Consider the following 71182-nt stretch of genomic DNA (forward strand, 5'->3'; position numbering starts at 1 on the left):
CGGAACTGTGTCGACGTTTTCGACGTTATGGAAACCGCAGGAACTGCGTCCAAGACAGGCAGGTTTTGCTGCCGGCTGCCTGGGTGCCTTCCGCGCTGAGTTCGGTTCTGTTTTCCGATGCCGAGTGCAACCGGCGTTCAACGTGGTTCTGTATTTGTGCGTGTCAGCAACATAGCTGCAACATCGTGATGGCAGTGTTGTGGGTTGTGAACAGAAGACTGGAATTATCGCCGATGTGACCGTGTGTTCGCGTATCAGTGGTGTAACAACAGGATGAGATCGTAAACTGTCGGGCATTGATGCCGTTGGTCGGGCCGTGATGAGGGGGCGGGGTGTCGCAGGTTGACATTCCGCTTTACATTAAAAAGTTTAATACCACTTGAGGGATTACGTGCAATCGATCAACGTGCGGATGGTCATGTTGGAACGCTGGTTTGAACTGTAGAAGCTCCTATCGCTGTCGTACAGTGGCCAATGTGACTGTGAGAATTGTCTCGACCCCGAGAGCGATTGCGCTCTGGGGCAAGGACTGAACAGTACGAAATCGTGACAGAAAGTACGTATATTTACAGTATGGAATTTCGGCATTAAAAAACAATAGTAGGTAAAATCGAAAAAAAAAGATGCCCTTTATTTTGCTGTTTAAATATACTACGGTTCCTGGAGAAACTGCCTTCCAAGTGGCGCGCTGGGATGAGCGCTAGACGTTTTTAGGCTCGCCTCGGCGTAGCTCCGTACACTGAACACCTGCCGCAAATCGCGGCTTTGACTGCATTCAAGTTGGTCGAAAAGCGATTTCTCAGCATGTGAAGCATCACTTCCAGCTGAGTGAATATCCGCTTTACAGAGATTAATTCAAGACGGCAATTGCAGCTTTGCGCGAACAGCACAAATAGAAAAACCACTAGAAATACAGGCTACGACGTGCCGTGTGGGGAAACAAACTCATGGCTTCGAACCGCATTATGGCGGCTTGATTTATTGGCTTTCAAATAATTACGGCTTGATCGAGCGTTTACTTTTAATAAGAGATTCATCCCTTGAGCCATTTAAAATACTTTCAGAGGTATGACATTGCTGGAAAAAAATCAACATGCTGGGAATATTTTTTATTGCTTAGGGGGTCACCGAAAAGTTCCGTACGTTCAAAACGACCAGTATAAAAGACGGAAACGCAGAGCACGGGTGTAGTGTCCGGGTTAGTGTGGTGTTCCGTTGTATTGATATCTGTGTGTGTGCCGTGTATGTGCTCAATGTATGTTCACCTAATGCTTGTAATAAGTGTAATGTGTGTGTATAGTAGAGGATCCCCAAGCGCAGGAGAGCGGCTCTGAAGCGCAGTAGTGGCCTGAAAAGAATAAATTATTTTTTGTAGAACATGAATTGGGCGGTACTTAGCGCCACCTAGCCTAGCTGCTTGCAATTACTCTGCTTGACCCCGCCATCTGGTGGCTAGCGATTTAACCTTTCACGCTACGCGATAAACAGCGGCTTCGAGTTTGTTCTTTCGAGAGCGGCTTTGGTTTCGCGGATTGAGTTTGCCCTTCTCTGTGATGTGCGGTTGACGAAGGAATTGTGACTCGAGGAACACCAAAGGTAAGACTCAAAGTGCGTGAACTGGGTATCGGTTGTCTCCGTTTAACATCGCAGTGCTGTCGACGAGAAGACTGAGTAACTGCTTTCGAAACGCAAGTTTCTGTACCTGTGGGGGGAATCTGGCTTCGGAAATAAACACAGTTGGCGGAAAGCTCGTGTGACGCTTTTATTTGCTGCTGCTCTCGTCCCGTACAAGAGACGTAGCGTCCTGGTTAAGCCTTATTGGGCTCGATTTGCTCGATTCGGGGCCGCCATATTAAGATGCAAGCGACGGAGGAACGTTGCTCCCCTGCTTCAGGGACGAACGTTTCTCCCTTTCTAAAGGAACATAGGTTACAAGACCGTTCCTCCCCTAAGGGAGGACTATCCATACCCTTTTTTCTAAGAGTGTACACGCGGCCAGATTCACGAAGGAGTTTTCCCTTCTTCATAGGTACCACGGAAGAAGCTTCCTGGATTCGTAACCGCCTTAAACTCCGTCGTAATCACCCTGGGAACACTGTCCGCTGTGCTGCTCATCGCCATTGCTTCCTCCCGATGATTCTGCACCGGCTACCGAAGAAGCTTTCCGGATTCTTAATCGCCCACTGTCCTCTGTGGCGTTCGTTGCTATTATTTCCCGATGATTCTGCGCCGACGGCACCGGCTACCGAAGGAACTTTCCGAATTCGTAACTGCCTTAAATTCCTTCGTAATCACGACGGGGACACAGCCTGCCGTGCTGTTCGTCGCCATTGCTCCCCGGTGCTCTTGCGGCGGCTGCCGCTAGGTCGCGGCGAACAATAGGCGACCGCCGCGACACGGCCGGCTTGCTCGCTTCCTATTAGAGATGCCGGTTATCCAACATCACTTTTGCTTGGAGTTGCCGAGACGCTGCTGAAAAAGATCAAGGGCAAGTTTGAGGGTAAAAAGGAAAAAACAAAAACGAGACCTCAGGTCATCTCCTACTTGCATAAAATTTCACATAACTTAAAAAAAAGGTGGCAGAAAAATTTGATGTGCCGCTTGTGTTTTCGGCGCGATGTAAGTTGGCCCAATTATGCCCACGGATTCACGAAAAAAAAAGAACGACGCGCGCTTATGCACCGTCAATCATCCCAAAAGATTTGTGGATTGTAACGTGGGCGTGGTGTACAGAATACATCTGACATGCGGTAGGCTGTACATCGGCCAAACAGGACGGTGCGTAAATGAGAGGATGCGCGAGCATAACCTGGCTTTGCGCTCAACACCCGGAGGACACTTGCCTCTTCATTGCAGAGACTGTCTGTGCCAGCCCTACGGCCCTACTTTCAAAATACCGCGATCGTGGGGAGGGCTCGTGAAAAAGCTGCGAGGGAAGTGCTTGAAGCGCATGCTATAAAGAAGGAGGGCACTGAAGGCTGCGTCAGCCAGCCGTAAATTTTTCTGCACCAAAAAAGAGTGATTTTATTGACACGTGGTGATGACTGACGCCACTGAGTGATTCAGTGTATTTTTGTCGGCGGTTGCTTGCTTTAGCTGTTTTTAAATAAATGTTCAGTTGAGAGTAAGCGCTCGTCCTGTTCGCCTTCCTTTTTTGACCTCGTCTTTGTTAGCGCTTTTAAATTTTATACCTCTATTCCCCCCAGTACAGTATTTGGCTTCACTAACAGTCGATCAAACTAATAGACAGTGCTTCTTTGCATTCCCACTTCTTAGGATCTAAAGTATACTTAAATAGCAAAGGTAATTTAATAATGTACATATGTAGAGATTTATGAAGATACCAAGTCAGTGTGTGGGCCATAAATATGCCTCGAAAAATCCACCTAAACTCATTGGTGCTATTCCCGAGAATGCATTCCACTGCTAAAGTTAATGGAGATTTCATGTAAACTTCATTGACTGCATCCAGGAAGAGTTGAGGACCTAGTTATAGTGTTACTAAACGTAAAATTTAAACGTACAGCATAGCACAGCTACATCTAATCAACGGAATTCATCCAAAGATGCCAATAATACACGCAACTTGTCAAGATGTCGCAGCGTATCATACAGACTGACCATAGTTTTATTTTGCAAATTTAACTGAGGGAGATGTTGCCACATCAGCAATCACCAAGTTCTTTTATTTTTTAAATTAATATTATTAATAACTTTGTTTAATAATCGATGTGCGGTCGTGCGCCATCCCCTCCCCTCCCCCTCCCCCTGGACGATTGTTCTAAGCGAAGCGGCACACGCAAAATCGCGATGTCTGCGGATGTAGCACCTCTCCAGTGCACCAGTGCGCGGGGGGAAGCGCACTCAACGGAGCTCATTAAACCGCCGGAACAGAACACGAACAATCGGAAATATCACAAAACCCTGAGTAACGTTTTATACGAAGATCAAATCAAATCACACGTTGCTCTAAGAAAAACAAACAAAAAAAATGCGATAATTGAATGTTTTGAAAATTCATGCAAGCTTACGGCAACATTCCACAAAAGTAGAAGCTTTTATATTGAAAATATAAAAATAACTTAGGTGCCATATTGGCGCGGATTTCTCGCAGCTGAAATGTATCAGGATGTAGCGAGGTAAGCCCTGCGGCGAAAATGAGGCAGCGATCGCTGACTGCTGTATTTCATTAAATAAATAAAATTAAGGAAAGTCAAACTAGATAGAAAAGTGAATAAACAGCAAAATTAAATAGTGCCAAATTGCTTCACACAGTGCTAAAAACCAAATTAAGAGATCCAGTATATCCTGCCCCAACGTTTTAAATTCTCAGGTTCGGTGAAGTTATGTTCATGTGCTTAGGAATCGCCAAGGAATGAAGGCACAGGTAGAGCGTGAAAACGGCTTTACTTTATTGTTTTCCTGGAAAACAATAAATACTATATACGAAATGCTGCAGATGAGGTGCTTATATCCCGAGCCTCTGCTTCTTTTTCTTGCTCTTGAGTAGTGATGGAAGGGGACCGGTGAACTTGAATGCCGTTCTGAAAAAATAGAAACAATATTATTCTATCTTCTTACATCTACTATTCTATAGAAGTTCACCAAAGAAAGTGACCTTACTGGCACGTGGAGCAGATAGGGCTGAAAGCACAGAATACTGAAAACAAAATAAAACAAAATGGTTAGTTTCCAGCATGGACTCCAATCCTCAGTCATAAAAATACACCTCTAGTAGGTGACAGGTTGAGAGTGAAGCGCCATTCACACACTTGCAGCCGAGTAGGACAGAGAGACAAACCCGGTTTTCAAGCCTCTTGCGTCGGTGCAGGACCGGATGCGCTGCTGCAGTGTGGGTCCTACGCTGTCGCAAGAGGCTTAAAAAACCAGTCTTGTCTCTCTCGGTTCTACTCGGCTGCAAGTGTGTGAACGGCGCTTGAAGTGGAAGCTCCGCCCACCCTTTCCACTTCAGCATAGTGAATGCTAGAGAGGAAGTCACTCCCTCTCCAGCGTTCCCTCTGCTAAAGTGGAACAAGATAGGAGGAGCTTTCACTTCATTCTTAACTTGTCACCGAATATACATTGGTATTTTTCTTTGCGGTACAATACAAAGGTGATGAAGGCATAACTGGATGGTTAAAAATCGCACGCAATGTTTAATGTACACTTAGGTATACTCTGTTTTACCTTACAATGAACCACAGTGGATGCTGCCAGCCATCCCAGCCAATCCAGCGTTGTGAACGCATCATATCACGTGACTATTATGCGCCCCTCCCGCAGGTCACGTGACACTCACACGAGATTGGATTGGCTTGGATGGCTCATAGCAGCCTCTGCTGTCCATCGTAAGTCACAAAGGAATACACACACTACGAAACCATGAGTGTCAAACGAGTGAACATCCAGTCACCAAACAGAAAATAGGTTTTTCTTTTTTTATCACACGGTCAAAGAAATGTAGAAATGCCTCCAGGGGGCACTGTGTGACCCCAGCCACTTACTGGAGAGACACACTGAGCACACATAGCCAATCTCGATGAGGTTTCTGTGGCAGAAACAGGCTGCCCTGTAGTCCACGTGGACTGGGGGTGGGAAGACCATGTAGTTCCTGGAGGTCTTGTCCGGCAGGAACACCCACTGCACACACGTCACACCCGAGCACCTCTAAATGTGTCGATTATACGTGACAGGCCCAAAGGTGTGCAGTGTGTGTTGTGAATGCGCTGGGCACATGCTCCGTGTGGTGTGTGCGTGAGACGTGAGGTCACGTGAATCTGCGAGTCCCGTTACCTTAAACGATGAGTATGGCGCACACGAAACACAACACGGAAGTAGAGCACACAGTGTGCACTCTATACTCATCGGCTTAGACGTGATCAACCAACTAGCCCAAGCTTTGTCTTCACAAGTCACATATGATGGCATGATGTCGTGCGACATCATGACATTGCATGATGTCATCATGTCACATTATATGACATCACGGAACACCCAACCTTGACATCAAGTCAGGTGATGTCATACGACTTCAGGGGGATATAAGCAATGTAGCCCATATGGGGCTATGCTGTTACATGACCTTGACTTGTGTGTCGGTCGTGCATATGTAATGTGCCACTTTTCTCATAAAACCTAGACCTATCACACGTTCAGTGTTAAAATTGCCTGGTGTCCACCCGTTTTTTGACAGTTACATCCAACCCTTTTGAACTAGGAGAGGAGAACAAAGCTAAAGTTAGTTGGTGACTGTGAGGATAAAAACAAAACAAAAAGGTGTATGACAAAAAATGGCCTTTTTCCTAACTTTGTAAAAAAAAGTGTAGGTGGACCGTGGCAAGCTTCTGCAGAATCAACTAACATGGCCGCTGCTGTTTTTTCTTTTCTCTGTAATTAATTTCAAGCTTGTTACGAGAAGGGTTGTAGGGTACTGGAACCAAAAGTATGCTCTTGCCATTAGCAAGTCCCCAATAGACCGATTTCACCAAGCGTTCGAAGCATGCGCGAGGCAGCTATAACTTTAGTTCACAGGAGGCAATCGGCATTGCACGACTGTTCGTGGCTTGCACGCGCAGAGCTCCAGCGAGGTTGTTGCATGCGCAGAAAGACTAAAGTTCCCTCGATGCTTTGCGGCAGCGGTGGCATAGTCAAACTGGCTGGTGAGATCGGTCTATTTCAGAGAATGTCACAAGGAAGGCCAAAAATTATTACAATATTTCTGATAAGAACAAGAGGAAGAAAGGCAGAAAAGAAGAAGAGAAGCACTGGGACCTTCATCAGAAACAACTCATTTGTTACTCTTGTAGTATACCACTTTATTTACTTTATAATTAGGTTTTGCATTTTTGGAGTTTATTCTTGAGCAAATCGGAAGGTGTTTTTCAGAGTACAACTGTTCGCCCAAGAATCCCCGAGTTCATGGGAAATATGGTAGCAAAGCTACTTTTGACTACTATATAATTTTACATTTCCTTTAGTAAATTAAAACCATTTTATAGGCACCTGGAATGATTGCCGTGGGACCGGAACCTTTCCTTTCGAGGGAATTGGAGTAATATGTGTTTTTAACTAAAATAAAAAATTCAACCTCTACACAATTTCAAAACACAGCCCGAAATTTCAGCTCCATAGACCAAATACAAGGCACAGAAATTGCATCCAGGAATGAGCGCTCTCCGACAACCAGAATGACACTGCCAGTAAACCATTTCCCCTTCTGTCACATGTGCTGTCTCTCTTTCGTGTGGGTGGTGCACCCCTTCCGACACATGGCGTACAGCATAAGCTGCAACAAGCTTGATGCAGCCATACGATGCCTCTCATCACACTAACCAGTGGTCGGTGATGAAACAAAAGTGAGACTCGCTGTTCTAGATATCTGGAGCAACGTATTGGGCTCGACAAGACCGAAGTTTGAAGTGCACCTTGCACCATGTGTGGCGAGAACTTACCAGCAAATACTGCAACAAGCCAGCATGGTTTGGAACCTTCATATACTTTCCTCCCGTGATGTCACAGCCCTAACAAATGAGTGAATACACAATCAGGAACACAAAAAAAAAGATCCGTTTAAAAAATTAGTTTGGTTTACCTTTTGTTAACAAAGAAAAATCTGACCCGTAAATACCGATGTCTTACCTGTTGAAGCAAGCCAGAGTCTTTTTCAAGAACACAAGCATCGATGATGACATTCTGCGAATTAGAAAACAGAGGAGTACAGACTCATTCATCCATGTCTGGTTAAGGGCAGCATCAAAAATATGTTTATTTAAATGCAAAACAAATGTTTTCAAGTGTGTTTCTTTTTTTTGCCACGATCAATTGAGGATTGAAATAAGCTGCTGTGTGACATTGTGGAAACGACTTTGCCGGAGCTGTTGTTTAAAAAAGTTCTAGACTATCTGTAATGCTTCTTCTAACTATTTTGTTTTCCCATACTCGTTCTGTATTGCTCATGTGCAGTGTTCTTTTTCTTGTTTGCACTGTATTCTTCCATTTCTGTGCCGCCTCCTCCTCCTCCCCCCCCTTTTTACTGTGATGCCTCTTCAGGCAATGAATGTAGGTATCAAAATAAATAAAGCATGTGACGTGGTACTTACCAAACATACAAGAATACCAACAGAGTAGTAAGTCTGTTGACAGATGTAGCTTGATATCACCAAACCAGAGCTGGAACTTACCTTTTTTTGTGCAGTGAAGAAGACATTCATGAAGTTGAGATATTGTGAGGCACTTTCTCCAGATGCCGACAGCACCTAGTTTCGAAAAAGACCAAGAGATTTGCTGCCACTCATTAACCACTTCAACTGCAAAGGCGCCATCACATCCAGTGCAACCTCCCAAGTCAGAAACTCTGTTTGGACCACCCCTAAAGTTGGATGGCCCATAAGTACACAATAAGTATTCAGAATAGAAGGGTTTTAAGTTTAAACATGTAGTAAGTATAACCACAGTAAAAGTTTTAAAAAAAAGGAGAAAAAAAAAAAAAGACTTACAAGAATTCTTGAAGCAATCTTGTTCTGTGACGACGACTCTTTTTCTATCCTATTGATGTCTTAGATAACTCTATCAGGAATATTATAACACATTACAGCCTTTACATTATAAAACATTACAGCCTTAAACATAATGAACATATAAAATTATATATAAACATATAAACAAATTGTATTCACAATTTTTTACGAGCAGCTAACTGAGTGTAATACCTGTGCAACTTGTGAAAAAAAATAAAGTCTCGGGGTCACAGGGGAAGGGGAAGGGTACAGGCCGACTAGTTTTGAGGGGTCACAAATTAATCCCACAAAAGAACTGAACCGAAACAAAATCCGTTTTTAGAATGAAGAAAGCATAGGCTGCTTTACGAGATGAGAGACCTAGCCATAGCAGCCTTGGCTACAATCACTCCAGGCTTCTGCACTTTAAGTGTTTCATATCCCCATACAATGTGCAAACTTGAGCTATAGCATTAAACCTGCGTTCGTAGGACAATGATAATTGTGTAACCACATCTGCCAGTTTCTCTGAGGATGCAAGATGCATATCCAGGGCTAATGCTATAACTTTACGGGAATCGGACATTGACTAGACGATATGCGAAATTGCTCAAACATCTGGCGACACTGTGTGCACAGCCATTTTTGTTAGGTCGAGATTCCTCTGCTGTTTGTAGATTTCATAGCATTGTCGGAAACGATCGAGGCCTACTGCTCACCGTCATCTGTCCTCATCCACACTTGTGAGCTAAGGGATACCGTATTTACTCGCATATTGGTCGATACGTCGTATAGGTCGACCCCCTAACTTCGGGACCCCCGAAAAAAAAAAAAAGTTGAAAAATATAATACCGGGATTCGCGTATTGGTCGACCCCCCAGTTTTGATGAGGCGATTTTTGAAAAACAGGTCGACCTATACGCGAGTAAATACGGTAGTATTGTTTTACTCTCTTCCTTGCACGTGTACGTGCTCATTGCACCGCCGGTTGCTGGTTTCTCACTGTCATTAACATGGCGGTTATACACATCAGCTTGAAATTTGGCTGAGTGCCGGCTAAGGCACGGGCGTAGACGCGGGCACCTGGTTTCAGAAAGCGCTTTCTCTACGCGAGCGAAAAATTCTTCAGAACTACACTTTCGAGCCCTGGCCTTTACCAGCGCCAAAGCCAGCTCAGACAGAGCAGGTTCTTTGATGCCCCACTAGAAGGGCAGTACATTTCGCAAATAGTCTATTGATTTTCATCTGCTTACCTGTTTATTCAGTCAGGAGTAGAATTTCATTATGTTTTGTACACACAAAACAAGGCAAGGGTTGTTCAAAAAGATGGTCAGCTCTCTTAAGATTTTTTTCTCTCTTTTGTAATTTGAAGCACTGCTCCAGATATTTCACTTTGATGGTTTCATCTCAAGATGAAAACTTGATACTGCAAAAGCACTTGACACGCTTCTTGAAACAACAACCTTTCCAATATGTGTCGTTTGAAATCGGATTTATTGCTTTGTCGCTCGCTCGTGCCACTTGCACACCGCTCGTGCCACTTGCACACCGCATGTTTTAACTTCATAGCGCATACTACTGAAACGGCTGATCAAATGGGAGATGCGATTGCAGAACAGAAAGGATACAGCAGAGGGCGAGGCTCAGTCCGCCTGTCAAAAGGGATTCCCCAGCAGCGGACTCCGAATCATCTGAAAGGAAACCCACGAGAAAATTTCTTACTAGAAGCAGGCATGAAACGTGGAATAGTAGTTAAATTGCCAAGGTACAAACAACAAAAAATTTCCGGGTCCACTTTCTGGTTAAATTGCAATGGCTATAGACATTTTTGCAAAAATCCCAAAAGCCCGCACGCAACGCACGACAAATTACGAGAGTCCTCGGTGCGTTCCTCCCATTGTTTTTCTTCATGCCACCACATGAAATGTGCAAGCAGGCACAGGTTACCGAGGAAACACGGCTTAAGCGGGCGAGCCAAGTGAGCGCACGCAAAAGGGGGTATCGTGTTGGCTGGCCGGCAAGGCCAGCCCTTTATCAACCCACCCCTTTGCACCGTCTCCGTCGTCTGCTACACCAACGCTTTGTCAAACCCTACCACGGTTGTGAACGAGCAGTTTTCACATCGTATTACAAGAAGTGGATTTGTTGACGCCACAAAACGTGAAGGTGTTACGATGCATTCGGCGCAGATATGGTACGCCGCCATCGACGTACGACATTTCGGCGGACAGCTGAGGCGACAGCTGCCACAACTCACGCACAGTTGCGGAGGCGCAACGAGAAAGCGCATCCTCCGTACCTCAGTTTCCAGAAATGCCCCGCTGTCGTGGCGCCACACATATTACGACAAGTCTATTTCGGGATGCGCGATTTAAAAATCGGTTTAAAAACAGCCGCGGGGATGGGTAAAGCCAACGCACGCTGCTCTGCAATCAGTCGCTCGGCGGAAACTCGAGCAGTTACAGATTTGGACTCGGTTTAACGATAGCGATCCGTATGTTCGCTCGTCTTCTTCGTCAGCACTTCTACGACCATACCACCCGAATCGCAACAAGTAGGTAGATGTGCCGCTGGATCCTTGACATGACAGTAAGGAAGCTAAATGCATCGGTTGAAGACGCCATCTTGGCACCAAACCCGCGCTACATATAGTAGGTCACAGGTAAAGAACTTGGTAGTAGCTCTGCCTCCACCACATGCTCGGTGCCTTGCTTCCGCTTGCTTTTGGCTCTGTTACAAAGTATCACCAAAGGCGGGAACTCGAAGCAGAGATTATACCGGGCGTTTCAGGGAAAGATTTTCAAAAGTCGTCAAAAATAGGGTGACCGAGAAAAAAAGAAACTCTTTCCAGGGAACGGACTGTCAGTCAGGGGGGATGTCAGGGATTGCAAAATGCATGCTAATTAGCTAAATAATCAATGAAAACATACTAATTAACTTTTTTAAATAGTGAAAATATACATTGTTTCGATTAGAAACTTTCTGAGCATCAACGAAAACCACTAAATCAACTCAATTTAGAAAGATATAAAGCAGGTACAGCATTCTACCATGCTCCAAAAGAAATACTTAATTCGAACGCCTTTTGAGGTTTCAGTTTCTTATCGGAGTGCATTTTTGCACCGGCAGTCCTGCCACCATATGGTCGAGGCGCCACATTATTGTCTCACCTCCCTCGTAGGATAAAACTATCAGTGATGTGATTGGCCTAAGCCATTTTGGAGCACCTCTTGGAGCAGCCAAAACAGCTTTTTGGAGCAGCAAAAGTGGCCTTTGGAGCAGCCAGAACAGTGCTCTGGAGCAGCCAGAACAGTGCTTTGGAGCAGCAAACGTGGCTTCTGGAGCAGCCAAAACAGTGTTTCGGAGTAGCAAAAGTAATTTTTAAAACAAAAATTCTTAGAATTTTTTTTTTGTTGTTTTTGTTTTATGTGCTGGTCAAACGAAGGACACTTTGTGCTGCGTTGTGACGGAACTCGCTTTTTGTGTTTTTACTGCTGAGACATCCCACAAGTGTACAGTGCTGTAGGCGTTGCCAAGCGATTTCGAAAAGAACGCTTGCCACCGCTTTACTGGTTCCCGACGTGCCAGATTTTCGTCAAAAGTAAGCAAACATAAGACAATGAATTCCAAGAGTACCAGCTGGTGCCTCTGTCGTGAGGTTTTTTTTGTTCCTTCGGGAGGACCTCGGGTTCCTTCTGGAAGACCTCGGGAGAACCTCGGGTTTCTTCGGGAGGACCTCGGGTTCCTTCGAGAGGACCTCGGGTTTTTTCGGGAGGACCTCGGGTTCCTTTGGGAGGGCCTCGGGAGGACCTCGGGTTCCTTCGCGAGGACCTTAGAGGACCTCGGGTTCTTTCAAGAGGGGGGTCACATACCCCCCCCCCCCCCCCCGGAGAACACGTGACTCTACAGTACCCTTCCCTCCTCCTCCTCAGGAGCTGAGCTCTAATTCGGCGTTACAGGGAGTTGTAAACGGCTTTCATTTTTTTTCTGTCAGTGCTCATAACTTCGACCATCAGTTTATGTCCCCAAAAGTTTGCCCTCATTGTGCCCTTTTGCAGATTGCCCCGTTGAAGGTTGCCCTCCTTCTCTGTGGACCCTGGTTGGGGGGTTTGAAGCGTCTTTCATTATTTGTGGGTCGAAGCGCGTCTGAAAGCTGCATTCGTCAGACTGGCCAGTACTGTCCCAAGGCTCTTCGGACATTTTGGGACTTCCCTCGTCTATCGCAAATTTAGTGCGCGCTTCCGAAATTGCGTGCAGTAAACAGGAAGGATCAGGTGAGAATGACAGATGTGAGCCTTGGAATGTATGCATGCATATATTACAATAATGACATGTGAATAACACTGTGTATCAAATGTGAATAAAAATTGAACCGTTTCTCGTCTTGATTGTTTGTTTCTATTCGTGATATTCTCCGTCGATAACAGCCGTTTGAAGCGTCTGCACGAAATGCACCGGTATTTTGGAAATAAATAAACACCGAGAAACATCCGCCGATTTTCAACATAAATAAACACGGGAAAGTATACAGCCTAGCTATTATTAGTATGTTTCTTGCAATCCCCGACATCCGCCATGCCCGGTAGTCTGTTCCTGGAAAGAGTATATTTTTTCTCGACCACCCTATTTTTAGGCTTTTTTGAAGGTTTTTGCTAAAAACACCCGGTATATCATCAGCAGCGCCACCTAGCTCCACTGACTCAGCCGGCATCAATATGACAGCAACCATCCAATCAAGGAGCTCCACTTGGATCCCCAGCAGGTGTACGCAAAACGCAACACCCTGAGACCGCTCGGTGACTAGAACCGGCACGAATGGCGTACCGGAAAGGACAAGCTCCTTGACTCCGTCTTTGATCGCTCCGGTCACCTCGGTGAACAGCTCGTACTGGCCATCCACAGAGTATGTGTCAGACGAAGATTCCTGGGGCTTAGGATAGATGAAGGTGCTGAAAAGCAAAAGAAGCAGATTTCACTTCACTCCTGCTCGTGTTCTGTACACTGTACATGGCATGCATCGGCATCTCATCAGAGGCCATTGCAGTTGCCTTGCTGCTGACTGCATGCCTCCTGCAGTACATATTTGGCATCAGTAAATATTTTTATCTCTGCAAGAACAACTATGCCCGTTTTCATCTCATAAAAAAAAGGAAGTTTTGTGTATTGTTCATACACCAAGCAAAGTAGTTCTTATAAGATTCGGTTGTCAGAAAAAGAAGAGATGGTTTTGGCATTAGAAACATGCATGTCTTTATTAGGTAACATATAGTACAGGGACTTCTTGAGAAAAGAGAACCATGTTCTTCTACCCAGCTAAATCAACACTGCATCACAGAAAGCTTAAAGCCCGTGAGAATGCGACGCCAGCTGTTGGTACAGAATGCGAATGTTTGAGAGTATGACATTACCTGGATAAAAGATAATTGAGAAAAATGAAATATCTCTGAGTCAACGTTCACTTAAGCCTAATTTTCTCGAAACAAGAAATGACACTGTGAGTGCCTGTATCACCTATTTTAGTGAAAAACAGCTTGTCAGCAAAAAAGCAAACAATATCCTTCTTCTTGCTGACAAGTGTTTTTTACTGATATAAATTCCACAGTCGTCCACAATGTCGAGTTGTGTTTTGACGATATTAGACTTGGGTGGATGTTGGCTTGTAGAGAAATTTAATATTTCTTGGCTATCTTTTGATCTAAGTAATGCAGTGATGTGATTGGCCTAAGCCATTTTGACGCACGCTTCGGAGCGACCAAAACAGTGTTTTAGAGCAGCAAATGTGGCCTTTGGAGCAGCAAAAGCAACTTTTGGAGCAGCCAAGACAGTGTTTCGGAGCAGCAAAAGTGGATTTTGGAACAGATATTCTTAGGAAAATAAAAATATTTGTTTTAAGTGCTGTACAAACGAAGGGCACTTTGTGCTCTGATGTGACGTGTTGTGAAGGAACTCGCTGCTTCTGTTTTTACTGTTCAGACATCTCACAAGTGTACAGCGCCGTAGGCGTTTCCGAGTAATTCCGAAAAAACGCTTCTCACCGTTTTACTGGTTCCGAACATGCCAGATTTTCGTCAAACGTAAGCAAACACAAAAAAAAAAAATGAATTGCAAGCGTCCCAGCTGGTGCCTCAGTCATGCAATCATGTTCGCATGCACGTGAGGCCAACTTCGGCAGACTTGCTGTTGGGCATGCTTCGTCGCGCGAGCGCAGACAACGGCTGTCCGATCGAAACCGAAACCATGCCCCTCAGCTCCGTCGCTAACCTATCCCCGAAATCGTACACAAAATGTAACTTTCGAGCATGCGACAAAAACAGCCCTTGGCACGTGCTTGCTAGGCTGGCAACAAGGTACAAGCTAAACACATAGAAAATAAAGAACCTGAGTGCATCGATGCAAGACATTGCGAGTCAGCCTCAAAATGTTCTTGGGAGTGCTTTGTGCAACGACTGAACTTGAGACAGACAAGCACGCTGTGCAGGTTTAGCGTGCAGACATTGCCTTTTTTGCTTTAGCTCACTTCTCTTCATCAACTTTCCTTCACGGCAGATTTTTCACGCACCGAGGTCCCTCTCGAAGGAAGGCCCACCGAGAGGAATCTAGATAATCAATACTTTGACAGAGCAGTCATTGAATTAAAGATGAATTTTTGTAGTAACGTATGATTTAAACAAGAACAGGCATGATGATGAACGTGCGGCGGTACTTAGTTTCATTTCAGAAAGTACCATATCTGCAGTGATGTGGGGACGGCAACATTCGACATCGTACGACCACGGCGACTGAAAGGCAGTAGCCAAATACAGTTTTCCCACGGCTGTTACTTCAGCTCACAAAGTAACTCCTCTCGTGCAAAAACGTGGTTTCATTTCACAGCATGACGGCATGGCTGGTACCCGGCACGCTAGCGTGGGAGCGTCTGCACACATCCGCGTCTATCGCTGAAAATATAAAAAAAGGAGACGAGAGACGAGACCCACAAGACGAGAGCGCGAAACGCGAGACGCAGAGAAAACCATGCAAGACCGGGTGAACAATTGATGCACGATACTTTGTATCAGGCGGCCGCTTGCGCCACATAACACACGCCTGCTCAATTACAGTACTCAGTTTAGTTTCGCTTTTTTGAAAGGCGACCTAACTTGGTCCTTTGGCGCAGGCTTGGCACGGATTACCCATATTTTGGCGAAATGGAGCAGGATGTAGCAGGGTTAGCCCCTTGGCGTAGTTTGGCGCAATTGGCACAGTTTGGCGCAATTGGCGCAGCTATCACATCACTGGTAATGTCATGTTTTCAAACATTCGCATTCTATCCCAACCGCTAGTGTCACATTCTCCCGGAGCTTGAACTTTCGGCAATGCATAGTATTCGCAACTCCAATGCCCAGATGACGGAAGAGACAGAGACAGACTTTTTATGAGCCTGCTCGCTGACGTTGGTTAACGAGCTTAAATTAATTTATTTGGCTACAAATGCAAAACGGTCAGGGCAGGAGCGTAAAAATTGTGTTGATTGTATGTTTAGACAGCCTTGGTGTTGGTACGCCTCCATGGGTGACCGATCTCTGTAGGTGAGAAATTTAGCCAGTGCAGTACAACCGCTAACCCGGGGTCTTGTACCGTGCAACACGCAATAGTGATTACACAAATGCATGACGGTACGAAACTCATCCAGACCGAAATGGGCAGGGGGTGGGTATGACAGGTGACGGAGATATCGGCGTACACTAGAAAGACCAGAATGTTTTTTTAGAGGCTGGAAGAAGATCACAGAACTTGCGACGCTTTGTGGAAGCCGAGCATGTTTTGGGTGCCGGTCACATCACTGTGTGTGACAAAATAGTTTTGTGAGTGGGTGAAAATATGGTGGTGTTTGCGCTGTGCCTGGTCAGTAGTGCCCTAAAACGTGAGTCACACATTCTGTTGGACTAGACACAAGCGTGTGAATCGTCCTTTATTAGCTTCCGGGCACTACACATTTGAAGGGTTATAAAAAATATTGGTTTATTAGAAAGACGATGAGGTTAATTGTGCTAAATAAAAAGAAACGAGCACGAGAGAAGAAACAAAAAAGGTGAGCGCACAGAAACAACACTTACCTCTTGTGAGAATGGCTTGCGATGATTGCTAACTTGTTGCAGGGATTGAGCATGAGGTGGGAGTTGCAGAATACGCTGAGGGCGTCCAGAAGCTTGGAAACGATTCCCTAGAATTTCGCGTAGGTGTCAGAGCGCTCGTCAACTGGAGCCAGAGGACCAAGAGGAAGGATACCCACCTGATCGCTCTCCAGCAAACTGGCGCACGGATTTGTGTCGATAATGGCAACCAGAAGGCTTCCTTCATCTTCTGCTAAATAGAATCGGAAATGTATCAGCTCTTTTTCAGTTACGCGCTGTAGCGTGATTCAATTTATACTAACGATCGGATTAGCACAGAAAACAGGCTAAGCGCGCAGCTCCAGTGCTGTCTATGCGTGGCTCTCCTATTTATTACGCAAATATCAAGCACAACGTCGTGGTTGTTGATTTTTCTACTTCTGATCAAGTGACTAATTACTTGCATAAACAATTCGATCAAGAGCTGCTACTACAAACCTCTAAGCGCAACTCACGGAGAAGTTCCGATAGGCTCATGTCACTGCACTCCCTTTCGGATTTTTGGCAGTTGATTTCAAGAAAAAAATCTTACGCGATAAACGAAACAGGTAGCAGTGAAAAGCAAATGCGCACTTACCGCACGGCATCTTTGTATTCGACCGGCGGCACGAGCCGACGATCCCGATTCGCGGCGATTATGAATGGAGTCGACTTTCCTGAACGGCGCAGAAAAATAAACCATAACCTAAAGACGGCGCCACATATAAGGTGATAAAAAAAAGAACTGGTCAAAATTACTGCCAACATAGCCCGACAAAAAAAAAACTCACAATATAATAATAATGTTTATAATTCTTTATTTTGGCTTTCTAGTTGTGTTTAAATAAAAATGTTTTATTTCGAGCGATTAAATATACTTTACTGCGTATCGAACAGGTCTAGGCAGAGCCTCCAAGGCCAGAAGGTCGTGGTGTTTGCTGCAAGCTTTCGGTTCGCCGGTGGATTCTGCGAACATTCGTCGAAATGTCTGGGTTCCTGACAACTCTGTACCACTCTGTATTCCGGAGAAGTTCCACCTTTGCCCTGGCAGTCATTGGTGGTGCGTTCCTCTTCGAGCGAGCGGCCGACGCCACAGCGGACGGACTCTTCGACTACCTGAATCGGGGGGTGAGTGACTTTGACCTTAGCTCTTGCTGTGCTCACCGCCCGTGCATGTAAATCTGGCACCGCTTAAGCACTGCGAACATATTAATGCTCATTAAGAAGGAATACAGGTCTTAGAATCGCCTTCTAGTCGCATCTATTATTAAGCTATGCGGCCCAAGGAAAGTTCTAGACTTCACGTGCCGTTTTGGTGGTAATCGTGTGAATATTACGTTCCCTAGCATTAATCGTGCGGAGTGGTGTGAAGGTTAAGTAAGAACGCTTTCTTAACCAAAAAGATAGAAATATGTTCCCTACAGTTCATGTTAGCATCGGTACGCATGTGCAAAACAGAATTTCTACCCAAGCAATAATCGCTAGTGCCACATGTCTACAAGTTATAAAAAAAGTAAAGAAGCCACCTTCGTGCGAGCAGTTTTCGTTGGGCAGGATCCCTTCCAACTTACCTGCCTTTTTTACAAACGCGAGGACTGTTGCATAATGCACGTGTGTAATGCCCGTTTCTCTGGTCATTTATGAATGCAGAAACAGTGGAAGGACATCAAGAAAAACTATGAATAGGACCTGGACACACCTGCAGCGGAGAAGAGCTAGATAGTCACCTTGGATGTCTGAAGACTGACTGCTGTGATGGGGGAGACATTTCTCTTGCCCCAGACTTTACACCAGAGCCAATAAAATGCAGACGGCACATACATCATGAATTCGGCACCGTGAAAGTGTTTCGTAGGTTAAGAAGTTATGTACTGACACACAAAAAAACTCATGAATTCTTGTACCTACCTCCTATAGCCCGTTGCAACTCGAGAAGGTAGGACGAGAAAAGGGAAGGCCGGGGAGGAGGAAACGGAATGCTGGAGGAGGTTACCCCTCTCCTCTCCAGCGTTCCATCTGCTTCTTCCTTTCTCTCGCCCTACCTTCTTGAACTGTAACTTACTATAGAAACATATATACTGTCGGGAAAAAAGTTTAGATAACACCTGAGCGTTGACCAAATTGCATCGCCGCGCTCCCAGACGGCGTACCACTTTCTGTCCAGATCCATGCAGTGCATATGCGCGTCCTTTTTTATCTGCTGGCTTGCTGATTTACTTGCTTGAACCTGACGCGCTCCAGTCTAATTCAAACGGTGATAGATGCCTCTCCGGCAGCCGTGATCCCACAATCTTCGCTCATTGCTCTGGACAATAGCCGAGCGACTGAGCTCGCATGCTGTGCGACACGAGCAGTAGACGCAACTCGGCAACGAGTTAAAAATAATTGCTTCCTTTTTTGCGTTACCGATCTCACCAGCCGGTCTCGTTACGCCGCCACTGCCGGCATGCATCGTGGGAGTGTAGTCTTTCGGCACGCACGACGACCCCGTTGCAAGTCTACGTGCGAGTTGCCACCGATCATCTGCAGACTACAGTTATGGCAGTGTCACGCATGCGTGGAACGCTTGCAATGCCACTGTCCAAGAAACTCCTTCGTTGCAGTGTAATTTCAAGGACAAAAGCGAGCGTTTTCATTCAATCTCTCCTTCACAAAACTTGTCGACGCAGCTGGGTGGTCGCAGCACCGCCCAGTGACGATATTTAAATGCGGCTCATAGACTGGAACTTAGCATTGCCTGGACACTCGATTTGGGCTTATAAGGATCGATAGATCGGGAAGCCTTCAGGTAGTGGCCCGTGTCCAATCGCTGCACTGACGACAATAGCCGAACCATAACGATGCCTGGAACTCGGCACGTGTCCTGTGGCTTGCCAACCCCAGTGCGTGGCTATGATCAACATTGGCGGTGTATAATCGACTCCAGATCACTTGGTTGCTTGTTCTGGTTGCGAGTTGTAAAGGTGGACGCTGCTCGTTTTAAATTTTTTTTCTGAGACTTCGATTATGTGCTATGAAAAATGAATGGGTGTTTCATGGGTCATTAACGTCGGGGGGTCTGTTCTAAACGGTATTTGTGCAAAGTACAAAAATTGTTGCATCTCCCCATTAAGATGCGCACGTGGTAAATGGCTGAAGGACGAACTGAAGAACAATGCCGGACAATTGTATACTATTTTTACAACCCAGAAATAAAATTGCAAAAAAAAAATGGTGATGGCCACATATTACTCGGAGCACCGTTGGTCGCCAAGTGTGAACTGCCCGTGCCGCAAAACTTGGTCGCTGTCCAGAGCGACGAGCGAAGACTGGAATTACGGCTACTGGAGCGGTGTCTATCGCCGTTTCAACCAGACCGCAGCGTGTCGAGTTGAAGCGAGCGAACGAGCAGGCCAGCAGATGAGACGGGACGCACGTGCGTGGGTCTCGACAGCAGGCAGCGATGCAAGTCTGTCGGCGCTCCGGCGTTATTCAAACTCTTGCTCCCGACAGACAGTCGTGTCCCGTTAAGATGCACACCTTCGTCTCCCTAAAAATCATTCGTAATCAGAATCGTCAATAATAACAAAACAGATATGCCTGTATTTACCCAGTTTGTCCCCAAAAAATGTTTCCTATATTGCAGAGTATCTGTATTAACAAAGTCCATTTAATTGGGACCATGACTGACTCTACCCTAAAGTACCCTTAGCAGTTTCTCAGACAGAAACTACTTTGGCCCCCCTTGCCCTCAAATGAAGTATTTGTCTGGAGCGGATGCAGTTTCAGCGTTGCCAAACTCTATGTAAACATTGCATCATCATTCCCAGCCGAAGCCTCCTGTATGCCTGTCGGATGGAGATAAATACAATGAAGGCCGCTGCCGTTGCTTCAGGGTGGGGACGCCACCTTCGTAGGGGCAGGATAGATACCTTAGATTGAAGGGAGGGTTCATTTCGGATCATGGTCCGCCATTGTGTCTGCCATTATACTGCATAATCTGCCATTGTGTCCGCCATTCAATTACATATGCAATTTAAAGGCAGACACCTGCAACGATCAGTCGCAAGTGCACTTGCGGTGCGTTTTTGCATGGCGAGGAGGAAAGCGGGAGGAAGGGCTAAGATTTTTGCAGACAATAAATGGCTTTCACCTCCTTGCAGCTTGTATTGCAAAAATGGCCCATAAACCTAGTGACCTCGATCAGCGAGTGGAAACTTTGTAATACAGGCTCTCAGGAGGCTAACCCATGACCTTCTACAATAATACTTAAAAAAACAAGTGAGCTGGTGATGATTCATGGTAATAAAACCCGAGACTCAGGAACACAGAAGGGGAAGTGTTGTGTTGTGTTCGTCCCCTTCTGTGTTCCTGAGTCTCGGGTTTTATTACCATGGACCTTCTACAGTTGAAAAGTGCTCAATCGAGGTTCCGTGGTTCATCGGTGGCATTTGTAATACGAGCTGCAAGGTGTCAAAAGCGTGGATTGTCTGCAAACGTTTCTGCATCATCTCCTGCTTTCCTCCTCGCCGTGCAAAGATGCACGGCAAGTGCACTTGCAACTGATCGTTGCAGGTGTCCACCATTATATTGCAAATGCTCCCCATGGTTTGAGATGGACCCTCTTTTCAATCGGCTTGGTATGCAGTGTTGCCATATTCGGGGGCAATGTTTAGAGTACATGCTCAGAACGAGCTCACATTAATAGGTGGCTAAGACTGGCAGTCTTGATGGTGCGGAATGCACGTTGCAAGAGAACTGTAGAAGCGCGCTGTCGGCATGTGCTCAGCAGCCAGGCACACGGCTATCGCCGCCAGTGGATACACTTTTCCATAAAAGCGTACAAGGGCACATTCATTGCTGCGTTTGTGTGTTATGCACGTGCGCTTTCTGGCTGGCTGGTAATGCGAGCAAGCGCTGGCTGGACTGATTTAACACGTGTGGACTGTGATTTTTGTAAATAGTGGAAACGGGCATACTCCCTATAACCTCCCAACGTAGGCAGTGCCATCTCGCATTGCACGCGGGCATTGGAAGAAGAGGAAGAATTAGTATACACGACTGCCTTCGGGAGGGCTTCTGAGAGGCATAGAGCATAAGGAGGCGTTGTCCCAGCCTTCTGGTCAGTGGCTCTATCAACGAGGTGTCTTAGCATTTCAACTGCGCAGCAAGACTGCAAAGAATGTCGTGATTCTTCCAAGGTGGTTTGGTTGGTGTTCCACCAGCTTTCTTAGAATGTGAAAAAGATGCTCAAACCCTTCCCCACCATGTGAACTCGTTAATTCATTCACCGTATCATTACCTTTAGCAACACTCGCACAGACTCCGCATCACCAGACTACAAAAGTGAGGTCCACACTTACGATGCAGCCGCGCTTGCGCATCTTGCTCTGCTTCCCGTACGGCAGGTACGGGATAACCCCGACAATGCACGTGCATTTCATACGCATGCACGCGCACTCATTCTGCAAATGCCCATGTCGCTTGGATAACGAACAACACTGCTGCATTTAAAATTTGCTTTATTACTTATGATACCTCGACGTGCGGCTGCCGCGAGCAGGGGAGATACTCTACACGGTATGGAAAATGCACGGAATGATGCAATATGGACTTGCTGTCTTGAGGCCAACAGCTTTCAATGCATACACTGGTGGATATGCTGTATGTACACAAGAGCTAAACCATATGAAACAAAAGCATATAAAACAAGTCTGGTTTGGGGGCTGCAGTTCCTGTGCCACACCAGCTGCTTCCAAGAGACGATCACCAGGTGGGAGCTGTGTTGGCGAGACGTCGCATGCGACTGTCAAGAAAAAAGGGGGTAACCACCTATTAAGCACTGCACATGAACATAAGATATTTGAATAATGACGCTACTTCCAGGCTCATAGATGCACTGTACGCAAGTACTACTCCCAAAGGCGCTTGTGTCATCATGCTATATCAAAGAGAGATGTGGAACGTTTACACTAGACATGAAGTGCCTAGTGTAGATGCCAGTCTTGGCCAGTCTATGAAATGGCAAAGCTAGTGCAGGTGCTATGTACGCACGTTTGTTTGCAAACTTTACGGGGACTTAGAAGAAGCACAATAACTCGATACTGTAAGGCTAGCTAGAAATAAACATCCTATACAGCATCCTTGAAATAAGAGTTGACGCACAGACAAACTCTTGATATGCAATCACACTGAAAACCCCACAGACTTGGGTTACACAAAGAGAAACCCCCCTCCCCTATTGAGACAGTCTTCCCCTCCCCAATTGAAACAGTCTTGTATTTGTCTCTTGCTGTGTGTCCTTTGTTCCTAGGTCTTGCAGTATAATCAGTTTTTTACTGTTTTTATGAGAATGTGTCACCTCCCCCGCAAGGTGAAAACCAACTGCTTCACCAAACGTTCAAACAGAACAAGACTCAGATACACCAGCGGTGTAGACTTTCCATTTTCCCGGGGGCGGGGGGGGGGGGGGGGGGGGGGGGCAGGCTGAGAAGTTCTTCGGGGGGGGGGGGGGTCCGCGTTACCTTCTCGCCAGAACTGGAGATTGAAGCTAACGAAAGCACGCTGGGATTCCATTTCCTATGTATTTTGTCAATAAAGGCAACGTGGGCGTTATTTTGTTTACCTGCCACTACTAGAAGCTCGTTACATGGCACGCAAACAGCATCTCGGTAACGATCATAGCCCGGGGGGGGGGGGGGGGGGTTCTGCCCCCCCTCCCCCCCTGAATCTCATTAGGGGGGGCACGAGCCCCGATGCCCCCCCCCGTAGTCTACGCCTATGGGTAGCACGCAAAAAAATAAAACCCAATACAAAATGTGTGCAGCTCTTCACAGAACAAGAGGCTTTAAGGAACCAGGAAACAATTTCTTCATTTTGGCTTCCCAGAGCTCAGAATAAACATTCATATTCACTGAGCATTGTAGGGAAATCAGTTTACTAGAACACACAAGGTTTTGTTGTTTTTTTCCGCAAAAAGTGGATTTACGGGTTCGACATTTCATTTCCTCGGCTGCCCCGACCTGCAGCCCCACCTCTTAATGAAATAAACGAGGAAATGATTATCTCTCAGCCATGGACATTCCACTCAGTCACGCTTGATATAAGTTGAACACAGTACAGTAAAACCTCGTTATAACAAAGTTGAAGGAGCAGTCGTAATTATTTCGTTATAACCATTAGTTTGTTATAGCCAATGTCCATTTCTTCCCACTATTAGCAAGCAAGGGGAATTATGATTGCTTTGTTATATCCATTAGTTTGTTATATCCCGTTTTGTTATAACAAGGTTTTACTGTAGTAGTAAAGTAGACGAAACAGCCGCTGCAACTAATGGCCCTTCTAAAACGCGATGGGTCATGTGGCAGAACCAGTGTCAGCTTAACAATATGATTGTATGCGAGAGACAAGTATCAGCCGGTTCCCCACTGCCAACCTTCGTTTCACAGTCCCTTTTAACATAGTAAGCAGGGACCTCGTACCGTGTGTTCCTGTCCTGGTCTCGAATCTTCTTCTCCATCTCGGCATCGGTGAGTGTCTCCAGGAAGGGGCACCACTGGTCGGCCTCGGCCTGGCTTCGGAACGGCAGCTCTACTGTGGGCAGTGGGGCCTCACTGCAGGTGGGATAAACAAAGGACCATTTACCCTATTCTTTGGACTATAGTCTGCGGACTATACACTTCTAAAAGTTGAAATATTACGTGGTACGGACTATCTACAATTGCAAACTGCACGCACATTTTTTACCTTTTTTTTTTTTTTTAAGGTTGTTAGTTACGATGAGATGCGACAGGTTTTGTGAATGGCAGTTTACATTGATGTTGTTTTCTTTATAATACAAGCTTTTTCATGTCTTAATAAAGCAGAAATTTTCAATGCCTGTTCTGTATATTTTGTTACGTGCAGAATATGCACCCGGCACAGACACTGCGGATTATGCATTAGTGTAGACTATGTACTTTGCTTTTTTTTTTTAGAAGGAATATGTCCCTGCTGAGCATTCACCGAATGCAGACTAGTCTCGAAAATGTGGTATACCGGATCTACCAAAAAACACGAATGAGCACAGTACAGAATCTGCAAGTTAGCTGCCCTCCATCCACTGGTACAACACTGATCACTAGTAAATCAATGCTAGATCTGTACTTAGTACTTTAGCATGCACTGTACAGTGCACTTCAGTTATGGTCACCATAAATGCTTGAGATAAGAATTATAACTATCAGATTAGGATATGCAAAACTAGAGCAAGACTGGGTTACATGGAAAGAGGAAAAAGAAAAATGTTACATAAAGGATAAGTAAGGTGTGACCATTTCCCCCCAAAAAACACGGCCTCAGTGGCTAGCAGCCAAATTAGCAGCCAGGAGATCTCTAGCTGGCGTGATAAAGTTTTGGCCAAGGAGTGCACCCCAAACTAAATTCCGCCACGAGATGACTAGTTTTTGGCACTTTCGATGCTATTCCTGTGGCTTCTGCTCAAACTCAATACATTGAGACATTTCGAGTCTCCTATCATTATCCAGTGTGGAGGTGGTCCAGTGACCAATTTATTTTTGAGTAACTGCCAATAGCTCAATGCTTCGGCAACCAAGTGGCAGCATTTACGTTTGGAAAGCACCATACTTGCAACGTGACAAAGACTTATTCTGGTGCAGATGGTAAACAGACAAGACCTTGGTTGCCCGTCGAAGAAAGGCCAAGGTGCCATAAACGAATCCTTAATTCTTCACTCAGGTGCGCCAGATGCCACATGCTGATTTTGCACCAACGTTTTTCAACAAGTGACCAGCAGCCCTTTACTTTCCCTCCACTGCCACCCTGCAGACAGCAACTGAAGCCTCGCAGAGCTCGAGCTAAACACGGTAGGCCTGGGGTTGGATCGGGAACGAGAAAGAATGCGCACCTGAAGGCGTAGGTGCGCTGATGCCAAGACAGCTGCCCCCGGATGCTGTAGGCGATGGCCGTCACAAACTCCCCTCCCAGGCCCAGCTCGGAGCACAGCTTGAGGGCAAACTGTTCGGGGCTGTTCTCCTTCTCGGACATGTCCCACTCAAACTGGTCCACCAGGGAGATGTTGCCCACGTGGATGTTCAGCTGAAACGGAAAAACGGGGATCGGCCACCTCGGCGAGGTGGGAAAGTCGCGATGCACGGCACAGCTGCCCAAGATCAAGCACCGCACAAAAGGTGTGTGCAAGAGTACGGGGGAAGGCCAGGAAAATGGAACTCGTCTTGACTACCGTAAAATTCCATATTGACGCTCCTCCGTAGGCTCGAAATTCCCAAATATCATTCACCCCCAATTCCTGTCAAACATTGTGCGATGTTTGATGGGAATCACATCAACTGCGCGATCTGTGGTATTGGTACATGTGACAAGCGCAGGGGTGGAAGCAAGCTTCAGCCTTTTGTAGCAGGTCTGGGAGCGGCAAAAGTGGCACTTTGGAGCAGGAAAAGTTCCACTTTGGAGCTGCTTATAGCTGATTCAGATGACAGACCGAATCGCGATTTTCGTCCGCGGACTGTGTACCACGTGACTGGCACGTCACCAATTCCTGCGATCTGCTCCTCGTCCGCGGACGCGCGGACTGATAAAGTCGAGCTCTTTTTTCAGTTGCGGATTTTTGGCGGGAGATTGACTTGAAAAGCGTTTAGTCTGGCAACGATATATGGTTTTCTTGGTTTTTTGTTTTTGGACGATTAAAACAAAAATGGTGCATCGTGACGTTTCGTGTGTTCGCAAGTTCATTTTGTCACGAGATTCTTGGTTCTACGCATGAAAGAAACTTTGGCTGACGCGACGCAGGATCCGGTACTTCTCTGGGTCAGTGTCAAGAACCTCCTGTCAAAATTTGTCTAGCGCGCCGCGATACTTCTTGCACATCCAATCAGGATTTCATTGAGCAAGACCTCTCTTGTGGCTGTGACGTACTTGAGTGTTGTGCACGAGCACAGAGTGCGTGAAGGCATCTCCAAATTCCCCTCCACGACCCCAGAACTTTGTTGCTTCTACAAAAAACCTTCTTGAGCAGGACCATGCCTGTGTCACTGTCATGCTCTGGGTTAGTACGGTATTGAAAGAGATAGGAATAAGCCTGGTATGTATTTGCTAATACAAATAAGGAAAAGGGGTGATTTTCAGAAAGCTGTAACACATTGTAGCCATAGCCTAAACAACACTTAACAGGTTTTCTTTAAATATAATGAAGTATATTGCTTCAAACATAAATTAAAAATTAAACTACTCATACCAATCAATTTTTTTTTTTTTTAATGTAATGCACGGATATTTGTGCATAAAACTGTCTTTTGTAATCTCCTCTGCCGAGTTCTGCTGAAAAGTTGCACCCTCTCTCCCAGACTTTTAGAAGGCGCTCCATTTCGGCTTCAGTGACTGCTGCTAGTTTTTTCCCGCTCTCCCTTGTAGATAAATACGTATGCACTTTAACGTTGTGCAGAGAAATTGGCCGGCATACGCGCCCCTTAGGAATTTAAGCCTATCATTTTCAGAAAAAACCTCGGCCTTTACAGTACTCCAGACTATTTTTCTTTGTGCTTCTCTTAACACACTAAAAATTCCAAAACATATTTTAAAATATGGCCACATACAGACAAAGCATAGATAAGAACCTCTCACCTTAATAATGACCCTCTGGTCCGTCTGATCGTCGAGGAGATTGTCGGTGGGGAATGCCTCAATCTGCGTCCGGATTGACTGGGAGATCGCTGGCACAAACGACAGGGGCGGAAGGTCCAGATCGTCGCACAATATCTCCGCAAACTGCTCTGGCGTGATTTGAGATTCTGCAAAGTCAACCATACACAGGTCATAAAGTAAGCACAAGGGGGGTAGCCACAGAAAGGAGACAACAAATCCCACCATTCTTGTTCCAGGTGAATGTGTCACGCAGTTTGTGCCCTTCAATTTCCATGTCCAGTCGTATAGGAACCAGAACTTCGGGCTGCGCAGAATTCTCGTGCAGGGTGGCGGGGTCCAAGTCGTCGTACCTAATGATAAAAACGTCGCCCTTGAAACAACGACCCAATAACAAAAAAGGATGCTTGCCGAAATCGTTGCGCAGATTGTGGTTGAAACGCAATAGCATTTTGCACCGTCTTGTATAGCGTAAACATTTCTTCATTAAACTGCTTGGGAACTGCTGCAAAAATTCTAGAAATATTTTTCCTCGACATCCACGGAGTCTCCTATCCCATTCAGTACCGATTCAGATAATTTTCTGATCTGTCTACTTTCCCTGGACCAACCGACGACTTTAGTCGTAGCCTTACTACAATTCAAATTTTTTCTCTCCTACTACTGTCGAGACTGGTTATAACGAAGTCAACGAGAATCAGAAATAGCTTCGCTATATCCGCTATTTCGTTATAACCGACATTGGTTATAACGAAGTGCAAAAGGGAATGGGCAACTGTGATCGCTTTGCTGTAGCCGCTATTTCGTTATAACCGACTTCGTTATAACCGGTCTCGACAGTATATTGATATAAACAAAACATATGCATAAGCACAATAAAAAGCTTGATAACCGTATTTTCTGTCCAGAGGCCGATATACATTACGTTCGTCCGGGTGCATTGCCCCTCGTACGCATAGTTAAAGCAGGTGTCTAACAGATGCATGCCGCCCGCTTCCTGGGCTACAGACCAAAGGACGGACATGGAAGTGCATTGGGTTCCGTGGTAAATGCCATCGCGCCTAAAGAGCAATAATGTGACGGCCGTTGCGGCTATTCCGTCCAAGGGCAGGCACTCACAGCAAGGGGAAGGTGCGTATCTTCTTGTGGGCGATCCTGTTGCGGTTCACGGGCGTGGAGCAGGGGACCGCATCCAGGTGGTGCGAGCTGTTGGGCAACGTCGGCATCCACGTCGAGCCCCGCTTGGACTTGGTCTCCCTGGAGCGAGGCTTCCGCGTCAGCACCCGGGGGAAACACGCCGCCCGACACAAAGAGCAACGAAACGCGTCTTGCCTCAGCGTAGACAAAAGCAAAGGCCGCAAACAATTAGGCCGACCTGACAGCGTCTCGTGAGCGCACCATTTCGCCACGTTCCCCCCGGTCGCATAAGTGATCCAACCGTTAAAATTCTGTAGATTCTCTTAAATCTACAGCCGGCAGTGCCAATCAAGTGTTGGGAACCAGTCGTAACGGTGCCGTCTTCAAAACCAGCTTTTCCGCCTAGCTTCGAGCAAGGTGTGGCGCGGCTCGTCGAATCGGGTAAAAGATTATTTGTAGTTTTCGCATCCCGTTTTTCATCCGGCTCCTTTTCTGAATGCTGCGGCAAAACAACTCCGATGAATTAACCTTGAACCGCCAACTCCGACACTCAACGTACCATATTTTCCGGGCTACAGTCAAAACCCAGTGTATAGACCGCAGAGGCAAATTTGGGGTCAAAAATAAGTTTTTTGCTTGGATAATTTGCACCCGGTGACGCGCGCGGTGCATAATCCGCACTTCATGCCTGATCCAAACATAAAAATTATCATACACAGCACACCTTGACAAATACCTGCTACATTAGCTCACAAAGGAGAATGTATCATACATAAATAAACATTCATATACTCTGTTATTCATAAAATTCTTCACGTCTTGTCACATTGAATGATGTAGAAAAAAGCAAATCATTGTATAGTTTGCAATGGATAAAATTTACTTTTAAACATATATAGTCTGCAGACTATAGTCCGGAAAATACGGTAGATCATCTCATCTCCCAAAGGACAAACAAAAAGCTGCCCCAAATCTTGCAAAAACAAAGGAAGAGAGGGGGGAAAAATAATTGGAAGTTACGTCCCCGTGTTTACGCTTTCAGTAACGTCTAACTGAACCGATGCGCTCACCTTCAACGCGAAAGTAATTTGCGAGTCGGAGTGTGCGAGAGCTCCGCGTTTGAGCTGAAGCTTTCTACAGCTACACTACGATTACCTCAACACGAAAACAGGTGATCAACCAGCTGCGGTAAAGCCTTCGGTTTAGAATGATCGAGCACCAGCAGACTACAATACCTGTGTTACACAGGCGTTGTCAGACAGAGACGGGCCAACTGTAGTTGACACAAACATCAAATGAGTTTGGAATTAAGTTCCTGCCACATGTGCATTCTTGAGTGTCTGTGAGCTGCTGCAGAGGACACCCATGTAACCCAAGTATCGCTGGGCAAGATCAAACTATGCTAGAATGCACGACAGAATTGTACAGCAGAGAAAAAGAAAAATGAAATTTTAAAAAACACGTCAAATTAGTAGCTTGGAATTTACTAGATTTACCACTTTCTTCACACCGCTCCACAGCATTCAAATTTCCGGCACTTAATCCCACTCCTAATTTTTAATATTTATAAAAATCTAAACTCAATGCTTAATTAAAAAAAAAAGAACATGTAATTTCTGTTTTAAATTTGGAATATTTAGAAATACTTTTCGTCACTGGTAAACAATGCACTCCAAAATGTCTTATTTAAGCTCACCTGAAGAAACAATAACAAAGCTCTTAATATTATATAGTACTTCAATGCAAAAAAAGTTAGGTGAGTATAAACAAAAATTATAAATTAAAAAAAGACATACAGACTGGGATGAGCAAGAGTGAAGTGATAACTTTGTTGAGAAAAATCAAAAATATGATGGACTACGAAAAAAAAAAAGAACTGATTACTAAATTATTGTCGTATTTCCACTCTTTGCCCTTACCGTTTAACCACGTTATACCTAACAATGTACACAAACTCTTAGCCTAAGTCAGTGGTAAAACATTCAACAATATTGATGTTCAAAGAAAAAAGAAAACAGCTTTACAAGCAGCACGATTACAATCTACCTAATGGTTCCTGAAAAAGGTAGCCCGATGAAAACTGAAGAGGTCGAGATCAAGGCAACACAAACTTCCAGCACAGCAAACAGTAAGCAAAATCTGTGCTCGACAAATTACAGTTGGCTGGTAATCTTACAGAAATAAAAGGATAATAAGAAAAAGGATGACGACAAGACAAAGATCTTTCCCACTGGCAATGTGAACATTTATGTTCACATTGCCAGTTGGAAATATGTTTCTTTCATGTCTGCATCCTTTTTGTTGCTTTACTTTTACACCTGCAAGAGGTGCGCTTGTGATTAAAAGAAGCTATGATCGACGACCACTATTTCTCTCTCAGATAAGCGTCACTTATTGGCAGTAAGAACAATGCGTGCGTGTGGGGGTCGAAAAACCATTAGGGCATCAAGATTCCGCACATGCACTACTTAAATATCTACATATATCCACCACTTGGGACTTAAGGCTGAACTCCATGGAACGAATTATGTGACGAATAACTGGCGCACGCCGCCCGACGGCACGCTCGCTTTGCGCGCGACGTAGCAGCCAGTGTGTTGATTCCACGCGCAGAGCAAAAGCCGCCGGCCACAATTCGTCGGTTATTCGCAGCATATTCGTCCCATGGAGTTCAGCCTTTACATATAAAGAGCAGTTCAAACGAGCCACATGAAGGCTGGTCATGTTATTTAGTCTTCAGAGGGGTTAGGACACATCCAAAGTAAAATTTAAGTTAACTATAACGCTAGAACCCATCGTAGGTTCCTATATTTTTGCTAAATTTGTTTTGAAAATGGTGCCATAGTTTAGTGGATAAATACTGATTCTTATGCGGGACACTCAGATCCACCCCCTTCTTTGAGAAGGCCGCCATGTTTGTTGGGTCGGTGACCTCCTACGCCTGACGTGCGGCATCCCCTTGCATGCACTCCTGACGAGGCTCTCTCGGCGTCTCGAGCGTCAGTTTCCATGTTTACCTCCCGCGTTTTAAGCACGCGGTTTTGAGGCGATGACGTCCACCACAATGCTTGTTTCGTCGGAGTCTTTGACACTCATCTCTATAGCAATGAGAGTGATTGTTATCGAGCGATGCTGGAAGCTGGTCATTTTGACTTCGACCCTATGGCGACCAGCTCCAGCGATGACAAGATCATCACGGACGAACTCGCCATCGTCCGCGATGATCTCAAACGTGCATAAAGGGTGGAAGGTCAAAGGGGCAAATGTGAGTGTAGCGTCGGAGTAGCCAAGTAGCGCAAGTGTGTGCTATGTAAGGTGGAGAGGCGAGCTTGGGCAACCATGGGGTGCCTAGAATGAGAGCGTCCAACTAAATATCATGATCGCGTGGTTTAAGGGCACCATGATGTGACTAAATTAGGCAGCGCTGCCTGGTCGCCAGATTAAAATGACCAATATTCGTAAATTGATTATTACAATTACTATAATTACTAGAGCTCTAAAAACCGTAAAACAAGCAGCCTATGAGCATTCCATTTCAAGAATAATCTACCCGTTTAATTTTCGTGTCCTAACCCCTTTAACCCTTTGACCGACTAGTCTGTTTTCCCAAAATATGTTTCCCAGTGATTGGGCTTTGTTTCCAAAGGAATAGTAGAAACAAAGGGTCAATGCTCAGCTGTTGACTTTTAATCATCTAGCAGCAGCACATACAATGCTTGCAAGCTGATTAGGTTTAGAAGCATCGAATGAAGGTACTGAAGGTGAAAAGTTGTCACCTTTCTTCCACACCGTTTCATTTTGGCGCATCTGCAGCGTTGAAAGTCTGAATAGGAACAGCCAGTGCTCTCATTGGCACTGCCGCGAGAGCGGCCGGTATGAAAGTGAGCATCATGTGTGCAGAGCGTCCAATTTAAAAACTATAAATAGCCAGCAAAGCAAAACACCATACAAATATAATGTTTCGAGCTCGCCAAAGACATGAAAGATAGTTTTGCGTTTAGGCTGGAACTTTCATACATTTAATCACCGCCGTATATGTAAGGTGATGACTGTCAAAGGGTTAAGATCACCAACGGGGGAAAAATACAGACTTCATAATAAAACAACATCCTTTTGCAACTATATCCCAAGATAAATTAACAAAGCCATGAGGTCAGTCTCTTCTTCTGCTGTTCATCATTTGAGTGGACATGTAGCCGTGAGCAACACACGGTTTAAAAACAAGGAATAAAACGACTGACTGGAGGTTAATCATCTCACTACTCCTTTAACGCTGCTGTCCAAGTTAACAAAATAGTTTTGCCTGAATAATCTGGGCAGAGCATCAAAATGTTCAGACAGACAGGAAAAGACTATATAAGGTCCTGCCAAGACAAAACGTCAAACATTCTGTATAGAGAAGTTTACACATGGTGTTTGAAGTAAGTATACTTCAAAGCATGTACTATTAATAAGCATTTCACTGAAAACCCAATGCTGAGGTATTCAAATTAATGTCCGTACAAGACTGACTCATGCAGAAGCAAACCAAGAGACTAATACAAGTTACTCATAAACAACTAGTTCTTTGCATGCATGTTTCAATTAAAAACAGATGTCTGAAATAAAAGGCATGACTAATACTCCTACCAGAAAAGATAAAATGCCTGTATAGAGGAGTTTTAAACTGTACTCACTTCTCATGAACAAACGTGTTACTGTCCAATTTAATTGATAATTTAGCTTGCTGTCTCCTGTATGTAAAGTCAATGAAAAAAAGTGTTTGAATGAAGTTCATGCCCCAAATTCCATTAATGTGGATAGCAAAAGAATCAAGTGCTTTGGAAGAGTGGCACTGGTTATTTCACACAATTATTTTTAACTTTTATACCAAACAGGCCCTTGACTTCGTAGCAAATGATTTCGTTATTTACAAGCTTTCTACATGATGCTAAATATAGATTACTAAAAGGATATTTTTTTTAATATCATGCATTTAACATGACAATTCCTATACTTTTAAAATATAAGCTTTTTCTGAAGTTTCATAAGGTTATTGAACAATAAATGAACATGATTCATTCCAGGGTTTGTTCAAGGCAGTTATTATACTGCTTAATTTGGTCAACATGCATGAATGGCCTTGTTTATAGCTTCTGTTCAATACAATTTCCAAGTTCCTAATGCAGGGGGTTCTATTCAAGATAAGAACAAACACTATCAATTTGGAAGAAGAGGGCAACTTTCTATTGAGCAATGAACATGTTGCTAATTTCAGTGCAAATCATAGCACAGTATGTGGTAGAAAGACAAAAAACGGATGCCCCTTTTCTCCATAACAAAGTGCTAGCCTTCCCACCTAGAAAAAAGACATTTCACAACCCCGATCTACCCCATAGGCATGCGCAACAGCTTGTGTATCGATGTGGACAGCTCCGAAAAGAAACAAGCCATTTCGAATCACCCTTAAAAGCTAACCAGAGTAGCAGCAACATCAACACACACAAACATACATGCACTTGTACATCTACCAAGCAGCACTTTAGAAATTGTCTCACACATCTGCAACTAACAGGTCACAGGCCTCTAATGCAGGGTAGGGAGCCTTCATGTGTGCTTTGCTAGGGTGATGCCACCCTTTGTAATACTGCTCGCCGACAAACCAGCAGCCATTTTGGTACTCGGCGATAATCCGTGGGCTTTATAATCCTCCCAAAAACAAGCACCTTATCTTACAAGTTCGGAGCAGCGTGGTGGAACCCACGGAGGGAGGATTAGCATTTTCCCCCTCGGATGGGGGGACCGATGGACACAAAGGCCACTTTAGGGTGCACGGGGAAACAATGAGAGGAACAAAATGACGGTGGAAGAGGGTGTGAGAAAGGGAAACAGGCAGTTGGTATCACTCTATGCTAAGCACACATGAAGGCACCCTAGTGCAGGGTAGAGAAATAGCTTTGTAGTTGCATAAAGCAGCACCAAGGAAGTATATAACATCAAAATGTCATCTATCACACTACTGGCTGCTATCTGTTCCCTCTCGAAAGTGTTGACCTAGAACTTGTGCAATAATAAATCACGGCTTGCTTGGTATTCTAAACAGCAAAAGTTATCATTTCAAGAAATACTGAGAAGGCTGTGACACAGTATGTTACAAGAGAAATAAAAGCTCACAGCTTGGACTTCATTCTCTGGCATACGCTTAAAGGCCGACGAGAGGATTGTCTTCTGCTAAGAAGAAAATTGGTTCCCAGTTTTCTTCTCTCCATTCCCTCCCTCTTTCTTCTCTCCTCCCCTCTCCACAGAGCGGGTCTCTGAGCTACTCCCCACAGGAAAGAAAAATCTCCCTCCTTCTCGAATGGAAAAGAGGTGCAGAGGGAGAGTTTCCTCCTTTCTGGCTGCCCCTTGGCCTTTCAGAGCCAGCACAAAGCTGGCCTGGAAATCTGGCCTATGATACCAATGTATGCATCAAGCAAGATAATTCATTGAAGGGCAACACAAAATCTTGACTGCAAGAAATAATCTAAACCCCCTAAGAAGCTTGGAGAACAAATAGATTACAAGGAAGATCCCTACAGGCCTTCAGAGTCTCAGTTTCCAGGGGAGCAACACTACACACAGATTGAATTCAAAGAACAACTCGGCAGCTTCAGTAGAATGTTCAGCTGCCACCAAACAGAATTGTTGTCACTCGAAACACCAGGGCCATCACCTCGGAACCCACTTACCGCCACCAAGGGCACTGCGACAAACTCACAACCACACACCGTGCCCATTTCCCGCCACCACGAGTCATTCGGCGAACACAGCACCCAAGCCGGAGACAATCCACCCGTGCCGGGCCCCGTCCACGGCCGGCAAGCGGCCGCACTCACCTCTGCACGGGAGGCTCCGCGCTCACCGACACAGCGCGGTACTTGTCGTCCTTGCCGTCGAAAATCTCATCCACCTCGACAGCCCTCAGCAGGCTGATGCTGGTGGCCAAGCTGTGCGGTCCCAGGCCTGAACGCAGCCACCACACCAGGGACGGACAGAGCGGCGACGGGAAGGGGGACGGGAGAGGGAGGAGGGGCCGAGAGATGGGGGTGGGGACGGGGGATAGGGGGGAGAAGAGAGAGAGAGAGAAAGAAAGAAAAGGGGGAACCCCCCCCGGTGAGCGAGACGACTCACCTGGCAACGGGGGGCTCTGCGCTCACGCGTACCGCCGTGTACTTCTCATCGTTTCCTGCTATAACCTCATCCACCTCAGATACTCTGAGGAGGGAAATGTTCGTCGCCAAACTGTGCAGGCCCACACCTGTGGCGCAGGGGAAGAGACACAACAGGGGGGCCAGTCTTGTGGCACCCCAAACGTCCCATGGAGCAGGCGGTGAGGAGGTTAGCCATGAAGGGGGTAGCCCTGCATGCGGCTACGGTGCCCGGAATGCATCTCCCACCGGCGTGTCCGGCGTCCCGTCCCACCAGTGCGCCGAAATTGGTCCCCAGGATCACAACAGGCAACCACACAACACTGCTGCGACGTCGTCGGGCGGAAATTGAGGGACCACTTTGGAGGACGTAATGAACGCATCGGTCGGAGACGCACTCCAGGCACCATACTGCGGGTGGGGAAGGGGGTCTTTGTGCGGAGGGTCCGTTTTGCTCACGGCGAACCAATCAGAGGACTGGGCTCCCCAGACAACCAAGCGGGGTTAGCGAGGTTAGAGAAGCAAGCCGGAGCAACACTCAAGCATCAGGCGTTTGCGGGGAAGCGAAGCAGGATGGTGAGGCAGGACTGGACAAGCTGGATGCTACTGAAAACGTCAAAGGTCTCTTGTCGATACAATGTTTGCCCTACTTTTTTCTACTTTTTTTTATCCACGTTCACCTAAATATCATAGACATTTCAAAAGTCTCAAAATAGTGGCCAATGTTTTGCCACAAGACCGAGCCCCGAAGGATCTATGCTGACTGCCACTTTATACCTTTCTTAAGACATTCCTTCTTGAGGATTCTCTATCGGTGGCTGTCATCTTTTCGCCTAGTTTGACCGTCAACTCAAGTTGTCTATCGAAAAAATTCCAAGTCGAGCATATAATGTTGCTTATTTCCAGATTTTGTTTCTAAGATCCAATAAACCCTTGCCTGTACACCTGTATGAATCATGCAGTCTATGCAACTCATAAACATTGGTGAGATGGAGCCTTTTTCGCATGTTTCCGAAAAATATATGAACTCTTTGCAGGCTAGTTAAAAGTTCACCATTGAAACCTCCCTACAGATAAGCAATAGCAGATATATTGTGCCTGCCTTCACCCAGTTGAATTCCAAAGTAGGCCCACAAACGAAACAGTAAGAAGTCTTTGAACTGGGGCATTATCTCGACAGTACTATGACAAAGAGCAGAAAAGTGGCAGCAGCCTCTAGTGCCAGGAATCCTATGATGATAAGCTCCTAAATTTTTGTCCGAGTCAAATTAATGTTGTCAGGTCCTGTTGTAAAGGAAGAACTATGGCAAAAGAGCAAATGATTAACAGTCAAACAAATCCACTGTTCTCGCCCAGAAGTTAACTGTTCTTTAGGACTCTTAGTTACCATGTCCAGTATGCACCTATGGGATGCACTGGATCTTCATAGAACACAAGGATTTACATTATGCATGGTGCTATCCCACTAATCCCATTTATTGACTGATGCACTTAAATTAAATACTGCTAGCATGTCAATCTCCACAATGATAATTTTCAAGAGCCATTACAAAATATTTGTTTCTGTTATTATTTTTGTTATGCTTTGGCCCACCAAAGATATGGCAAATTATCAGGATATGAAAAGAAGCCTGGCATACTGGTAAAACAAATACGTACAATTTAGTAGAGAAGCCCATACTGAGAGATCTTCATATAATGATAGCACTAACATGTGATCATCTTTAAGACTCAAAACAGCTGACAAAATAGAACTTTTGGTTACGGTCAAACTGAATAATGGACCACAAGAAGTTTCAACAATAACAATTCCTTGTTTTAGATGATCAGAAACCGTATAAAGTCTACAAAATAACACACCTTAACAAAAAAAAAAATTAAAATTCTGACAAGAAAACGACGACACTGAACAAAGCTTTCTTCTATAATGTTTGCAGCAATGAAACTACCTTTGCCATGATAGAAGGGCACATCTGCTTCCCAGAGAAAGAAAGCATCATGTAGAATTGAGGAGATTCAGGTATCTTCCCTGATGCATAAACAATTATATTTGTTTGCTCATTTTTCCTTGAAGGCCAACCTGCACAATCGTTTTGTGCTTGGCAGAAAACGATTAGGTTGGCCATTTTCTGCCGGACAGAAAAGCAGACAAATTTTGTTAGTCCTTCAAATTTTTTTGTGTACAAGACTTTAGAGCGACAATTAGGGGCAAAAATATTTTGTTTATTTAGAGGATATCACAACTTCTATAGGAAAGGCACAACAGGTGCTCAATGGTTTCCAGCATTTGTAAATGTTGCATATGAGCTGCCAGTAAGTGTTACAGTGGAAAAATAATGGCACTGACAGAGTTGTTGATAGATGTAAGGGTCACCATTCCATTTTTTAGTGCATTCTATTCATTAACCACCCTTCTCCATTCCCACCCCCAAAACAAAAAAGGCATTATTTATCATTATTGATCCGAGTAGTTAATAGTGTGATGACGAAGCCAAGTGAGCCCAGGAAATATTGTTATGCCAAGCCACGTGAAGGTACAGGTGGAAGCAACTCTAAAGTAGGGAACTGCGGCAATATTTAAGTGATATAAAATTGAAAAACCAACCACCCAGGTGAAGAAGCAACAAATTTGGATAAGCCTATAAGTGGAGAAAAAGCTGCCTGCAGCAAGTTTAGCTTCTCATTTCCCTCCTCACACTTGCACATAAGGTCCGTTAAAAATTTTAATTTAGAGGTTTTACGCGCCAAATCGACGGAGGGCATCTGGTACGCCCTGGTGGAGGACTGTGGATTAATTTCAACTACTTGTGCATCCTTCGACGTGCAACCGAAAGCTTGGTTAGACAACGCCTTCTCCGCAACAAGCCTCCATCATAGAGCAAGCACCCAGGCCAAAATTTGATCCCGGCACCTAGGGATAGGATCTCTTAAAATTTTACCGACTGCAACATTGGCACACTGGAGGTATGCACAAGTGTTGACCCAAGATGGACGAGGAAGGTCGTAAAAATCAGACCACCTATTACGGCGGCTGCCTGTATCCCTACCGCAGTGATCCATCAATTCTTCGTCAAGCCAGGTGAACTGACCCTTTTCAAAAGGCCACCTGGCAGATCACCGCCATTAAAACCTCGTGATAAACTGCAAGTTATTTTGGCGGCTTATTCATTGATATGCTGTATGTTAAAGCTTGGCTGCAATAATCCTTTTTTTTTTTCATCTTTTTTTTCCCACCAATTTCTAATGTAACTTTCACGTGAACATGCAGTCTGACATGGTAAAGCTGGCACAACACCGCACAACCAAGTGCTTGCTCTGTGGAACTGGAATGGCTAATCCAACCTCCATGTTGAAAACATGAAATTACGCTGTGTGGGCTACGCTCACAATCAGTGCAGTCTGTTGGGCTTGTCGAGATAACACTATTTCAAGCTGGACATTAGTCAGCGAGAAAAGCCGAGACTGTAACTGTCTTGCTTTTGCCCTCAATGCACCTAAGCTGACAATGTGGATCAAGCTTGATCTTGATGGCACAAACACCCACTGCTTGCTGTTATAAACTCATTACTACAGGTAAACAAGTGATTCCGGTGTCGTTCAGAAATCATGGTCACAAAATAAAGTTGAGCATTCATGCTCACCTTCATTTTTTTTAACAATATGAATTATAAAAACAATAATGATGAAAAGAGAAATTTACGTTTGTATTATTTTATTGGGCAGCACAATGTGCTATTTATCAGGGAAATAACAACTTATCTTTTTAACACGAGTAGGACATGGATGAAGTAAAAAAAACACCTAGTGCAGACTATCTATGGAAAAACACCTTTTTTCAGCTAAAATTAGGCTCTCTGGACTACACACCAAATGTTGACTATAGTTCGGGAAATATGGTGCATAAACTTGGTCACTCTATTTTGCAGTTGTATATTTTGTTCGGGGACTTATTAAAATAATTACTAGGCTGTGTATGAAATAATGCCAGTGGCTTTACAATGGTTGTGTGGCATAAATTAGGGTGAGGAAGATAAATCAATTTAAAATATTACGGTATACCTCTATTGGTACCTCCTGGGAAGGCACAACCAATTTAAAGTCAATTTGAAATAAAAAATAGGGTGGCAAGTCTACCAAATGTCGCAGTGGCCCAAAGAACTAGAAAGTTGGTTGCCTTTTTCTGTGTGCAATTTCGCACTATGCTATTTCGCTAATGTGCAAGCCTTTCATGCCATTTGGCCCTTCCGTCACATTATCAGGAGCGAAACATGAATGCTCAAGACGGCTGTGCATAGGCAACGAAGAAAGCCTCAGAGTGCCATCATAGCTAACAATAAAATGTCACCGCTGCCCCATTTCTTGTGTCATAACATTCCGTAATAAAACCCAAATATATGTCCTCCTTGCTACTTTCTTCCTTAGTCGGTCTACACAGCAAGCAGAATGGCCCAAAACACAACATTAAGAGTGATTAAAAACAAAATGTGCGCCAACCCTGAGGAGTTGTAAACTAACTAATTAAAAGTGTATAAGATTCTGCGTTTCGTTGCACACTAAATATTTTCTAACCTGCCATAAAATATCAGTAACTGTAACTTAGCTATACTTTTGGGGTAACTTGTAACTTAAAGCTGGTTCAAACATTTAAACCGAGTACCGTATTTACTCGAGTAATAGCCGCACTGTTTATGAAGAAAACCCGAAGGTTCGCTTTTCTGCGGAGCACGCGGCTTGCCAATCATCGCGATCGACAGCATGATTCCAGCGGTTTACAGGTCAGAGATAGCGCCTTCGCGCGAAGATACCATCTGTGAAGATTGCATTTGTATGGAGAATCATGTTCTCGATCTAGTTATTCGCTATGTCATTTATGCGCAATGCGATGATTGGCTGTAAATGTGCTTTGCGGGGAAGAAGACGCAACGGCCTTGTTCATAAATAGTGCGGCTATTACTCGAGTAAATACGGTATGACACGAACGGTTTTTAAGCCGCTTAAGACATCTTACGACTGGCCACGCAACAGCGCGGCCCGGTTGTAACAGTAGTGAAAAGAGTAAGTGTGTGGGCAAGCTGGTGGTAGCCAATTGTGTCGCGTAACACCCGAGACTGTGGTGCAAAAAAGGAAAAAGCTTTGAGTCGAAGGAACAGACACAGAAGGGAACATTTTAACATTCTTTTCTGTGTCTCTTGCTTCGACTATAAGTTTTTTTTCTTTTTCTGCACCACAGTCTCGAGTGTTAAACGACATGCTCAGGGTTGTTACCTGTCGCGAGAAGCCTAAAAAACAGTTGTCAAGGCTTGTTCGCACAGTCGAGTTTGCTTACGACCCAGTTCCTGTGATCTCTTGCGGCAAGAGAACACAGGTGCCCAGATCTCAGAGTTTCCCAGTGCTCGATCGGTGCCACGAGTCTACGGGCCACGATTGCAATACAAGCTGCGAGGAGGTGACAAACATGCGGGTCGTCTACAAGAGTCTCCGCCTTTACGCCTACTGTTCTCCTCGCCACGCGGCAATGCAGTGCATGCACGCCTGCGACCAATCTTGTTTGTTTGTTGATACTGTAACAAAGTAGAGAGCTGGGTTTGTCGGTGAAAGTTAAACATGGTGTAGGTGTAAACAATGCATAACAATGAGGACCAAGAAAGGAAACACACAACACAGGACGAGCGCTGACTCGCAACTGAATGTTTAATAGTGAAAACAGAAAACAGGAAAACATCCAAAAGGCCCACTCAAGCACGCATGCATCACCCAAACTGTCTCACCACATTGGGGCTTCTGCTATCAAAGCATCCCTTGCATTCATACTTCTTTTGCTATGAATGGGGGGCAAGTGATGCGTAGATAGCAGAAGCCCCAACGGGATGGGACAGTTTGGGTGGCGCACACGTGCTTGAGTGTGCCTTTTTTATGTTTTCTTGTATTCCGTTTTCACTATTAAACATTCAGTTACGAGTCAGCACTTGCCCAGTGTTTCTTTTCTTAGTCTTATGCACTGTTACACCCACACCATGTTTATTGATACTGTTGGCCCAGGGGGACTGATACAGCATGGAATTTTAGCATTCAATACAATAGAAAGCAAAATATACATCTTGGGCCAATGTTTTGGTTAGATGCACAAGAGCCTAGAGACAGTTTCACTGCTCATGACCCCCAATAATGCTTGAAAAAAACGAGAAAATGTGAACACACAATTAGGCCAGCACAGCCATACCGTTCACAACTCGCAATAAATCACAAAGGGTTCAATACGCTCAATCAGACATGTAAAAAAGTAAATATAAATACAGTATAAAGTCTAGCCTCCACTATAGGATGCTATGCAGGCAAGCACATTATTTTCAAATTGGCTGACAGAGCCCATTTTCCCTATACCACAGGGAACAGAGTTCCATTCCTCTATGGTTCATGGAAAGAATACTTAAAGGGTAACTGCAAAGAAAAAAAGTGTGTTTTTAAACAATCTAATTGGGACAAGTATGTCACAAAAATATTTTTCTGCGAAAAAATAAAATTTTTACAAAAATATTTACTGCGCAAGACTGATTTTAGTTTGCGGCTATTTCGTCCGTTTTAAATTGCACGCCAAAAAGTTGGTATTATATGTCACGGAGTGGCTGTTATACATCACGGAGTGACGTATCTCAGCCACTCCGCGTGCGTCAAAAGAGCGGGAGTTTTAAATGTGGAGAGGTTGTGACTCCAACTAAATTATGTGATGTGGCGTAAATATTGCTAAAAAAAATTGTTTTTCGCGGAAGATTTTTTTTGTGACATGCTTGTCCCAATTAAACTGTTAAAAAAAAAACACTTTTTTTTTTTTTTCAGTTACCCTTTAAATGTGTCTGTGTGTAATTAAGCGTGTGATTTGATGTGGATGACTGCTTCTGACCTGACGAGATGTTTATGGCTTTATTTACTGTTTAGCGTCAAGGTAGAAAAGATTGCGATCCACCGAATAAAGAAATTTTAACATCGCCATTTTTCGTCAGTCTTGAAGATGTGGAAGGTTAAGTATTTTTAGCATTTCACTAACAAAGTCTGTTATCCCATACTTTGACAATATAAACTTTGCTGCTCCTCTTTGAACTTGCTCAATCCTGTCAATTTCATATTGTCTAAATGGGTCCCATACTACACTCACATACTACAATTTGGGGATAAACTGGCATTAAATAGGCAGTTAATTTGAGTTCCAAGGGATTGAGTTTTAGATTTTGTCTTAATGATTTGCACGAGACCTGTCCGTCATTGAATTGCAAAGGTTCTCTATTGTTCGAGTTGGTCCCTCTCTAGAGAACGCACACTAGCATCATTAATAAGGTGACCAAAGAACTGCATTTTACTAGAGCGAAGGTTTTGCAATATTTGCGAGATCAGATGTATGTACCGTCTATGAGAAACGGTTGTTAATAACACTGTGAGGAGTTTTTCGAGCAAGAAAAGAAAGAATGACAAGCGAAACAAAATGAAGAATATACGGAAATGCCAAGGCTACCCAATAGATGGCGCCAGTGTGTTTTCTCGTCGAAAGAGATTTTAAGAGGTTTTTAGGGCACACGGTCATAAGCAGTTGCAAGCGGGTGAACCAGTGCTAAGTGTGCAAATCGGCCTTTAGTTGAACAATGTTGTCACTGACTCGAGGACAGGGCGTCAAATCGAAACGGAACCTTTCGACGTCGTGGGATATTCTATAAGTAATTAGAATGTGACTTCGTTCATATTTGTGAGTAATTGTAACTGGGCAGGTCTACTGAAGTGACTGCAACTTAAACCTCTGCGACGCTGTAGTAGTAACAACATCTATTGGCAGCGTCCATTTCCCTGGCAGCCGGGAGAATAATTTTTACCGAAATTCTACCGGCCGTCGCCCTCTATTGGCTTGCCGACAGTCCGGATTAGCCTTTTTCTGTAACGAGCCACCCCAGACTGTCGCCGAGAAGCAGCGTGTATGGGTGGGCCGGCGGCTTAACATTTTTGTAACGAGCCGCAGCAGACTGTCGCCACAAAGCGGTGTCAACGGGTGGGTCGGGTTAGAATAAGTGCATGTGCTCCGCTTGCAGAGCAGAGTTTCGCAACGGTGGTACTAGGGCGGCTATGTTGGATCCAAGCTGCACTGCAAGAAGCGACCGTCGCTTCTGCAGAGAATCCGGAGGCACAAATGGTGTTGCTGTGAGGCGGCGTGCTGCTACGTGCAAAGCAAAAGAAAATATAGTGCAGCGACAAGTCGCAGTTGCGCCGTCGTCTTGTCATTTGTTGGCCGCTTTTCTCTATGCCCTCGGTAGAACATAGTAGCCAACGAAAACGTTGTTCCTTTGCAAGCCATAGCTGTTGAGGTGCCCAGACGTGCTGGTCACGTAACACTCCGCAAGCACCGCAGAAACGAGCAGCTCGAGCGTCCTCCATGTCTGCTTCCCAGACTTTGGAAACATGCTCGAAAACATTGCTCGCGTTATAAAACAACGCGATTTTACTGTACCCAGTGGCTACACGTAATGTAGAATGGTCAAAGGACCTTCTAGTTTGTTTGATTTTAGTGTAGGGTGTATACTTCGCAAATGCAAAGCGAGAAACATGCTCCACCCAAAACATGGCACATGCAAGGTCAATTTCCCGCATGAAGGTTGGATCCAGTTCAGTGCACGTGACCGCTTGTCTTTCAACACAGAGTTGGCGGCGAAAAGAAAAGGAACGTGATACTTTGGCTCTGCAAGCAGAGCCTATATAGTTACTCTAGGTCGGGTGGGTTAACACGGGCGACGAAGTGTCCCTACAGCGTGCAATTCGCGTAATGAGTGTCGATCAGAAGTTAGTCTCAACAAAACGTGTCTTTATGAAACTTGCAGTATTTTACCGGCCGTTGTCACATAATGTCAAACAGCCAATGGGAGGAGACTGTCGGTAGAATTTCAAGAGATTATTCTCCCGCCTGCCGGGAGAATAGACATTTTTCCGCAGGTCCCCGTAGTTACGTGAAATTTGCGAAAACAGTGATTGTGAACAGTCTCTATAATAATTATGAACAGGAGATGTGTCGTGTTCAGCACGCAACATAACACTGCATAGGAGCTGCGCCAATTGCGATCGCTCGCCCTCTTCTCCCCGTAGAGCCTGGGTTGGCGTTAGTTCTTCTAGACAGCGTGACCGCGTCAAAGTGCACTGCCAGTCCACAAGCACACAACACGGACACACACATACATATAGAGCATCCAGGAAAATGGTCTGAAACGGCAACGCTTACCCAGAGATGCGATCTTCTTTCGCTCGTCAACAGTGACGAGGCGACGCCAGAGTGACGGGTACTTCTTGTAGAGCGAGCCACGAAACATACGGAGGTAGTTCCCGACCTAGCGAAGCAAAGGGAAGTATCAGTCATTTACACGATCACGCAAATGATTTCGGACTATCTGGTGTACATTCAGAGAAATAATCGGTAGAAGTTGGTCGCGGCAGAGAAAGGCTTCATGGGGCAAAAGCAAGCTCTTACCTCCGACCCGATGTAATAAAACTCGCCATCTTCTTCCAGTTGGAAGGCGGTAGGCTTGTCACCGAAGGTTTTCATCGTCATCTTGAAGTACTTTGTTTTATATTATTAACACGTACAGTGAAACAACAACGACGACAGCGCGAATTCAACTCTTCCGAGACCTTTTTGAAGCGACAAAGCGACGCGCACGGAGAACGGACAGCGGCGTTGGTGGCGTTAGCGAGTGGCGTCTAGTTTAGTCGTTTAGTGGCGCTAGCAGCGCCTGTGTTGCACAGCGTTGCTAGAGGTAAAAAAACAAAACCCAAATACGAGCTACATTTGGTCAACCGTTTAGTTTCGTTTTAGATTTTTTTTTTAATTTTTTTTTCGAGGTTGTAAATTTTATTATGCTTCGTTTTACGTTCAGTACGAGCTCAGAAGCTACGGGTTTGTAGCGTCCTTGCCAAGCATGCGAACTCGTGTGGTGCAAGCAAGAACATTGATGCAAGCGTCGTTCAGAGCTTACTCGATCATCAGCTCAGTTGGCAAACTCCCACGGGGAGCGTGATCCCTTGTTGAACCGGAACTGAACCGAACCGAAAACCGGAACCGACCCGTTATTAATGCGAAAGTATTAACTGTCTCATGGAGCGAGCCGACGTTATCATCTTTAACTGTAGTATTTACATTGGTCGGTCTTTCTAGTTTTGTCAAAGATGGCATAACAACGGACATCAGTTCTGTAATAAAGAAGGTGCCACGCGCTGGCGGCCTCGAGGCCAGCGCTCGGTCAGACGTTTGCCAACACTCGAACAGAACGGTTGTCTTTCCTTTCGTCGCCGGGTAAACCAGACAGGGTTCACTCGGGAAGACGGCTTCTTCTGCTCGGCCATGGAACACCGGCACCTCCGTCCGATGTACATTTTGGCGACGAGGATGGGATTTCTTTATTTTGAGCTGAATTTTTGTAACCTTGTTCGAGTAGTTGGCAGCGCTCCGCGTCCCGGTCCAATGGTTTGGAATACCGGCGCGTAACAGATTTTCTTTCGTTTCCCTGGTTCCATATTTATTTTCATGTCTTTTTTGGGGGGGTTTTCGAGATTTTCGCACGTTAAATGATTTTTGCGTTCTCCTCCTTTAGTGCGATCAGTTCGCGTGGGACATTATTTTGTTCAATCTTCACTGGGGTTCTCAGTTTGTTCCAACCTTCGAGATGACTTCATCTTCCTCTTCCATTGTGGTTGGTTCGATGGCATTCCCACCGCCGGCCGTGTTTTTGGCTGTTCCTGGTCCACCGATAGTTGCTTGGTCAGCATGGAAGCGTGGGGTTTTGACATACCTTGAAGCATCGGGTTTGCAGTGTGTCGAACCGCGTCGGAAAAGGGCGATTTTATTTTCACTATTGGGTACGGAAGCCCAGCGTATCGTAGACGCATTTCAATTGTATGAGACTCCTTCTGCAGAAGGAGCCGATGAGTTCCAGATTTTCTTAGAGGCCGTTGGCAGGCATTTTGAATTTTCTGGTAGTGTTGCTCTTGAGCGCCAGAAACTGCGCGCCTTGGTACAGCGTCCCGGACAGTCAGTCACCGAGTTTCTTTCCGAATTACGATATCAAGGCTCGTTCTGTGCTTATGGAAACGCTCTCGACGAAAGACTCTGTGAGGTGCTCTTGGAGGGTTTGGAATCCAGACGCGTTCAGTATCGCCTCCTGCGGGAATGCGAAGGCAGCGAGGTACCGACCTTATCTCGAGCTATTCAGTTAGCACAACAGTTTGAGCAGAGGGCGAGAACGGCCGCGAGTTTCCGGAGACGAGAACAATCGCAAAACCGAGACTCGGCGGAGGTTCAGCGAATCGGGGAACGACGTCTGCCAGGAACCCAAGATGGCGGCACAGCGTCGTCATCTTCATTCGAGCATCGCCAAGATGGCTACGCCGGATACCCCTCGTGGCATCAACCTGGCTATCCCCTGTCCCAGCCTGGACCCAGAATGCCTTGGCTCCCATTGGCCGCTGGTCACGTGCCCCGGTTTCCGGCCGGGTGTTCCAGCCTCGACGAGATCGTGACCTTGCCCCTCCTCGAACTCGTGGAAACGCAGACGAGGCTTGTTATTTTTGCGGACGCCGCAGCCATGACCGGGCGCTTTGTCCGGCGTCCCAGGCAGCTTGCTTCTTATGCGGGAAGCTGGGACATTTTGCAGTGATGTGCCAGAGTCGTCGCCCGCCGTCGGCGGCCTTCGCCTACGACCGCAGACAAGCGTCGTTTCCTTTCCAGGGCCGAGGTTCTCGGCGAAGCTTCGCTGACCGACAGTCCCGAGGAGTCAGGTCCAACCTGGTAAGCATGGTCGACCCGCCGCCGGCTCCAGAGATGCTACCAAGTGTTACGTTCGCGGAGGATCCACTGCCCGTCGAGACAACTGAGAGAGGAGAGGGTGGATCGTTCGTCGAGATGCATTCATGGCCGAAATCACGGTAAATGACACACCTCTTCGCATTCTTGTTGATACTGGTTCATTCGTATCAATTTTAAATGGGCGTACCTTTAAGGAAGTTAACAAGAATAACAAGATAAGGTTATACCCACCGTCGAGGACCCTCGTCCACTATATGCAAGACACCATCCCTGTGCTAAGATCTTTTGTGGGACAAGTAAACTTTAAAGATTGCTGGGCATCGCTGGAATTTTACGTAACCAAGACGTTCGTTGCTCGGAATCGACGCGGTGCGTAAAATGAAACTTGTGCTGAATGGTGCTAAGTACGAATGTTTGTACGCTAATGCAGCTCACGGAGGAGGAGTACCGCAGCGGAATGTGAGGGCCACGCCAAATCCGCAGCGACAACCGTTCACCGTGTCGTGCTGTCAAGCATCGCAGCCACTTGGTTCATCCCCTGCGGCGAGTTCCAGTCTTCTTTCTGCTGGGAATAACATTCCTGACATATCCCCTGCTTCATCAATCTCTGGAGATACGATACCTAAAGCCATTCTGTGCAAGTCAAGTCCTCAACGTCATTCTGAAAAGACGAGTACATCAACAAGTCATCATGGGACTCCTGCTTCCACAAAAACGGATACATCGAAGTTACCGCCTGGGTTCGAAGAGTTTGAACATCTCTTTAGCCCAGGTTTGGGTCTGGTGAAGAATCATACACACAAGGTTAAGGTGCGGCATACAGTTCAACCCGTCCAATCAAAACTCCGTCGTCTTCCGATGACATTGAGGGATCAAGTTTCTGAAGAAATTTTCAAGTTGGAACGAGCGGGTATCATCGAACGTGTTCAAGCCTCTGAGTGGGTGTCGCCGATTGTTGTTGTCCGCAAGCCAGATGGCAACATTCGTAGGTGTGTGGATCTACGAGCGCCGAATCAAGCCGTTGTTATCGATTCCTTTCCGCTGCCATGTATCAACGAACTTTTGAGTTCTTTGCGTGGAGCAGCGTTTTTCTCCAAACTGGATTTGGCTTCCGCCTATCATCAGGTCCGTCTCGACCCGGTGAGTCGTGACCTCACTTCTTTCATTACCCATGAGGGATTGTTCCGCTCCCGCAGCTTTCCAGCAAATAATGTCCAAAACGCTAAAGGATTGTCTAGGAGTCCAGTTTTACTTAGATGATGTTATCGTGTATGGATCCACTTTGAAAGAGCACGATGAGAATCTCCGTTGTGTCTTATCTAGAATTTCCCAAGCGGGAATGAAGTTAAACCGTAAAGGTGTTTTCCAAGTAGAGGAGCTCTCAATTTTGGGACAACATCTTTCCGTAAGAGGGTTAGCACCCCTTTCATCTAAGGTAGATGCAATCCTGAATTTTGCAACTCCCTCTGACTCAGTGAAGCTAAGAGCGTTTTTGGGTCTTATTGAGTATTATAGTAAATTCATACCATATGGTTCTACGGTCGTAGAACCGATGCGTCGTCTCCTCCGTAAAGGAGTTCCTTTCAACTGGTCCCCGGAAGTTGAGGCCAGTTTTCAGAAAGTAAAGGCTTCCATTCAAGCAGCGCCGATTTTAGCTATGTTCGACCCAACGTTGTATATCGTCGTGGCAACAGATGCTTCGCAGTATGGTCTTGGCGCTGTTCTTCAGCAGCAGTATGGAAATCAGCTTCGTCCTGTAGCCTTCGCGTCGCGCTCGCGATGTCGAGCGAAGGTATTCTACTGGTGAGAAAGAAGCACTAGCATGTCTATGGGCGTGCGAAAAGTGGCATGTCTATCTGTGGGGAAGGTCTTTTGTAATTCGGACGGACCATCAAGCGCTGGTTACGTTACTTTCAAACAAAGGATCTGGAATCCGCCCTCTTAGAATCACCCGTTGGTCATCCAGACTTCTGAACTATAATTTTAAGATGGAGTTTCAGAAGGGCGCCACCAACGTCGTTGCTGACGCGTTTTCAAGGTTGCCAGTGCCTGACACGGAAGAGGGTATGCGATTTGACGAGGAGGTTGCTTCTGTTGTCATGGTTCCACTGTCTAAGGGTGGTTTTCAACAGGCTACGGCCAATGATGTAGTTCTGCCTTCCGTTATCCGATATACCACATCGTCTTGGCCTGAGGACAGCAAAATGAATCCAGACCTGCGACCATACTATCAGGTACGAGATCAGCTCTCCCTGTACGATGGCATCTTGTACAAAGGAGAGAAGCTAGTTGTTCCTATGCAGTTCCGAGACAGGATAATGAAAGTAGCGCACGAAGTACACCAAGGGATCACGAGAACTACAAGTGTGATCCGTGAGCATTACTGGTGGCCTCTCATGAACCAACATATAAAGAACAAGATAGAAAACTGTACAGTGTGCCACTCAACTGACAAGACAGTGAAGGCTGCGCCGGCTCCTCTGCAGCCCATCCAGTTTCCTAGTCAACCCTGGGAAAAGCTCGGCATTGACATTGTGGGTCCGATTGATCGTGCACCGCCCAGTCAAAGATTTTTCATTGTCCTGATTGACTACCACTCTAAGTGGCCAGAAGTTCAAGCCACGTCGTCGGTAACGTCAGCGACCGTCATCAGCTTTCTGAAGAATGTTTTTTCACGTGAAGGACTTCCCTGTGTGATTGTTTCTGACAATGGGGTCCAATTCACCTCTCAAGAGTTTCAGGATTTTCTACGACAGAATGGTATTAAACATAAGAAAACATCGTTGTATCATCCTCAAAGCAACGGGCAGGTTGAAAGGTTTAATCGCGTTTTGAAATCTTGGCTTCAGTTGGCCGTTGTGCAAGGTCGTTCCCTTCCAGACGCCGTTCGGGACCACCTGGAAGCATATCGTCGTACGGTACATCCAACAATAGGGCTCGCACCGTCCATTCTTCTGCATGGAAGAATTCACAGGTCAAGACTAGATGTACAGGGTATGCCAACCCGCGAAGTTCCTGCTGACCTTCCAGAGAGACGGGCTCAACTCCAACAAAGAGTCGACAGGTATCAGCAACACATGAAATCTTACTCGGATCATCGTAGAGCGGTGCGAACACCTCGGTTTCACCCGGGCCAAGCTGTCCGTGTCTTCAAGCCCACTCATCGGAATAAACTTCACAGTAGATACACTGAACCACAAATGATGCAAGCACAGCTAGGACCAGCAACATATCAACTAGCTGATGGTAGAAGATGGAATGCAGCGAAACTCACAAAAGCTGCACAACTGCCTTCGATACAAGTTACTGACCAAGGCTGGGATGACGATGATGATGATGCCGATAAAGGCTCTAGTGACCTCGCAGCGTCTGGTCTCTTGAGAAGACCCGGTTCTCCTGCTGCACGGGTGGCAGGTACAGCCCTCCATGCAACTCTGGGTTCTCTTAAGAGACAAGGTCTTCCTGCTGCATTCACTAGTGTCCATGGTCAAGTCTCGCTGTGGACCCCGGGCATCTTGTGGCGCCCGGCAGCACTCTGGTGCCAGGGTCTCGTGCTGCTGTTCCTGGGCCTGTCCTTCGGCGTGTTCCTGTTCCTGGGCCTATCCTCGGGCCTGCTTCCGTTCCTGGGCCTGTCCTCGGGCCTTCTTCCGTTCCTGGGCCTGTCCTCGGGCCTGCTTCCGTTCCTGGGCCTGTCCCCGGGCCTGTTTCAATTCTTGGGTCTGTCCCCAGGCTTATTCCTGTTCCTGGGCCTGTCCTTGGGCCTGCTTCCGTTCCTGGGCCTGTCCCCGGGCCTGTTCCAATTCTTGGGCCTGTCCCCAGGCTTATTTCTGTTCCGAGGCTTGAACAGCCTGTGCATGAAAATATCGAACTGCCCATCTCCGATCTGGACGCTTTCCCAGATCCCCGTGAAGAACTTCTCAGTGTTCCTTTGCCGAGGACGAGTAGTCCTCTGGACGCTCGTTCCACCACGCCATTGTCGACGCCTCCACTTGAAGACTCCGGTGACGAGACCACAACGGAATTACACGCACCACCTTTGACCTCTGAGTCATCTAGAGCTCCTAATATATTTTCTCAGCCACGAACAGCACAAAGTCTACCAATACGCAAAAAAAAAGACTTCCACTGAAATTTAGAGACTACATCCTCGCAGTTGGTAGTGGTAGTTTGGACTCAGACTCTGAATTTAGTGACAATACTTCGAAAGGTTTTGTAGTTCTTGCTAGTTAGGTTTCCTGATAGTTGTCATTTGTCATGAGCTATGTTTACTTGCTATAAAAAATGAATCAGCCACTGTCATAGAAAATCCTTTGCCAAGGAGAAATGTCCATGACAAACACAAAACTACCAACATATAACACCACTAACAAAATAACCAATACTGCACATGTGTCCTGGACATTTTTGGAATAAGTGGAATGTGCGGGTTATATACGCATGGTGTTCTCTCTTTTTTTTTCAACAAAGGGGGAAAGCTTTATATGTAGACTTCATAAGACGATGAAACTGGTTGAACTTTTCGGAGTGTTGAGAGGTCGCGAGTGAGAGGTGGAACTCTTCATTTTCGTGTTAAAGTGCACAAGACTTTATAGATAATGAACATTTCCGCAAGGTGATTAACATTTTCACTTAGGACATTTTGTATATTCGTTAAGTTCGGAGACGTGTTAACTTTAGCAATTTGTTAAAAGGTCGCAAAGCGTTTAACGTACGTTCTTATTCCACACCTATCTCATAAATCGTTCAAGGAAGGGAGAGTGTAGTATTTACATTTGTCGGTCTTTTTAGTTTTGTCAAAGATGGCATAACAACGGACATCAGTTCTGTAATAAAAGAAGGTGCCACGCGCTGGCGGCCTCGAGGCCATCGCTCGGTCAGACGTTTGCCAACACTCGAACAGGACGGTTGTCCTTCCTTTCGCCGCCGGGTAAACCAGACAGGGTTCACTCGGGAAGACGGCTTCGCCTGCTCGGCCATGGAACACCGGCACCTCCGTCCGATGAGTCTTTCATAGCTTTAGCGCCCCGTAGGCGGAACAGTACATTAAAACCATGCGAAACGTCACGCACCTTAAGAAAACCACGTGCAAAGCTAGCCAGAAGCACGTTTTACGCTTCGGTCCCATTGGCTGGCGCGACGTCGACGAGGCTCCCATTGGTCGCTGCACATCAGTTTGTGTGGTGTCATCCTGACTGTGTTATCACACTGTTGTGTCATCACTGATCACCGCATTCGTGGCATATACGGCGCATGGAATAAACCAAATGGTTAGTTCTGCTGGGAACTACGTTGCTGTCTGTTCCTTCCTCGCGCCGCAAGGCCCACACACGACAGTTTGAACGATCGCTCATACGGTGGCTCTGCGTGTACGCGAGGCAGCGGCTCCACCGCTCCACGCCGAAGGTCAGCGCGTTGTACGCCGCAAATTAAAGGGAGCGAAGAGCGGCGTGCGTGCTTTCGCATTCACAACTCATAAGAAGTGCTTAGGTGTATTTTTTAGCCGAACCGGAACTGAACCGAACCGAGATCGTCACCGCCATTTTGGAATTGAACCGGAACTGAACCGGAAAAAAATATAACGGTAACCGGTTCAAAGTGGTGCACGGTATTTTTTTCTTTTAATTAGAAAATTAACTTTGGAGAAATAAAAACTGGCAGCTGTATTCCTACCTAGTGATCAAATTGTCACATACCGAATCGCAATGTGTGAGAAATTATAGATTTTAGAGGCGCTTTCTATTTGCACTATGATTAGTGACGTGACGTGACGTCATTGTGTCAAAGCATGCAGTCAAGTACTGTTGCGCCACCTGGCCCCGTGACGTAGTCGCGTGACTCACTGCGTCAGGTCTACTTAAATTGAGAACGTCACTAAATTTATTACCGTTGTTGACACCGTCACGTCACAAGGCATCACGACTTCTCACCGCGAGTCACATGACACCGTGACATACTCGATTGTCATGAGCCCGAGTCTACTGCTCGGCTTCATGACAATCAGCATCTTCAAAGAATCGGGTAATGACTCGTGCTCAATCAAAGATAAGAATAGCTGAACTCTAACAATGTCTCAAGCTCAACCCATGCTTTATTTTTGCCAACCCCAGCGCATGGCTGTGATGAACGCTGACGGTATACTACGGGGTACTACGGGTGTCCCAAGTAGCGATCAGGCTCTTGCAAAATTCGGTTTCTTAAACTATCGCGCTACGATTTTGTGCAGCGTGGCCCACAGATGGTGCTTATTTTTTGTGGAAAAAGTAAAGCAAAAAGGAGAAAGTAAAGAAAGAAAAAGGCTTAGTTCCTATGGAAACACAGCGAAGCCACCGGTCTGCAGACAATACGGCTCCGTTTCGCACGAGAGACAAGAGATGGCGCAAGCGGTCGCGCCGCCAACAGCCGCCCACGAACGAGCATACGGCGCCGAGAGCCGGCGTCTTTAGCAGACGATCTTTTTGACTCAAAAGCGGCGCGAGCTTTTTTCATATCAATTGCCAATGCATTATTTTATCCTCCTTACTGATAAAACACATAGAATGGACACATAATCGATTAAAAAAATAGTTTGTCGGGTTATTTTAACTGTTTTTTCGTTGTACTTATGTCGTCTGCTCTGCAGTTCTTGGTTGTTACCGTGCCTGTTTTTGTTTCTGCGACTGTCGCCGCCTGCGGAACGCGCGCCGCTTTTGAATCGAAAAGATCGTCTGCTAAAGACGCCGGCTCTCGGCGCCGTATGTTCGTTCGTTGGCGGCAGTTGGCGTCGCAACAGCTTGCGCCATTTTTCTTTATTCTTTATTCGGAGATTACCCCGCAGTGCCCGAGGGCGTTACAGCAGGGGGGTTACAATGATGAAAAAAAAAAAAACACATCTTCATTTTCACTGCACACTTGCAGCTCTGACAGCCCATTCCACTCTCGTATCGTTTTAACATAAACGAGTTGCCGTACATGCTCGTCCTAGCGCGGAACTCTCTAATTTTGAAAGCATGATTGTTCCGTTTAGAAATATAATATGATTCTCAAGTAAGTTTCACTGTTAATTCCAGTTTTATTTTGAAATATCAAAAACAGAAACTTTAAACACATCATCATCATCATCATAAACTTTATTAATTGATAAAGTGAAAGGACCTTGCGGTCTCTGGTCGGTGCCCTTAGTCCAGGGCTCCGTTGGCCGCCCAGATTCGGCGGGCTCGCTCAACCAGTCGCTGCTGGTCATCGAGCTCTGTGCCGGAAAGGGCCGCCTCCCAGGAGGAAAAGGTGGGGGAAGGAATGGGGGTGATACCCTCACCGAGGGGGTGACGGCATTCCCAGATGGAGTGGTACAGGCTAGGGTGATCGCTGCCACATCCCGGACAGGTGCCTGGGTACCGGTTGGGGAACCAGCGATGTCGCTGGTGGAGGTTAGGGAACGTAAACGTTTGAAGTTGTCGCCAGTCCGCTGCCTCTGCCCGGGATAGCGCCCGATGCGGAGGGGGCAGGACCCGGCGGGTTGTTCGGTAGTATTCTGTTACCAGGTGTTAGGTGTCAAGATGTGTGTCGGTTGGAGTGCGGAGGGACTGGGAGTCCGCGGGTGTGTTTGGCTCTGGGTCCTGCTGTATTCTGATCCCATCCGACAAAGCCCGGTTTGTCGCTACCGCTCGGGCTAGTGCGTGAGCACTTTCGTTGCCGGATAAGCCCAGATGTGCAGGGGTCCAGATGATCCGGATGACCGGTATTTGTATCCATTCGGTGCTTATGGCGTTGATGAGGTGTGCTGTCCGTGGGTAGAGGGTGTTGCCCGCAAACGCTCTGCACGCTGCTTGCGAGTCGGTGACGATAATTATCTTATGCTTGAGGTCGGTGGTGTCTCTGCGTGGGATCGCGTGTGAGATGGCCAGCGCTATGGCCATCTCCTCCGCCTCCTGGATTGATGCGATGTTTGAGATGGAGCCCGTGCTGTGGCAGGTGCCGTCTCTGTCTGTCACTGCGATGGTTGCTGCTCCAGCTCTTTCCCTGTGGAGAGCAGCATCTGTGTACCATGTTTGTGGGTCTGGGCCGTAGGCTTTCTCTAAGGCCCGGATCCTGGCCTCTCTCCGCCCTGTGTGCAGGTCTGGGTGCATGTTCTTAGGGATTGGTTCCGCCTGTACGCGGTTCAGGATATCCGGTTTCAGGCGCACTGGGGCGGCTGGTTCTTCCTGCGTGAGATTGGTGTAGCCAAGTCTGCGCAGCGTTGCTCGGCCCGTTCGGGTGGCGCTGAGGCGTGTGAGCTGTCCTATTTTTTGCGCTTCGACTAGCTCTTCCACCGTGTTGTGGACCCCCAGCATCAGGAATCGCTTCGTTGACATACTTATTGGTAGACCAAGGGCTGTCTTGATCGCCTTGCGGAGCGAGGTGTTTAGCCACTCCATTTCGGTGATGGTGAAGTTGTGAAAGGGCACATGATATGTGAACCGGCTCACAATGAGGGCTTGATAGATTCGCAGCGTATCCTGTTCACTGAGCCCCCCTTTCCGATTAGACACCCGTCGGATGAGGTGGGCTATTTGGTCGGAATGTCTGCGCAGGAGCTCCACGGTGTGTTGAGCTCCGCCGTGGTTTTGGAGGTACATGCCAAGGATTCGTAGGCGCTCTACCCGGGGTATAGGTGTATTTCCTAGAGTAAGGTCGATGGTCGGCGCGTGTTTGTTCAGTACTGAGCGTTTTCGGATCACCAGGAGCTCGGATTTTTCACTTGCGCAGGTTAGCCCTGCCGCCCCCGCGTAGTCTTGGGTGACGTTGACTGCTTCTTGCAGTCTGTCCTGGATTTCTTCCTCCGACCCTGTGGTGGTCCACACCGTGATATCGTCGGCGTAGAGGGCGTGTCGCAAGTGCGGGATTTTGTTGAGTTTGTGCGGGAGGCCTGCCATTGCCACGTTGAACAGCACACAATTTTTTTCGGCGGGCTGAGGGAGGTTCCCAATTCAGTTCAGTCTTCATTTGAGTACAGCTGTCTCTCCGCCCGTACCGTCCCAGAACAAACCTAGCAGCTCTATTTTGTATTTTTTAAAGTTTGTCTATTAATGTTTTTTGTCCCGGGTCCCAGACGGCACAGGCATATTCCTAAATTGGCCTAACGCGGTTTCCTTTAAGTTAGGGAGTGAACATTTTAGGCTTCGTTGAATAAAGTTCAGTGCCCTGCCAGCCTTTACAATCACGTCATACACATGTGAATTCCACGAAAAGTCAGCTGATATCGTGACACCTAAGTACTTATACTTGGAGTCCTTGTTTACTATATTGTTATTTATATAATATTGGGTTTCAATTTTCTTCTTATTTTTAGTAAAACATAAATGCACACACATCTCTTGTCTCCCGTGCGAAATGACGCCGTATTATTTGAAGACCGGTGGCTTCGCCGCGTTTTCATTATGGTACCTGGAACGCGTCTCCGACTGGTGTGTTTACCGCCTCCAAAAAAGTGGTCCCTCGATTTCCGCCTGATGACGTCATAGAAGTGTCATGATGTCGCCGATCGCGATCCTGGCGGCGTCTCAACAGTTGTGGTGTATATGGCAGACGCCTGTTCTGCTGTAGGTCGCTCTCCACTGTGACAATCCACGGAAGTTAAAGCAGCCGGAAGTTGGGACGCCGTGACAATAGCGACACTCGCGTTCGCTCGTGCTTTTCGCCAGCATTTCTACGGCCAACCGTCAGGATCGCGACAGGCAACAGTATGACATTCCGGCTTCAGTGACGTCATTCGTTGCCACTTTGGGACCACTTTAGATGTATGAGCGGGATAGGACGCTAAACACATCAGTCAAAGACGCACTCCAGGCACCATAGCTATAGACGCTTTACAGCAGCTGTGCATGGGCGCCGCCATAACTGACCTTCAGTTTTTGTTCCCTCTTATTCCGTTCGCTTCACTTCGTCATTACCACAGCAGGACAGGTTATTGCCATTTTAGATGCTACTGTGTTCTTGTGCCCAGCATAGGCCCTTGTGAAGACCCGTCAACGCCCGCTTCAGTGGCTCGGCATCTCGGTAAGACAAGAGAAGGGCGGCTATGGCGGCTCAATCTGGCGCGTGTGTAAAGCGTCTATAGTCGGATGCAACCTAAGAACAATCTTTTAGCTCCACCCACAAGCGCATTGCGCCCATCTGAAGTGCCTCCGCCGTCGAGAAAGTAGTTCGCTAGCAACGTTGCTTTTTCTTCCTCCAGGAAACCTGTCTTAAACTACTACAATATTTATTTAATTCATTCAGGACATTTAAATAAGTTAGAATACGTTTTTGTCAACGAAATAGCTGTTTAGTAAAGAAAGAAAGAAATTCATGTCCAATGTACCGCCTTCCCAATTCATTTTCTGTCCAAGATGCTGTCTAACATACCGTCTAACATACCTCTCAGCAGTGCTAAGCCTCGCGCCCGCTTCGAAATTTTCGTTGGCGATAGCGTCGCTGGATTCTCACGTTGTCGCGCAAAAACTGCTGCAAACGCAAGCCGATACCATCAAGATTTCGTGGCGTAACCTCGGGCACGTAAAACACGGTGCAAAAAAGCAGAATAATTGTCACGAGAAACTATAGCATCGCGTTGCTAAGGCCAGCAGCCATGTTGAGCTTTTTTTTTTTTTAAAAGGATCGCGATTGGTCTACAGAATCATGACGTCATGAAAACAATTGGCTGGCGTTTCTCGGCGTGGGATTACATTTTCCTCTGAGACGCATTTCCGGTTTTTTCTTAGCTTGCAACCGACTATTAGCCCCGAGAGCGAATACAAGCGTCGCTGCGGTCGCCGCGCCCTGATTGGGTGAGGTGTACCGTGACGTCAGGGGGAGTACTCCGCTCCGCGATCTCGCATCGGCTCGCTTCCCAGCACCGATTTCCTGGTTTGTCGTTGTGTGCCGCAAGCTCTTCGAGGAGCTGGACCTCGTTTACCCGGTGTACAAGACGTTGAGTTAGGCCGATATTGACGTGCTTCCGTACATTTTATAAGCCTGCTTGTCCCTTGTCCCAAATTGGGTTACAAATCCCGAAAGCTATCGGCGGAGGCAATTCCGCCGATGAACCTCCTCGTCCGTCCACTAGACACACGGCAATCTTACGAGGGGTCGGTGAAGCGGTGGCGCGAGTGTTTCAGACGCTAGAATTCCGTTCCTTGCATGTTCATGATTTAGGACGACATTACATCCCGCTTTCAAGGCATTTGAAGTGGCATTTATATCATGGGCCTTTGGGTGGTCGGCAAATTAGCTCGCGACCCCGACTTTGCGCTGCCACTCTGCATGCGTTGGTTCGCAGATGTTTTAAAGGCGCTGCGCGTCTGATGATCTTTGAAGTACTCGTTGAACAGCGTTGCTTTACATAAATGTAGCTTCTTCGTGAATTAAATATATAGTTTATACACGTATGCAAGCATATTTCTTATACTTCGTTTCAGCTTCGGTCCAGACGCAGCCAAAGCTACAAGCGATAGCTCCGGGCTTTCAGCATCCCTGCTAAGCACGCGCGCTCGTTCAGTGCAAGCACTGTTCTGGGCCACATGCTCGCGCTTGTAGCATCGACTGCGTCTGGAGCGAAGCTGAAACGAAGTATAGAAGATGCACGATTACTGGAAATTAGTTTGTATGGTAGCAGCAAAAACGGCTGAATTGCCCCCGGTTGCCTGTATGATATGTATTGAACTGCCCAAAATATGCACAGCAATAGTGCCGTAATTGGGAATGGTTATACTTTTTCCTGACATTCTTTATTCCAGCCTTTGGTATTCGGAAAATACACCGTTGGGTCTGAATTGTCATTTCCAATTAAAAGAGACACTGCTGCAGGTCCCCAAAAGCTTCCTCAGCCTTCACACTCCCTACAGCTGGACTCTCTGACAGCAGAGGAAAACAGGAGTAAAAGCAAGCATTCGAACGGCTGTCCAGTGGTAGGTGCAGCACTAGTAGCAGAAAATGTGGAATCTGCGAAGGGCGACAGTCTGCGTGAGAAAAGCTTCTGATATTTTAGCTTCAGGACAATTCGATTTAAGTAAAATCTCAATTTTAGGGCTTAAGGGACTAATAACAAGCTATACTTCGTTTCAGCTTCGGTCCAGACGCAGCCGATGCTACAAGCGCGAGCATGTGGCCCAAAACAGTGCTTGCACTGCACGAGCGCGCGTGCTTGGCAGGGATGCTGAAGGCCCGGAGCTCGCGCTTGTAGTTTTGGCTGCGTCTGGACCGAAGCTGAAACGAAGTATAGACACATTTGCTTACGTTTGTTATACATTACTCAAGGGTTGATATAAACAAGTTCACAGAAACCACCCATGTAGTCCATTGAAATACTATCCGAATCCAACAAAGGTCAAATGCGAGCAATGCATATTATAAATGTATCTTGTTTTTTACTTTGCCCCCGCAATTGGGCTGTCGTACTTGTGATACTCTCCCCATGGCTCAGATTGTATTTAGTATGTTGCTCGAACAACATGAGCTTTTCTGCTTCGGCGATTTTGTTTAAAAACAGAGATACAAAAAAAAAATAGTATACATAACCTGCTCATTCATTCAGACCATCAGCAGCATGTATTGTGCGAAATGTAAATCTATAGTGATGCTCCTGCAATTGTGGCCATATTTCTTCATTTTCATAAACCAGCTGCGATTCATGCGTTGCCTGCCCTGTCAACCATGCTTCAAAAGTTGGTTGAAGTTTCGCCTGTAGCTACAGGCCATACCTCAATAAAGGCACATATAAAAATTTACACTTCCTACGAAAAACACGCCAAAAAAAGATTAAATAGAAACGAGCGCGCCGACAGCTAGCGTCGTCACATCCTCCACAGGGCGACCGGGGCGAGTCGGAGAAAAATTCTCTCCTCGCCGTGACGTCACCCCGGTTCGCCGTGAGGGGGCGCCACGCGAACTTCTCGGGGCTAATAGAGTGTACTAGGGTGCCTACACGTCCCAAAGCGAACATGAAGGCACTCTAGAGTGTACTGGTAGCTTCCATAGAAGCTTACCCTTTTTCTTTCTTTACTTTTTTCTTTTTGTTCTTTTTTTTCTTTTTTTCTTTACTTAAAAAAATGACCATCTGTGGGTAACGCTGCAAGCGGCCGCTTGCTCTAATAAACCGTTCCATTAGGGTCATAGCAGAGAGGGCAATAGAGAAAAAAAAAATGCTCTCCCCCTCTCACCCCGTATGTTGTCTGCTCCGCCGAGTGGGCTGTACCTAGCATCCGGCTGGCGTGCAAACTCTGTTTAAAATTGCGTCATTTTGAAAATTTCAAGCGCAGATGCGCAGATTTTAACATGCCGGTTATCCTGTAATACTATGCTAGATAAAACGACTAACAGGATCCAATCGCGCTGTTACCTGCGTGCAAACAAAAATATAAATAGGGAAAACTGTATCAGATTGGCCGCTCTCTCTGGTGAAAAGTAAATCCGGTTGCTGTACCTTTTTTACTATACAAAGTTCGTACTGGTGTAGGCCTTCAGCGACCATGAGTGGAAGTCTGAAATACTAAATAAAAACGTCCTCTCCTGCCGCAATATACGCAGTAGTTGAGGGTAGCACTGCCGGCTGGCTCAACTGCTATTTAAGTAACGGAAAAAATATGCTAGTTGATCATTTACCGAAATAGAACAACAGAAAGCTATAGGCTGATTTTGGAGTAGCCATAACTATTCTAAGAACGCGAACCACTTCACAACGGCAGCCAAGAGCGAGAGTTCGATGTTCCGTACAGCCCGCCGGTACAGCCTAAAGATGGAGAAGGGCAGCCTCCCGGTTTGTCGTCTGCTAGCGGAGTCGGGCGCGTGCCCTCTCTCTCGTTTTACCCCGCCGAACCCGCTGAATTTCTCGGATGTATGGAGAGGGCGCTGCTGTCGAACAAAATGGTGCCTCCCAGAGAGCGCTAAACAGAGCCGTATATGTAGAGAGTGTGGTCAATGGGAGGCGCGGGCAGAGCCAGGGCGTGCACCAGACTCGGAAAGAGGGCTTGGCATGCTCTTTTGACCAACCAGAAGCCGAAAAGAATCCCCTAGCGGTGGTAGCGAGAAACAGTTCTGATCAAAGGTCTATGTTCGTAAATGGGTTTGATAAGGGCGTAAGAGTGAAGTGTAGTAACTCTTCATGGTTGAAAATAGGGTGCACTTGTTGTTTTCATCATAATCATGCAGAGAGATGTAAGAAACGAATCCGCCGCTCAAGTCTGTTTTGCTCGGACAGAGTGTGACCGCTAATGCCTGATTCACATGGTGCGAATTTGCCTGCGATTTTGCAATTGCGACGCCGTTCTTGCGGCACAACGCAGTTGCGGTGCGAATTCGACTAATTCGCAACTTCGTATTTTGCCAAACTTTCCTTGCGAACGGCCGCTCTTGCGAAGGGGACGGACAGCCAATCAAACGCGGCTCGTGAAAGACGTCACGGTTTTCATAGCAACGTGGGAATCAAAAATACGAAAAATGCGTCACCTACGTCGTCGTCTTCAAAATTCGCTGCGGGGGTGGGGCGGCGGATGTGCTTCTTCCAAGTGAATATCTTTCGCCGGGGGATGTAAGCTTCAGTTCGGCATTAAAACGAACTGGCGTTTGCGTACCACTCGAGCGTTGTGGTTGCTTCCTTTGTAAAATTGCAGGCGATAACAATTGACGCTTCTGTTCGATCACTCTGCGTAAAGCCTGATACACATGGTGCGATTTTCTCCTGCGAAATCAGTGAAGCGATGAACCGCACATGCGAAATTTCGCGTTTCCTTTCACATTGATTGAGAACATATGCGATTTTTCGCACTTGCGAAGCACATGGTTGGAACCCTTGAATTCGTTTGACGATACTAATTTCGATATTTAACAAAATTATAAAATTTTCAGATTTATTTATTAGCTTCTGGTAAAAAGTACGCCGTATACTTATATTTAGGGCCGATTCAGACGTTTGCATCGACTGCATTCGCATCAACGAAAACGACGAAAACAACGAGTACGACGAACGCGACAAGGACACCGGGAGTGAGTGAGTGAAAACTTTATTAAAAGGAGAAGTAGGATGTGGTCAGTATGCGATGTCCAGACCATGTAGGTCTCGGACTGCATAGGCCCATTCGACGGCCTTGACTTGAGTGTCTGGGTCGTCGCTGGCCTTTACTGAGAGCCACGCGTCGAGTGAGGGAGCAGCCATGAGATCTGGGGGTGGAGGGTGCGCTTTGCAGTCCCAGATCATATGATCTAAAGTAGCTTTTTCACCGCAGAAGCGGCAGTTCGGGCTAGAGATTTGAGCAAATATGTGCGAGTATACATTTGGGTTGGGGAAGGAGTCCGTCTGAAGTCTTCTCCACGCTACCTGCTGCTCCCTCGAGAGAGAGCGGTGCGGCGGCGGGAATTTTCTTCGTCGGAGTTTGAAATGGGTGGTGTGGTCGTGGTAGGAGGTAAGCGGTTCACCGGTTGCCTCCGGAATCGGACTGTCCACTGCTCGGCCGGCTCTAACTCGAGCTTGTGCGTGGGCAGCCTCGTTTCCGGGGTTTCCGGCGTGCGCCGGGACCCATACCAGGTCAATTTCTCGGAGGGGGGATGTCTCGGCAACATTTTCTAGGATATTTCTGGCTGTGAGTGAGATTCGGCCTTTGGCATAGTTGGTGATGGCGTATTTAGAGTCGCTCACGATGGTTGTAGCTTCTGTAAAGGCAATGGCCGCTGCAATTGCGGCTTCCTCCGCGGTTTCCGCGTTTTTGGTGAATACCGTAGCGGCAATGAGTGGGGTGGCCGCGTCAGAGTCTCGGGGATGGGGTACCCCGCAGATGGCGAACCGGTGGCGGCTGTCTTGATAGTTGGCTGCGTCAACGTATATGACGTCCTGGAGTCTCTGCAAGTGTCGATGCATAGCCCTGGCTCTTGCCTCTCGTCGACCCTGTTGGGTTTGCGGGTTCATGTTCTTTGGTAAAGGTTTTATTCTAATCTTTTTTCGTATATAGCCTGGAACGGGGCCTGGATGGTCCGCCATAGGTTCTCCTTCAATGCCCAGTCTATCCAAAATCATTCTCCCCGGTGGTGTGCTGGAGAGTCGAGCCGTCTGTGTGGTTAGATGTGCTTCTTTAAGTTCAGAAAAGGTGTTGTGTACTCCCAGGGCGAGCAGTTTCTCGTTGGCCGTAAATTTAGGTAGGCCCAACGCCGTTTTATATGCGTGTCGGATTAGAATGTCAATCTTTTGTTCTTCTGCCTTCTTGAGTCGGAGGTACGGGAAGGCGTATGTGATTTTGGTGATGACGAAAGCTTGAAGGAGCTTGTGTAGGTCGTGCTCCTCCATACCTCGTCTTTTGTTAGCGATGCGCCTGATCATGCGCGCTACCTGGTGTACTGAGCTCTCGAGTCTCCCAAGGGCTGCAATGTTGCTGGGGGTGTTGGAGATGTGGAGTCCTAAGACACGTATGTTCTCCACTTCTTCGATGTTTTGGCCTTGAATCTTTATGTCAATTGGGATCTTGTCTTCGGGTTTTTTGCTCCGTCTAAGGACTAGGAGTTCTGATTTGGGCTGGGAACATTCGAGGCCGGCTCGCCGTGCCTCCTCTTCTACGGTGTCAGCCGCTGCTTGGAGAGCTTCTTCTATTTGTCCTTCCGAGCCGCGGTTCGTCCAGATGGTAACGTCGTCTGCATACAGAGTATGATGGATGTTTTCAATGGCGTTGAGCCTTTCTGGAAGCTTTATTAAAGCCAGGTTGAAAAGGAAGGGCGACAAAACAGCCCCTTGTGGTGTTCCTCTGTTGCCGAGCCTGATTGGGTTGGATTTCAGTGGCCCGATGGTGATCTCTACCGTTCTGTTTTCTAGAAAGGCTTTAACGTAATTGTACGCCCGTTCGCCTGGGTTGAGGTCGGCTAGGTGTTTCAGGATGGTATTGTGTGATACATTATCGAGAGCCTTTTTGAGGTCGAGTCCCAATATTGCTCTTGTGCTTTTAATGGAGGGGTCGAGTATGTCACGTGATAGCTGTAGCATGACGTCTTGGGTGGAGAGTCCCCTTCTAAAGCCCACCATGGAGTATGGCATGAGGTCGTGGTCTTCCGTGTAGTCCCGTAGTCTATTGAGTACCACGTGCTCCATGAGCTTCCCGAGACAGGACGTGAGGGAAATGGGTCTTAGGTTGTCCACGTTGAATTTCTTGTTAGGTTTTGGAATGAATGTCACTTTGGCATGTTTCCAACTGCTGGGGATTAATCCGGCCTCCCAGCATACGTTGATGTAATCTGTGAGTGCCGTGACAGATTTCATGTCAAGATTACGGAGGGCCTTATATGTAATTAGGTCTGGTCCTGCCGCTGAGGTTGTTCTAAGCTGGCCCAGCGCGGCCCAGACTTCTGCGTCAGTGAACGGCTCGTCCAGCTGCACGTTTGGTCGCCCCGAATATTGTGGGCTCGTTTCTCCGTCGTCTGCGGTGTTCAGGTATTTCTTCCGGAGGAGGTCCAAGAAGTCTTGTCCGTCCCCGGGGTATTGATGGATGATCGCAGCGAGCTGTCCTTGCGCAGCCGACTTGGACTGCGTGGGGTCGAGAAGGTGGCGAAGCAGGTGCCACGTCTCCTTATTCCCTAGTTGTCCGTTTAGGCTGTCACAAGTTTGATACCATTCTTGCTGGGTGAGTTGTCTCGCATGTCGCTCGATTTCACTTTCGAGTTTGGCGATTCTACTTCGTAGCCTTTTATTGAGCCTTTGTCTTTTCCATCTCTTCATGAGACTGTTTCTTGCCTCCCACATGTGTGCCAATCTGGAATCGAGGTTACAGTGTTCGGCATCGGTTGGTATTTCGCTCGTATGCGAATCTACACTTTTACATATGGATTTGACCCAATCTTCGATGTCTTCAATTTCAGGCGGGGCCGTTTGATTCCTTTCTTTCCTGAATTCATCCCAATCTGTGAATTTAGTTCGTTTCCAACTCTTCTTACTACTCTCCGTGCGAAGGGTAGTGGCAAGGATGTAATGATCACTGTTGAGATCCGCGCCGGTGTTCCGCCAGACGGGGTTCTTGACATTCTTTGCTAGCGTGAGGTCCGGGGTGGTGTCTCTACTAATGCTGTTGCCAGTTCTGGTCGCTGTGTGAGGATCGTTTAGTAGCGAGAGTCCCAATTCTTGGATTTTGTTCCACAGGATGTTTCCTTTCTTGAGCGACTTGTGGTATCCCCATTCGACGTGTGGCGCGTTGAAGTCGCCTGTTATCACTAGTTGCCCCTTTTTGGCTAGTTGCGTGGTCGACTCTAGCAATGCCGTGACTTCTCTGGATTGATCTTTCGGGGAGCTGTACACGTTGAGGACGTACAGGCTCACCTGCTCTTTCTTGGCGGGAATAATTTCTGTTAGCGTGTAATCTGCCGCAGAATTGTCGAATTCGTGTTGTATAGCCGTGAGTTGGTTGCTCACCAGCGTAGCAGTCATTCCCGTTTTGCGTGGTATATATTTTTGAGATATGACTTTGTACCCTGTTAGGCTAACGGGCCCCATTGGTTCTTGGATTGTAATAATGTCCGGTTTCACTTCTAAATTTTGAATATGAAGCTGCAGGTTGGATTTTTTGCCTTGAAAACCCCTACAGTTCCATTGCCAGATACTGATCTCGTGGTTATGGGCTGCCATGTTGGGGCACTGTCAGCTGCGCAACCGCGGTCGCTATCGTGCTCACTTGGACTTGTAGTGCCTTGATGGCCTCCATCATTTCTTCTTTGGTCTGCTGCAGGTTTTTGACAACGTCCATGGATGTCACTTCTAGCCTATCTGCTCGGGCCTCTACTTTGTTGAGCCTCTCTTTCTGTTCGAGAGCCAGTTTAGCTTTGACTGCAAAAGTTGACGCCGCTTGGGACGCCGAGGCAGTTTCGATTCGCCTCTTGGGATTCTGGGCATCTTGCTGATCTTTTGAGGCCTGTCTTTTGAGAACGTTCGTGGATTCTACTTCCATAACTGCGCCCTCGGAAGGGGTGAGGGAGCGGCACGTGTTGTTAGTGGTTGTTGCGCTTTCACCGGGGTGTTGGGTTTGTGTGAGACTCGCGATTTTATTGCCTAGCACACTGATCTGGGACTGCATTCGTTCTATTACAATGGCTTGCTCCCTCACTTGATTACGAAGGGCCAGCTTCTCCGGATCTTCCTGCCACTTGATGGCCCTTTCTCCTGGCTTGGTCCAGGGGTTTTTGGGGTCTCGCCTTTTGCTGGACGATCGTTGTTGGTCCTTTTGACGGTCCCTCGATTGGCTGCTCCGTGTCGCCGACTTGCTTCTGCTTCGCAGTAGTGGTGGGAAGGACGATGATGCTTCCCTCTTGTCACCTCGGGTCAGGGTCTCGTGTTGCCGGTTTCTGTCCCTCGACTGATGCTTAAAGTTCTGCCCGATGTTTAGGCCAGGGTTGCTGAGCGGGTTGGGTCTCTGGGAGGCTTGCTGCTTGGCGAATCTGAACTTGCAGTTGCTGCTCCCAGTTTTGTGCGCCCTTGCGCAGATGATGCAGACTGGGGCGCAGGTTGTTGGTTGTCCCTCCTGTGGTGGTGGGTGCTCTTCTCCACACCTGAAGCAGAGGTTTCGTCTTTTTTGTGGGCAGACGTCTTGTCTGTGCCCTGTCTTGCGGCAGTTGAAGCAGGCCTCCACTCGGTTGAGAAGGAGGACCACTTTATGTCTTGTGCCGGGGTATCTGAGGAGCCGGGGGAGCTCCGTTCCGGCTACCGTAATCATGATGTGGTTAGTTTTCCCGTAACGTCTTGCCGACGTGACGATCCAGTCGGGGTTGTAGGAGTTGTAGTTCTGGACTAACTGCTCGTCTGTTTCGCCACAATACTCGTTGTGGATCAGCCCTTTTACCGAAAGATCGGGGGCAGGTGCGTACGCTTTGATGGGGCATTTCCTTCCCTCAATCACGAACTCTTGTAGGTTGAGGTACGCGTTCGCACGTTTCTCACTGGGCGTGCTGATTGTGAAAGTACGGTTGACCGGGTGTTTCTGTAGAATATCTTCTGAATGGGTGTTGCCGTCGGTAATGTTGGCGGCTAGGCGAAGCGCTTCGAGCAATAGCGCTCCGCCATGTGCAGGAAGGTCTAGGGCAGACTGTGGCCTAATGACAATCTTGTAATGATCTGCCGGCAGTCTCGGGATCGGGGGTCCTCTTCTTCTAGGGGGAGGCCTAGACCTCTTAGCGGTAGAGTCGAAGGGCTTGCCTTTGTTGTTCATGCATTCATGGCTGCCGGTGGTAGCTGCGGCTTCGTATCCCATGCCGGGTGCAGCGACGACGGCACTGCCTGACGCCGAGCCTTCGTCTTCTTTGCTGGCACCGGGGCGGCGGAATCGTTTCTGGTTCTTGAGTGCCGTGGAAATCCACGTTCCATCGTTCAATTCTCTGTCTGTGATCGGTTCACCTTCAACGGTGATTTCCATGTTGCATGCGTATCAGCTCCTTCTATGGAGCCGACGTCGTTGGGGGAGCGGCGGCCTTGCGACCGTACTCGGGCTAGGCTTATTAGGCCTAGCGCCAGAAAAATTTGGACGACACAAAAAACGCTAAAAAATAGGTCTTCGGGCACTTGCGCACACACATCAGTAGTCGTCGGGGTCCGGGCGAGATCTTGATGGCGTTGGTAATGGTTTGGGCAACCAGTATCAAGAACAGAGCGCAAACTCCAGCGGAGAGCATCGAAAAACGCCAGGATAGCTAGGTTCGACATTGTACATGTACCTTTTTTTAGTACACGGAAGTGACGTCATCACGTCTGATTGGTTGGAAAAAAAAGTGACGTAATTTCCCTAGAAAAATGTGGGCGGAGTCGGCAAAACTGGGCGGAGTCGGCTACCGGACGTGACAACAAAATGACGTTTCGTTTTGTACCGAGTACGTTTCAAAAGGTACTTGCTCGGAACTAGGTGTCATTGGCAGCATGTGTTCGGCGGCGAGGCGTCGCCGTCTCGTCAATTCGTCTTTTTCTTTAATGGAGCTTTTTTTTCGCCAGAAAGGCTGTATCGGGAACACCGCGATGCATTCGAGCTCGCGGAGGAGATCTTTTGGAAGCAATACCGCCTGCCCAAGGTCGTGGTGCGGTGGTTGTGCGACGAACTTCGCGAGGAACCGGAGGTGAGGAGAGTGCGTACCTCAAGGACGGTCATGACTGTGGAGCTTCACGTGTTGTGTGCACTGCACTTCTACGGCACGGGGAGCTTCCAAGGCATGGTGGCGAGCGACGAACACGTAGCGCGGGACCAAAAGACAGTCAGCGTTGCGGTCCGCGCCGTGTCCGTCGCTATCGTGCGTCGTCTCGGGGTCCAGCGTGGCTGGATCCACTTCCCCGAGACGCCGAGCGAGAGGTTCGACGCGGAGAAGGGCTTCAGGCTGCTCGGCAGGATACCCGGCGTCATCGGTTGCGTGGACGGGACCATGGTCTCCATCGTCGGCCCGTCCAAGAACGACCCCACCGTCACGAAGGCGGCGTACTGGTGCCGCAAGTACTTCTACGCCTTCAACGCGATGGTGGTAAGTACACTCATGTTACGTTGTCAAAACGCGCCCCAAATCTGTAGAAAAAAAAAAAAACGTTTTGCCGATACCGTTTAAGTATGCCGTTTTATGACTGCGGGCTGTGGGGTCTCACGACTGCGCGAGCGTGTGCTCTACGTAGCATGTGAGCCGTAAGACTCTTCTCCCAAAAATAATATTTCTCTGTTAAAACGTGCAAGCTTCCGTAAAAAAAAAAAACACATTATTTTTGTTTCAAGGTAGTTAGTTGTACCTTGCATCCAGGAAGGTGTGTTGACATGCATGTGTCAGACAAAATAACTTAAAAGCTTCTGAAATTGCGACTGCTTTGTGAACCATAAGTACAATCTACTACTTGTGGATTCAGGTAATTACATGTCAATATCTCTCTCACTTTCAGGTGTGTGGCGCCGACTGCCGGATAATGTGCATCGACCCACGGTATCCCGGGTCGGTGCACGACTCCTTCGTGTGGCAATTTTCTTGGCTCCGAAACCAACTCGAGCAAGGGCAGGTGCCACGCGACGGTCGGTTCCTGCTTGGTGAGCATATTAATTCATTCCTTACGCACACGGTGGCTCCAACTGCTTGAAAGCCATAGTACCACACGTGCTGTGCTTGTTGTGAGGCACACAGACACAGTTGCTGGAACTCCTTGAAGTGAGACAACACCCAAAGTTTGGCCATTAATCTCTGTTTATGTCCACATAACTCTCACACTCTGCAGGCTACGAAAGCCACACTACACCAATCTCACGACAGTGATAGACTATGCAAGGAATGCGACCGCAGTGCGAGTCGCTGTCCGGTTCGGCCCACTCACTGTTACTGTCTGCCTGTACCCTCTTGCTGGTTGGTTTTTGCATGAAGTTGGAGCTTTTTCGCTGATCCCTGGGGGCTCGCGTGGTCGCTTTGGCGGTCGTCACTTTGTACGGAATGGGATCAATTCCTCCTTGGCCACTTGGGGCTCGCCAAATCTGTCGTCGGGTCGTCTCTGTCCCACACACTGGATTCTTTTCCTTGACCCTTCTTCTTCGGTCTGCCTATATAGCTCCTCCTATTAGACCCTCCGTGTCCCAACAGGACCTGACTCCTTTCCAATCTAACCACCCCCTTTTTTTTCCCCATCTCCAACTCCACTGAGGATTAGGAAAGAGGTTCGTCGAACTGGCGCCTTATCCCCTTGCTTGCCAAAGACAAGGCCAAAGTGTTCTGCTCTGCCCGTGCCTAAGATCACGGCCACACTCCCAAAAGCAACAGAGCTTTTATCTGTCGGATGCAAGGGCCTAATAATGCACTTGCATACAACACAGCTGCCCTAAGGAATCGTGCACACATCCCATACAACCCACCAGGAAAACACATAGTTACATGAAATAACAGGAAGTTTGCAGGCAAGCTGGTGCTAACTAATCATAATGTAAACTGATACTGTAGTGCAGAAATATTAACACACTTAAGATACATTATAATTGGCATAGTTGCACACAGCTGTTTTCTTTCCTTTTATTTTAAAAAGTAAAGAATGTAATATGTTCCATCCTCTACATGTGCAGGTGACAGCGGCTACCCCTTGGAGCCTTGGCTCATCACCCCTGTCCCCGGGAACCACGCGACCTCCACCGCTTGCGGCCGGTTTAATAAGGCGCATTTTTCGATCAGGTCTGTTGTGGAGCGCTGCATCGGGCTGTTGAAAAACAGATTCCGGTGTCTGCAAAGGCACCGGGCTCTGTATTACCACCCTTCAACAGCCACCGCCATTATTTCGGCATGTGCAGTGCTCCACTACATCTGCCTTGCATCGAGCGAGCCAGAACCGGAGTCAGACTCCGACCCTGAAGAGTCAGAGTTGGAGTCTGAGCCGAGCTCGGACGGTTCTGAGCCGAGCTCGGAGAGGTCAGTGTCGGCTCCCGAGAGGCTGGCTCCTGCCGGCCCTCCGGTCGGCCTTCCGGTCGGCCTCTCGGACAGGCGGAAGGCTCTGAGGCAGCGCCTTGTCGCCCGGTTCGGAACCCGCCGCAGACGTGCCCGTGCGGAGCGCCACACGCAAGGGATCCGCCGCCATGACGGTAGTCCCGACCACCAGGGACTCCGTCGGGAAGCCCCTCAGCGCCCTCGCCGCGGTGGTGCCCAGCACGGACGCCGCCAGCGACAGGGAACCTCTCGCCACCACGACTGAGGTCCTGACCACCAAGGACCCCGTCACATTCTTGCCCTCAGTGAAGCCCTCCCCGTGGAAGCCGTAAAGTGCACACTTCGCTTCCTGCTCCACAGTCATGGCCGTCCACAAGCTACATACTCTCTTCAGCTCCTACACCTTGTGAAGTTCGTCGCACAGCCAGCGTGCTG

At 47.0% G+C, this 71182-nt stretch overlaps 2 protein-coding genes and 1 long non-coding RNA gene across 4 annotated transcripts; 1 reads left to right on the forward strand and 2 right to left on the reverse strand.

The window, feature by feature from the left end:
- Nucleotides 1-4390: 4390 nt before the first annotated feature.
- Nucleotides 4391-17329, reverse strand: LOC8031426 (general transcription factor IIH subunit 3). Its single transcript, XM_029966506.2, has 12 exons — nucleotides 17226-17329; nucleotides 16768-16838; nucleotides 16592-16698; nucleotides 13320-13444; nucleotides 10124-10186; nucleotides 8496-8554; nucleotides 8181-8255; nucleotides 7639-7692; nucleotides 7452-7520; nucleotides 5505-5640; nucleotides 4624-4660; nucleotides 4391-4544 (listed from the first exon to the last, which is right to left on the reverse strand). Exons 1-12 carry the CDS (start codon nucleotides 17233-17235, stop codon nucleotides 4469-4471), a joined length of 882 nt encoding a protein of 293 aa, XP_029822366.1. The 5' UTR covers nucleotides 17236-17329; the 3' UTR covers nucleotides 4391-4468.
- A 182-nt stretch (nucleotides 17330-17511) lies between these two features.
- LOC8031425 lies at nucleotides 17512-18456 on the forward strand. The gene is made up of 2 exons (XR_003916533.2): nucleotides 17512-17755; nucleotides 18278-18456. It is a non-coding gene; the product is annotated as an uncharacterized LOC8031425 (long non-coding RNA).
- A 3655-nt stretch (nucleotides 18457-22111) lies between these two features.
- LOC8031424 (SWI/SNF-related matrix-associated actin-dependent regulator of chromatin subfamily B member 1) lies at nucleotides 22112-45307 on the reverse strand. 2 transcript variants are annotated; one of them, XM_029966513.3, is made up of 9 exons: nucleotides 45059-45307; nucleotides 44813-44918; nucleotides 35549-35675; nucleotides 28382-28519; nucleotides 27488-27615; nucleotides 27245-27411; nucleotides 25512-25702; nucleotides 24088-24219; nucleotides 22112-22412 (listed from the first exon to the last, which is right to left on the reverse strand). In XM_029966513.3, the coding sequence occupies exons 1-9, from the start codon at nucleotides 45137-45139 to the stop codon at nucleotides 22373-22375; spliced, it is 1110 nt and encodes a 369-aa protein (XP_029822373.1). In that variant the 5' UTR covers nucleotides 45140-45307; the 3' UTR covers nucleotides 22112-22372. The 2 variants fall into 2 exon arrangements, with proteins under 2 accessions (XP_029822373.1, XP_029822372.1); XM_029966512.3 differs by lacking the exon at nucleotides 35549-35675 and adding an exon at nucleotides 35254-35380 and having other exon boundaries at nucleotides 45059-45301.
- Nucleotides 45308-71182: the final 25875 nt, after the last annotated feature.

This window comes from Ixodes scapularis, unplaced genomic scaffold, assembly GCF_016920785.2.
Source record: "Ixodes scapularis isolate PalLabHiFi unplaced genomic scaffold, ASM1692078v2 PGA_scaffold1__304_contigs__length_218370807, whole genome shotgun sequence".
In the NCBI taxonomy this organism is placed as follows: domain Eukaryota; kingdom Metazoa; phylum Arthropoda; class Arachnida; order Ixodida; family Ixodidae; genus Ixodes; species Ixodes scapularis.

Bases quoted from the DNA above. Each gene is read 5' to 3' on its own strand.
- LOC8031426 (XM_029966506.2), bottom strand. The intron at 10,187-13,319 runs GTACGCCATTCG...GTTTCCTTTCAG, and splicing joins CAAGGAGCTTGTCCTTTCCG to ATGATTCGGAGTCCGCTGCT. The intron at 8,555-10,123 runs GTATCCTTTCTG...GAGTTATCTAAG, and splicing joins ACTGAGCCTCGCCCTCTGCT to ACATCAATAGGATAGAAAAA.
- LOC8031424 (XM_029966513.3), bottom strand. From the start codon at position 45,139: ATGACGATGAAAACCTTCGGTGACAAGCCTACCGCCTTCCAACTGGAA. The intron at 44,919-45,058 runs GTAAGAGCTTGC...TTGCTTCGCTAG, and splicing joins TTTATTACATCGGGTCGGAG to GTCGGGAACTACCTCCGTAT. The intron at 27,616-28,381 runs GTGAGTGCCTGC...TTTTATCATTAG, and splicing joins ATACGCACCTTCCCCTTGCT to GTACGACGACTTGGACCCCG.